Here is a 72,089-nt window from a genome sequence, read left to right as displayed (position 1 = left end):
GGCCAGAGTGATGTATCAATGCGTGACACCGCCACCTTCAGACGAGCAAGATAGCCGGTAACACTGGCAACACGAGATTCCAGTCAAAGCACATTCATGGCAGTCTCGTCGCCGACTGGAGAAAGGATAGGATCCAAGCCTATCTCGATCCGTCCAGTCTCCTCTTCAAAGTTTTGGCAGAATTCTACAGATTCAAGGAGTTAATGAGTCGACTGGTCGGGACTAACTTGCAAACAACAAAGCGGTCGGATAAAAAGGGGTACCTTCGAGCATAAGGAAGAGCTTCTTGGCGAGGGCTTTCAGATAAGCTTCCAAGTCGTTTCTCCTACGAGACGTGCTTTCCAGCTGCTCGTTCAGGGCCACCTTATCTTTTTTTAGACGAGTCGCCTCTCGGTTGGATTCAGTCAGATACGACTTCAGCTTGGTTATTTCCTCCTCTAGCGCTCCGACCGAAGCCAGCTTTTTGTCAGCACGAGCAGTCTTCTCCTGAGCCTCCTTTTGCGTAGCTGCAAGGTCCAAGTCCTTCTTCTCCAAAGCCAGCCTCATTTTCTCTACACAATACGCATTTAGATCAAACAAAAGAACGAAGGGATAACTTGAAGGATGGTCGAGATAAGCAGTCGACAGGCCGTTACCTTTCGTACCAGCAACTTCATCTTGAGCATTTTTTAAGTTTTGTTGGGCCAGCTCCAGGTCAAGGTTGAGTTGCCTCTGCTTTTCCTCAAATTCGGCGAATTTGGAGATGAGCGCACAAGATTTCTATAGTGAATAAAAGACATGTCAATCGACAAGATCAAAGATTATTTACTTCCGAGTGAATAAAACTTTAAGACTACTGCAGTATCAAACATTCTACAGTAGTCTCGGGGACTACACCCAGTGGGTGCACTTAGCGTGCCCCCACTGGTTCGGATTCCACTCGGCACGGTCCGCCCAGACCGAGTGGAAAAAAAGAGAGAGAAAGAAGTGCTCAGACCCCAACCGACTGCCAATAGTCGATTGCGGTCTCGGGGACTACACCTAGTGGGTGCACTTAGCGTGCCCCCACTGGTTCGGATCCCACTCGACATGGCCCGCCCAGGCCGAGTGGAAGAGTGAAAATGATAGAGACGACAAAACACCCAGTGGGTGTACAAACACGAAGTATAAGACAATAAGAGATTGCACGGAGGAAAGTATTCGGGTAGCATATCCTAATAGAAAAAGCTCAGTCGCAAACCAACTTACTTGGACATTGGCTCGAAGGGCCGCACTGGAGTCATAAGCAGCCTGACTGTTTTCGTGCACCACCTTCACCTGCTCCATCATTATGCCAGCCTGACGAATGGCTTCCGCAGCGGCGTCCGCCTGGCTTTCTGGAACGTGATGAGTGGTGAAGAATGGGACGGTCGGTCCAGACACAGCGGCTTGAAGCTCCGACGTATGAAGTTGGACGGTTGAAGCAAGCGCTAGTGCAGTCGACGATGTGGGGCGTACACTCGACACTGGGCTAGCAAAGGTTACAGAAGCCTTACTCGCATCTTCAAGCTATTGAATTACTGGCTCTCCCGTCGGTTCTGACTGGGATGTCATGCCAGCTGTTGCCTTCTTGTTCCTCCTGGGCCTCGGTGGCACATCCTCGTCATCATCTGGAAGTTCAATGACATTGGGAGGGGTTTCAAAGAAATCAGTCGACCCTAGATGAGTCGTCAGAATTTAATCGACCAAGTAGCCAAGGACAACATCACGAGAGTTCTACCTGGGTGGGAGGTGACTGCATATTCCATCTCCTCGTCTTCGTACTTGTGGGTGGAAGTCCCAGAGGTAGCTGTCATGGTTCTAAGTCTGACAGTAGAATGGGGGGGTAGGAATATAGAGGCAAGATCCTTGCTATAGAGGAGTTGTACACGCGAGTTTTATGAGTCCAGGCCCTTCTCGGAGGAAGTAACCGCCCTACGTCTCGGAGCCCAGAGGCGGTCAACTGGATTATATGTGTGTGAGTTACAGGGGGTGCGAACCCTTGTGCCCGTGGAGGGGGGTGGCTTATATAGAGTGCGCCAGGACCCCAGCCAACCCACGTCACAGATGGTTTAAGGTTCATTGAAGAGAGATCGTTACTGATAACGCCCACACTAAAGTGCTATAAATGACAATTAAGCCTATAAGTAAATGCCCGACCATTGTTCATGCAGAGTGGCTTTAGCTCTTCTGTCTGTCGAGTGACTTCTGCGACGGTCGAGTGACATTGATTCTTCCGATGGAACGTCTTTGGTCGAGTGGATGATGGTACCCTTTGAATGATCCTGGCTTTAGGGTGATGTCCTAGGGGAGGATGTCTAGGTCAGGTCTATGACCCTACCCTAGGTACATAGCTTCATCATTAGCCCCCGAATAGTTCAGGGTTCGAGTGGAGAAGGAGTTGATAATCTCTCCGATTCAGCTTTTGTGCTTTGAGAATGTCTCGCCCAGAGGTCGAATAGACATTCATGATGGCTTCAACTGCTTGTTCAGTCGCCCTGATCCATTCTTGGTTTTGTCGAGTGAACTTTCGTTGTTAAGTTTCGAGTGTTGATATGGAAAAAACTCTTCCGTCTGACGGGTTGTTCTGCCGTCTGCGGATTTCACGGGATTCGAATTTTCGGAAGCGCGCCGGGCAGGGGAAGCCACAGTAATCGGTACGGATTAGGAAGGCCGCCTCGATCTCCGCGCCACCTTTTTTTGCCACGTATCGCGTGCACGACTGTTGTGGGATTTGATAAGATCGTCCGGGCCTACAAGTCAGTCACTCGGAAGTGACCTTATATAAGGCGCTGGACCAGGGCTTTTGAACAGTGCGCCTCCATTCTTCTTCCTCCTCCTCAGATTCCTCCGCTGCGCCTGCTTCTGCTCTCGGCGTTGTCGCCCTGCTCGAACTCGATTCGCTGCCATGGGGAAGGAGAAGACAGTGGCGTTGGAGCGTGCGAAGAAGGCGACGACAAAGGCAAAAGGGAAGAAGACCAGCCGGGGTGGATCTTCGTCGAGGTCCGGCCTGCCGCCTGGCTGGATCCAGGGCGACTGGATCCGCTCGACAATCAGTCAAGATGACATCGACGACCTGGTTGAGGGGGGACTGATCCCCCACGAATCGGCGCGACTCCCCGGGAACGAGACTGAGCCGCAGCCGTAGGAGGGTGAGTGCGTTCTCCTTGCCACCCATGTCGACCGCGGGTTTTCTTTGCCTCCCCACCCTTTCTTTCGCGGTTTCTTGAACTTCTTTGGGGCTCAACTCCACCACTTTTCTCCAAACACCATCGTGTACCTTGCCGCTTTCGTGTCCATGTGCGAGAACTTCTTGGGTTGTCGACCACACTGGGGTCTCTTCAAGCACATATTCACATGTCGCTCTCAGACGGTCAAGAAGGCCAACCCGAGTGACGAGAGGACGCACGTGATACAGATGTGCGGGGGTCTTGGAATTCAAATGAGGAACAAAAGCACTTTCCCAACTATGATCCTTCCCGACTCGGTCCGAGGTTGGCAGTCGACCTGGTTCTACTGCAAGGACCAACCGGCTCCAGGTCAGTCAACTGGACTTCCCCCCTTTTCCATGGCTCAAGTGGAGAATCCCTCCACCTTGAGAGTGATCCCGGAGGAGAAGGCGCAGGTGAAGGTGTTGGTCGAGCGGGTTGTCCAACTTGTCCGTGACGGAGTGACCAGTATGGACCTGTTGGAGGTCTTCCTCAGTCGACGCATCCAACCACTCCAAGCTCGTGACCATCCGATGTGGATGTACTCGGGACTCGAGGATTCCACTCGGATCCACCCGGAGGATGTTAGCGAGGACACGGTGGAGCAATGGCTGAGGGGTATTACCGGCAACAAGGATAATCCCCGAGGGTCCAGGAGGGTGGTTCCATTCGACCATTCACGCCAGCCGAAACATGTACGATTCTGCATTGTCGAGTGTCTTCTTGTTTTACTGTGTAGCATCTTGTTGACGGTCGACTGTCTTTCTTTTATTCCTTGTCTTTCAGGCTCTTGTTGATATGTACTCAATGCCCAATGGAGTGCAGGAGCAAAATGTCAAGGGAGAGGCGAGCGGGGCCGAGAGTGGCGAGTGGCACTCGGATGCAGAGGAGGACGTGGAGAGCGACGACCCGAGTGACGAAGAAGAGGTCGACTCGCCTCCTTGCAGAGAAAGGAGGTCTAAGCACGCTCACGACCCGACAAGCATCCATGACCAAGTGGCCGCACCAACTGGGCAGTCTTCAAAGCACCCTCGGACGTCTTCTCCGGTGCCGACTGAGAAAGTATCGAAACAGCTCAAGACCGCGCCGCCTCCAGCGCCGAAACCATTGAAGGTCGCATCCTCCAAACCGCCGAAGGCTTTGCCCAGAATCAAAGTGACCATTCCCACCATCTCTGGGTAACCATCCGACCTGATCCTTTGGTCGACTCGAGTAACATAACATAATCGACTGAATGCTGACATTTGCAGTGCTGCTACCTTTGGAACTTCCTCCCGCCAATACCGAGACAAGGAAATGGAAGACACGGTTACCTCCAACCCAGGTACAATTCTTGTGATCTTGTTCTTGATTATTTGGTCAATTAAATTCTGGCGATTCTCTTGGGGTCGACTGATTTATTTGCAACCCCACCCAATGTTATCGAGCTTCCGGATGATGATGAAGATGTGGCCCCGAGGCCCAGAAAGAACAAAAAAGTAGCGGTTGGCAAGACATCCCAGCCAGGACTGACGACAGAACCAACTGTCCAAAACCTGAAGATGCAGGTGGGGCCTCTGTAACTTTTGTTGTCCCATTGTCGAGTGAGCGCCCCGCACCGTCGATTGTACCAGTGTTTCCTTCAGCCATCCAACCTCATGCCTCGGAGCTCCAAGCTGCCGCATCTGGGCCGTCTGCTCCTTTCTTCACCAACTATCATGTTCCGGAAAGCCAGTCGGACGCCGCTGTGGAGGCCATCTGTCAGGCTAGCATGATGATGGAGCAGATGAAGACGGTGCACGACAACAGCCAGGCTACTTACGATGCCAGCGCGGCTCTTCAGGCCAATGTCCAGGTAAGTTGGCTTTTGAATGACCTTGTTCTATTAGGATATGCTACCTGAAATATTTTCCTTCATACAATCTCTTATTGTTTGCGTCGAGTCTGTACACCCACTGAGTGTTTTGTTGTCTTTAGTATTTGCACTCTTCCACTCGGCCTAGTCGAGTGGGATCTGAACTGGTGGGGGATGCTAAGTGCACCCACTGGGTGTAGCCCCCGAGACCGCAGTCGACTGCAGGCAGTCGGCTAGGGTCTGAGTACTTCTATTCACTTTCCTTTCTTCCACTCAACTCGGGCAGACCGGTCGAGTGGGTCTGAACCAGTGGGGGCACGTCAAGTGCACTCACTGGGTGTAGTCCCCGAGACCGCGGTCGACTGCTGGCAGTCGGCCGGGGTCTAAATAGTTCTTCTCTCTTTCTTCTTTTTTTACTCGACCTGGGCGGACCGGTCGAGTGGGTTCTGAATCAGTGGGGGCACGCCAAGTGCACCCGCTGGGTGTAGTCCCCGAGACCGCGGTCGACTGCGGGCAGTCGGCTGCGGTCTGAGTAAACTTTTAAGTTTTATTCACTCGGAAGTAAATAATCTTTAATCCTATCGATTGATATGTCTTTTACCCTCTGCAAAAATCTTGTACTCTCATTTCCAAGTTCGCTGAATTTGAGGAGAAGCAGAGGCAACTGAACCTTGACGTGGAGCTGGCCCAACAAAAATTAAAGAAAGCTCAAGATGAAGTTGCTGATATGGAAGGTAACTGCCTGTCGACTGCTCACGTCGATCGCCCTTTAAAATATTTCTTCGATCTCTTGTTTGATCCAATTGCTTATTTTGCAGAGAAAATGAGGTTGGCTCTGGAGAAGAAGGACTTGGACCTTGTAGCTGCGCAGAAGGAGGCTCAAGACAAGACTTCCCTTGCTGGCCAGAAGCTGGCTTCGGTCAGAGCGCTGGAAGAAGAAGTAAGCAAGCTGAAGTCCTCTCTCACTGAATCCAACCGAGAGGTAACTCGTTTGAAGAAGGATAAGATGGCTCTGAATGAGAAGCCGGAATCCACGGCTTGTAAGAGATATGACATGGAAGCTTATCTGAGAACTCTCGCCAAGAAGCTCTTTCTTATGCTGGAAGGTACTCCTTTTAATCCGACTGCTTTACTGCTTGCGAGTTAGTCCAGTACAGTCGACTCACTAACTCCTTGACTGCAGAATTCTGCCAAAACTTTGATGAGGAGACTGGACAGATCGAGACGGGTTTGGACCCTATTGTTTCTCCAGTCGGCGACGAGGCTGCCATGAATGTGCTTCGACTGGAATCCCGTGTCGCTAGTGTTATAAGCTACCTCGCTCGTCTGAAGGTGGTAGTTTCACGGATCGACTCATCACTCTGGCCAAGGGCGACGCTTCAAAATGACCTCGAGTCTCTGATGGCTCACCTCAACAAGGTCCCTGGTCGAGTGCAAGAATGGAAGAAGTCCTTTTACCCGGTGTGGTGCTAACATGGCGTTGTCCTTGGCAAGAGTCCACTGCAAGGAAGTCCGTGAAGATAAGCTGGCGGCGATCTAGGTTGCCAACACCAAAGACATGATTTCCAATCCTTTATGGAGACTTTCATCGCTGCTGCCACTCGGATTGCAGATGGAATTGACTTGGACGAATTCGTCGAACCTGCCAGCCCTCCTCCTGCCGAATGAACAAGCTTTGAGATTTAAACCTGCCTTAAATTTGCCTCGAAATGCCGAGTGATTGTTGTAACCGTCAAACTCCTTCGGTCTCGATGCTCGAATACTTTTGATCCGTCGTCTGGAATTTTTAGGATCTGTCTGAACTTGGTTTATTTCTGAATAGGCTTGTATTTGCCTTCGAGTGGGATTTGTTCTTCACTCTGAATAATCTTTCGACCTACATCTCGTTGTCCTTGTAGACAGGGGTGGAGCGCACGTTGTATTTGTGGCGCAGCTCTGAAGGAGAAGGTTACAGTCGACCTGCACCTCGTCGTCCTTGCGGATGGGGATGAAGTGCACATTGTACTTGTGGCACAGCTCCTAAGGAGAAGGTTGTAGTCGACCTGCACCTCGTCGTCCTTGCGGATGGTGATGGAGTGTACGTTGTATTTGTGGCGCAGCTCAAAAGGAGAAGGTTGAAGTCAACCTGCACCTCGTCGTCCTTGCGGATAAGGACGTACTTTAAACCTTAGGTGAGTACTGGACTGCAGCTAAGCCCCCGATTGAGAGGGTTGCCCATCACTTGGTAGGATTTTTTAAACTTAGTCTAGTACTAGACTATAGCTAAGCCCTCGAGTGGGAGGGTTGCTCACCGCTCGGTAGGATTTTACAAACTTAGGCGAGTACTAGACTGCAGCTAAGCCCCAGAGTGGGAGGGTTGCTCACCACCCGGTAGGATTTTTTAAACTTAGGCGAGTACTAGACTGCAGCTAAGCCTCCGAGTGGGAGGGTTGCTCATTGCTCAGTAGTATTTTACAAACATAGGCGAGTACTGGACTGCAGCTAAGCCCCCGAGTGGGAGGGTTGCTCACCACTCGGTAGGATTTTACAAACTTAGGCGAGTACTGGACTGCAGCTAAGCCCCCAAGTGGGAGGCTTGCTCACCACTCGGTAGGATTTTTTAAACTTAGGCGAGTACTGGACTGTAGCTAAGCCTCTGAGTGGGAGGGTTGCTCACCGCTCGGTAGGATTTTACAGACTTAGGCGAGTACTGGACTGCAGCTAAGCCTCCGAGTGGGAGGCTTGCTCACCACTCGGTAGGATTTTTTAAACTTAGGCGAGTACTGGACTGCAGCTAAGCCCCCGAGTGGGAGGCTTGCTCACCACTCGGTAGGATTTTTTAAACTTAGGCGAGTACTGGATTGCAGCTAAGCCTCCGAATGGGAGGGTTGCTCACCGCTCAAGGATTTTACAAACTTAGGCGAGTACTGGACTGCAGCTAAGCCCCCGAGTGGGAGGCTTGCTCACCACTCGGTAGGAATTTTTAAACTTAGGCGAGTACTGGACTGCAGCTAAGCCTCCGAGTGGGAGGCTTGCTCACCACTCGGCAGGATTTTTTAAACTTAGGCGAGTACTGGACTGCAGCTAAGCCTCCGAGTGGGAGGGTTGCTCACCGCTCGGTAGGATTTTACAAACTTAGGCGAGTACTAGACTGCAGCTAAGCCCCTGAGTGAGAGGCTTGCTCACTAGTCGGTAGGATTTTTTTAAACTTAGGAGAAACGGATTCGCAGCTAAGCCACCCACTGGGGGATTTCAGACACAAATAAAAGCAACAACAATCATCTAAGAGGACTGTAAAGCTCTTGTCTTTCATAAGCAAATTACAAAGATACTTCTTATTACATTTTATTCGAATGGGTACTTAAGTGTAAAAGGGGCAGAGCAACTCCGCATTCCAAGCCCGTGGCTCGTCCTTCTTATGCTCGACATTGTAAAGGTGGTATGCTCCGTTGTCGAGCACTCTGGTGACAATGAAGGGGCCTTCCCAAGCAGGAGCGAGCTTGTGTGGTTTCTGCTGATCCACTCGAAGAACCAAGTCTCCCTCTTGAAAGGCTCGACCTTTCACATTTCTGGCGTGGAATCGATGCAAGTCTTGCTGATAAATGGTTGACCGGATCAAGGCCATCTCTCTTTCCTCCTCTAGGAGATCGACTGCGTTCTGCCGAGCTTGCTCTGCTTCATCTTTAGAGAAGAGCTTGACTCGTGGTGCATTATGAAGCAAGTCACTCGATAGAACAGCTTCAGCTCCATAGACCAAGAAGAATGGAGTTCGACCAGTCGACCGATTGGGAGTTGTCCTCAATCCCCAGAGAACTGATGGAAGTTCATCAACCCAGGCACCTGCAGCATGCTTGAGGTCTCGTATCAGTCGGGGTTTCAATCCTTTGAGAATCAGGCCATTTGCTCTCTCTGCTTGTCCATTCGACTGGGGATGGGCGACTGAAGCATAGTCGACTCGCGTGCCTTGGGAGGCGCAGAAGGCTCTGAACTCATCTGAATCAAAGTTCGATCCATTGTCAGTGATGATGCTGTGTGGAACTCCGTATCTGAACATCAATTCTCTGATGAAGCTAATGGCAGTACTAGCTTCCAGATTCTTGATAGGTTTGGCTTCAATCCACTTGGTAAACTTGTCGACTGCTACAAGCACGTGAGTGAAGCCGCTCCTACCAGTCCTCAGCGGCCCAACCATATCTAATCCCAAAACAGCAAAGGGCCAGACGAGTGGAATGGTCTTCAGGGCTGACGCAGGTTTGTGGGACATATTATGTAAAACTGACAGCCTTCACATCTGTCGACTATATCTTTCGCCATTTCATTTGCTCGTGGCCAATAAAATCCAGCTCGGTATGCTTTAGCCACGATGGCTAGACCTTCTTCCAGGGTTATGCATTTTTGGCTGACTCCGGTTACACTTTCCCTGAACAGCTGTCCTCTTATCACAGTAAAGGCTTTGGATCGACGGACGATCTGTCGAGCCTCTTCTTCATCCTCTGGTAGTTCCTTCCTAAGGATATACGCGATGTACGGCACTGTCTAGTCGGGAGTAATAACCAAAATATCCATGATTAGGTCGACTACGGCTGGAATCTCGACTTCAGTCGGATCAGTGGCACTCTTTGGCTGTGGCGGCTCTTCAGTGAAGGGATCTTCTTGAACTGAAGGTGCATGAATATGCTCCAGGAACACATTAATTGGAATGGCTTCTCTCTTGGAGCCTATCTTTGCTAAATCATCGGCTGGTTGATTTTTCAGTCGGGGTATATGATCGAGCTCTAACCCCTCAAACTTCTTTTCCAACTTCCTCACCGCGTTATAGTAGCCAGTCATGGCTGGGCTTCTAACGTCCCACTCCTTCATCACTTGATTGACTACCAAATCTGAGTCGCCATAGACCATGAGGCGACGGACGCCGAGTGAGATGGCCATATGTAACCCATACAAGAGTGCTTCATAGTCTGCTTCGTTATTGGAGGAATCAAAGTGAATCTGGAGGACATATCTGAGCTTGTCTCCTCGGGGGGATACCAGTACCACCCCAGCACTAGAACCACTCAGCATCTTGGAACCATCAAAGAACATGGTCCAGTGCTGCGAGTGAACTTGAGTCGGCAGTTGTTGTTCGATCCACTCGGCAAGGAAATCCGCTATTGCTTGGGACTTGATAGCTTTCTTTGCTTCGAATTTGATATCTAAGGGAAGGAGTTCAATCGCCCACTTTCCACTCGACCAGTTGCATCTTCGTTGTTCAGAATCTCTTATAATGGAGCGTCGCTGACGACTGTAATGGAGTGGTCAGAGAAGTAATGTGCAACCTTCTTCGCGGTCATATAAATCCCATAAACAAGCTTCTGATAATGTGGATATCTTTGCTTTGATGGAGTCAAAACTTCAGAAACATAGTATACTGGGCGCTGAACTTGGTAAGCTTTTCCTTCTTCTTCCCGCTCGACCGTAAGTACTATATTGATGACTTGTCCAGTGGCTGCAATGTAAAGCAGTAAAGGCTCTTTGCTGATTGGAGCAGCAAGCACGGGCCGGGTGGAAAGCAGGGCTTTAAGCTCTGCAAATGCTGCATCAGCTTCAGGAGTCCACTCGAACTTATCTGACTTCTTCATCAGTCGGTAAAGAGGCAATGGCTTTTCACTGAGGCGAGAAATGAATCGACTTAGGGCGGCCAAACAACCAGTAAGCTTCTGGACATCATGCACACGCACAGGGCGTTTCATCCGGAGTATGGCACCCACTTTCTCTGGGTTAGCGTCCATCCCTCGTTCGGAAACGAGAAAACCGAGTAATTTTCTGCCTGGAACTCCAAACGTGCACTTTGATGGATTGAGCTTAATATCATACCTTCTGAGGTTGGCAAAGGTTTCAGCAAGGTCAGCCTGTAGGTCGGAACCTTTACGTGACTTGACCACAATGTCATCCATGTATGCTTCTACATTCCGGCTGATCTGAGTGAGTAAACACTTCTGAATCATCCGCATGAATGTGGCTCCAGCGTTCTTCAAGTCGAATGGCATAGTGACATAACAGAAGCACCCAAACGGGGTGATGAAAGCTGTTTTTATCTCATCGGGTCCATACAGACGGATCTGATGATACCCGGAATAAGCATCCAAAAATGACAAACGCTCACACCCCGCAGTCGAGTCGACTATTTGGTCGATGCGAGGGAGAGGAAAGTGATCTTTCGGGCAGGACCGATTGATATGTTTGAAGTCAATGCACATGCGAAGTGAATCGTCCTTCTTTGGGACCATGACAACATTAGCTAACCACTCGGAGCGATAAATCTCTCGGATAAACTCAGCTGCTAGGAGCCGAGCCACTTCTTCACCGATTGCCTTTCTCTTCTTTACGGCGGACCGTCGAAGATTTTCTCTTACTGGTTTCACTTTTGGGTCGACTCGCAAACGATGCTCAGCCAGTCCCCTGGGAACACCTGGCATGTCAGAAGGTTTCCATGCAAAGATGTCCCAGTTCTCACGGAGGAATTGGATGAGCGCTTCTTCCTATTTGGAGTCGAGTGTTGCTGAAATGTGAGTCGGAGCGGCATTGGGATCCATGGGGTGAATATGAATCAGCTTCGTTTCGCCAGATGACTGGAATGCTGAATCTGTGGCAGGCTTCTTAGCTCGCAACAAATCACTCGGATCTGCATTTTTTTGATACTCATGTAATTCCACTACTGCCATTTGTGCATCGGCGATCTTTGAGCCCTTCTGGAAGCACTCTTCTACCTTCTTTCGATTGCCAGTGATAGTGATCACCCCTTTAGGACCAGGCATCTTCAATTTGAGGTACACGTAACATGGTCGAGCCATAAAACGTGCATAAGCTGGCCTGCCCAGAGTAGCATGATAAGCACTCTGGAAATCCACGACTTCAAATGTCAACTTTTCTTTGCGGTAATTCTTGGAATCACCGAAAACTACATCAAGGGCGATCTGGCCGGGTGATGCAGCCTTCTTGCCAGGAATAACTCCATGGAAACTCATATTGCTTTCACTGAGTCTGGACATCGGAATGCCCATTCCTTTCAATGTCTCTACATACAGTATATTCAGACCACTGCCACCATCCATCAGAACCTTAGTCAATCGAATGCCTTCGACTACTGGGTCGACCACCAGTGCTTGCCTCCCAGGGGTGGCTATGTGAGCTGGGTGATCAGACTGGTCGAATGTATTGGCAGTCTGAGACCATTTCAAATAACTGGGCGTCACCGGAGCGACCATATTCACTTCTCTGTTGATGACTTTCAGTCGACTCTTACTCTCAACATCAGCGAAAATCATCAGAGTGGAATTGACGTGGGGGTAACCATCATCGTCCTCTTCCTCATCCTCAACTTTGTCCGTTTCCTTCTCCTTTTCCTTGGGCTGTTTCTCTCGGAATTGCTGGTATGCTTCGGGTAAATGAAATTACCCTCTTCATCTTTCTTAGTGTGAATGTGGCATGGTAAATCTATTACATCATTTCCATCTTGATCTTTTACTTTCTTGGGGTTACACGGTCCTTTGGGTTTCCCTTTGAACTTTCCTTGAGTCATGGCTAAGGCTTCTCCAGGAGCAGCTGGCTCGGCTTTGCGCTTCTGCTTCCGACTAGAGTTCCCTCCTTCGGTTTCGTGGGCGACTATTTTGTGCTTGCCACTTGGGAGTCGGTCTCCCTCTTCACCATTGGCGTATTTGGTGGCAATATCCATCATCCGAGTCAGAGTCATATCTCCTGTCCGACCGAATTTCAGATTCAATTCCCGATACTTAACGCCTTCTTTGAAGGCACAAATTGCTTGGTGATCTGACACATTCTCCATTGTATGGTGTAATGTGATCCACCTCTCGATATAATCTCTCAGAGTTTCATTCGGTTTCTGAATGCAACACGGTAATTCTGTCAGCCCTGCTGGCCGTTTGCAAGTACCTTCAAATGTTCTGACAAATACCCGGGCAAGATCTTCCCAAGTATAAATACTACCAGGCGCTAACTAATTCAGCCACGCTCTGGCCGAGCCCTCTAACATCAAAGGGAGATGCTTCATGGAAATTCATCATTGCCACCACCAATCTATACAGCCACTCGGTAATCCTCAAGCCAAGTATCAGGCTTGGACTCACCAGTGAACTTACTGACTCCAGTCGCCAGCCTGAAGTTTGGAGGAATCATCGTAGCCCTAATGGCTCTGCTGAAGCACTCTGGACCTGAGACATGCACTCTGCTGTTGGTTGGAGAATCTCTGTCATGGCCTTCTCTGTAAGCTCTATTTCTGTCGACCCAACCCTGAACAAGAATAGATCTCGCATCAAAGCCCGGTTCTCTGGGGTCGACTGGAATTCTTTGCCCACCACTATGAGGACGTCTGTCATCATGCTGTCGAGGCACGTATCACCCACTCCTTGGGGGAGGCATGGGCACTCGATGACGATCATCGTGATCGGGTCGGTGATCATACTGCTCATGGTTTCTGTACTGATCTCGTCGGTCCCCACGTCCCTCACGCCTCGGGGGCGATCTCGGGCTGTGAGCCAACTAGACTATGTCTGCAACCACGGATCTGCTATGGATCCTATTCCGCGACTGAGATACTGCTGTATTCTGCTCTCTCGCTACTCGGAGCAGAGCCTGGATCTGCACCAAACCTCGACCAGCTTCTGACTGGGAAGGCTGAATTGACTCCGCTATTCAGGCCGCAGTTGCGAGATTTTGGATTGGAGTTCGGTATACCTAAGTCGGAGGCGGAAAAAGTTGACGTCGACTGGACTCGGGGATACGCTGCCGAGCACGCTCGTCGAGTGCGCGCTGGAGGTTCTCCAGTCGAGTGCGCTCAGCCAAGTTGGCCATGCGCATTTCCTCCAAGGCCTGGGCCTCAGGGGTTTCTCCAACGATGGGAGTGTGAAGCGCATCCATGTTCCAGCGGCGAAGTTCTTCCCTCCGCTGCGAAGAGAGGGGTTTGGGGCGGTACTCTTCGTGAACACGCAATGGATCGCCGCCCTCATCGCCTCCGTCTTCATGGGTGAAGCCAGGAGGACTGCATGGTCCATTGACCGTCAAAACTTCCGCCGTGGGGTCGCTGCTGTTGCACTCGGACGCAGTCTCTACGGAGCTAGTCGATAGCTCGAACATGCCGTAGAGAGTTTCGTCGGGCTCGATCGCCGCGGCATGGGGGTGGCCGACTGGCGAGCCACCGTATGCCTCACCCACCGCTGAAGCCTTGATCGACCGGAATGTTTGCTCCAGTGGGATGCAGGGAGGGTGGTCAGCACAGGAGCCGACCGACACTGAGTCGACGGCTGTCGTAGGAGGACGCCACAGACACACGTGCGAAAGTGCGTTTCCCCGCGGACGGGGAGCGCCTCGACGTCGAGTGGCGCTTCTTGGAGCCAAGCGGAGTCGTCAGCGATGAATACGAGCGCGCCGAGACGGATCTCGCGGCCCTCGGCCAAACCTTCGCCTGAAACCATGTTGATGGGGATTGGAAAAATCACAACTTCTCCAACAAGTCGCTAAGACACCTGCCCCACGGTGGGCGCCAACTGTCGTGGTTCTAAGTCTGATAGTAGAATGGGGGTAGGAATATAGAGGCAAGATCCTAGCTATGGAGGTGTTGTACACGCGAGTTTTATGAGTCCAGGCCCTTCTCGGAGGAAGTAACAGCCCTACCTCTCGGAGCCCGGAGGCAGTCGACTGGATTATATGCGTGTGAGTTACAGGGGGTGCGAACCCTTGTGCCTATGGAGGGGGGTGGCTTATATAGAGTGTGCCAGGACCCCAGCGAACCCACGTCACACAGGGTTTAAGGTACATTGAAGAGAGAACGTTACTGGTAACGCCCACACTAAAGTGCTATAAATGACAATTAAGCCTATAAGTAAATGCCTGACCGTTGTTCATGCAGAGTAGCTTTAGCTCTTCTGTCTGTCGAGTGACTTCTGCGACGGTCGAGTGACATTGATTCTTCCGAGCGGAACGTCTTTGGTCGAGTGGATGATGGTACCCTTTGAATGATCCTGGCTTTAGGGTGATGTCCTAGGGGAGGATGTCTAGGTTAGGTCTATGACCCTACCCTAGGTACATAGCTTCATCAGTAGCAGCTCTGCAAATTTCAATATTCGGTCGGTCACGTTTGTTACAACGAGTCAACCAACGAATCGGGTCTGATTATTACCCAGAGATAGTAGGAATGACCACTTTGATCTTGGGCAAAGCCTTCGGCGGTTTGGATGACGCAGCCTTCGGTGGTTTTGGCACTGGAGACGATGCAGCTTTAGGTTGCTTTGGTGTCCTCTCAGTCGGCACTGGAGAAGACGTCCGGGGGCGCTTCGACAACTGCCCAGTTGGTGCGGCCGCTGTGTCTTGGATGCTTGTGAGGTCGTGATCGTGCTTGGATCTTTTTTCTCTACGAGGAGGCGAGTCTACCTCTTCTTCATCACTTGGGTCGCCACTCTCCTCACCCTCCTCCTCGTCAGAGTGCCACTCGCCGCTCTCGCCTCCGCTCGCCTCTCCCTCCGTATCCTGCTCCTGCTCTCCATTGGGCATCGAGTACATCTCAGTAAGAGCCTGAAAGATAACAAGAAAAAATCAGTCGGTTGTCAATAGGTGGTTAGATGATAAATCAAGAAAACACTCGGCAATCCAGAGTCGAACCTGGTCTGGCTGGCGCGAATTGTCAAATGGAGCGACTCTCCTGGACCCCTTGGGGTTATCCTTGTTTCCAGTGATGCCTCTCAGCTATTTCTCCACCGTGTCTCGTCGACCTCCTCCGGGTGGATCCGAGTGGAATCCTCAATACCCGAGTATATCCACATCGGATGGTCACGGGCTTGGAGCGGCTGGATGCGTTGTTTAAGGAAGACCTCCAACAGATCCATCCCGGTCACACCGTCCCGGACAAGCTGGACCACCCGCTCGACCAACACCTTCACTTGCGCCCTCTCCTCTGGGATCACTTTCAAGGCGGAGGGCTTCTCGACCCGAGCCATGGAGAAAGCAGGAAGACCGGTCGACTGACCTGGAGTCGGCTGGTCTTTGCAATAAAACCAGGTCGACTGCCATCCTCGGACCGACTCAGGAAGGATCATGGCTGGGAAAGGGCTTTTACCTCTCATTTGAATCCCAAGACCCCCTGAGGGAGTCCTGGATTAGGGGGTCTCCGGACAGCCGGACTATATCCTTTGGCCGAACTGTTGGACTATGAAGACACAAGATTGAAGACTTCGTCCTGTGTCCGGATGGGACTCTACTTGGCGTGGAAGGCAAGCTAGGCAATACGGATATGTGTATCTCCTCCTTTGTAACCGACCTTGTGTTACCCTAGCCCCTCCGGTGTCTATATAAACCGGAGGGTTTTAGTCCGTAGGACAACAAACAATCATACCATAGGCTAGCTTTTAGGGTTTAGCCTCTCCGATCTCGTGGTAGATCAACTCTTGTACTACTCATATCACCAAGAATAAATCAAGCAGGACGTAGGGTTTTACCTCCATCAAGAGGGCCCGAACCTGGGTAAAACATCGTGTCCCCTGCCTCCTGTTACCATCCGCCTTAGACGCATAGTTCGGGACCCCCTACCCGAGATCCGCCGATTTTGACACCGACATTGGTGCTTTCATTGAGAGTTCCTCTGTGTCGTCGCCATTAGGCTTGATGGCTCCTTCAATCATCGATAGCAATGCAGTCCAGGGTGAGACTTTTCTCCCCGGATAGATCTTTGTATTCGGCGGCTTCGCACTGCAGGCCAACTCGCTTGGCCATCTGGAGCAGATCGAGAGTTACACCCCTGGTCATTAGATCAGGTTTGGAAGCTTAAACTACATGGCCGATATCCGCGGAGACTTGATCTTCGACGGATTCGAACCCCTGCCTTGTGCACCACACGGTCTCGATGAGCATGATTTAGCTCTACCATCGGACAGTGTTCAGGAGATCGCACCGGCGACTGGCCCGACCCTCAATTCGGAGCCAATCGCGCCATCCATGGACAGGTGGATAGACCCCGCCACGGAGGCCTATCCTCAGCGGCGTTCGAGCCGAACATCGACCTTACCCTTCACGAGAGCCGTGTTGCCAAACTGCCGGATCCTTCTCCGACCACGGACTCCGAACTGCCCACGCCCGTGCCTATCGAATCCGACTGGGCGCCGATCATGGAGTTTACCTCCGCGGATATCTTTCAGCACTCGCCCTTCAGCGACATACTGAACTCATTAAGGTCTCTCTCCTTGTCAGGAGAGTCCTGGCCGAACTATGCCCGGCGGGATTGGGATGCGGATGACGAAGAAATTCGCCTCCCACCCACCACCCATTTAGTAGCCACTGTCGATGACTTAACCGACATGCTCGACTTCGAATCCGAAGACATCGATAGTATGGACAACGATGCGGGAGGCGAAGAGGAGCCACTGCCCACAGGGCACTGGACAACCACCTCATCATATGATATATACATGGTGGACACACCCAAAGAAGGCAATGGCGACGAGACATCGGAGGATGACCCCTCCAAGAAGCAACCCAAGCGCCGACGTCAGCGGTGCCGCTCTAAGTCCCGCCAAGGCAAAAGCGGTGATACCAGCACCGGAGATAATAGCACTCCGGAAAGTGCCGAAGACAACAACAATCCCCTCCAGCAAGATTTAGAGTAGGAGGATGGAGAAGCCAGCCCTCCCGAGAGAGTGGTAGACGGAGAGGCGGAGGATGATAATTACATGCCTCCCTCCGAAGACGAGGCAAGCCTCGACAACGACGAATTCGTCGTACCTAAGGATCCCGTCGAACAAGAGCGCTTCAAGCGCTGGCTTATAGCCACGGCAAATAGCCTCAAGAAAAAGCAGCAGCAGCTTCAAGCTGATCAAGATTTGCTAGCTGACAGATGGACTGAAGTCCTTGCGGACGAGGAATATAAACTCAAACGCCCCTCCAAGAGTTACCCAAAGTACATGTTGCTACCCCGACTGGAGGCGGAAGCACCAAAACCTACATCTCCAGCGTATGACGCGGCTGATCGGCCACCTCGTGGCCGCGACAGAGAGGCATTCCAGCCAAAAGCTCAGCTCGCACCCCGACGCCATTCAAATAAAAAGGCATGGGGAAATACGCCAGACCTACGGGATGTATTGGAGGACAAAGAAAAACATGCAAGAGTGATCTACGGATCACGAGGGTGCGCCACTACGCGAGATGATAATCGTCACGCCGGATACAGTAAAAGTAAGTCCGACCGGGCCGATCACAGCGGGCAAGACTCTCTTGAGCTGCGTCGCGCTATAGCCCAGTACAGAGGCGCCGCACACCCCCTATGCTTCATAGGCGAAGTAATGGATCATCAAATCCCAGAGGGTTTCAAACCCGTAAATATAGAATCATACGACGGCACAACAGATCCCGCGGTATGGATTGAGGATTTCCTCCTGCACATCCACATGGCCCGCGGTGATGACCTACACGCCATCAAATACCTCCCACTCAAACTCAAGGGACCAGCTCGGCATTGGCTCAACAGCTTGCCAGCAGAGTCCATTGGCTGTTGGGAAGATCTGGAAGCCGAATCGTCGACAAATTTCAGGGCACTTATGTGCGACCACCAGATGCCGATGACTTGAGCCACATAATTCAGCAGCCAGAGGAATCGGCCAGGCAATTCTAGACACGGTTACTAACAAAGAAAAATCAAATCGTCGACTGTCCGGATGCATAGGCCCTAGCAGCTTTTAAGCACAACATCCACGACGAGTGGCTTGCCCAGCACCTTGGCCAGGAAAAGCCGAAATCTATGGCAGCCCTCACGACACTCATGACCCGCTTTTGCGCGGGAGAGGAAAGCTGGCTGGCTCGCAGCAATAACATACCAAAGAACCATGGTACTTCGGATACTAAGGACAGCAATAGCAAGTCACGTCGCAACAAACATAAGCGTCGCATCAACAAGGACAATACTGAGGATACGACAGTCAATGCCGGATTCAAAGGCTCTAAACCCGGTCAACGGAAAAAGCCATTCAAAAGAAGCACTCCGGGCCCGTCCAGTTTGGACCGCATACTCGATCACTCGTGTCAAATACATGGCACCCCCGACAAGCCAGCCAACCACACCAACAGGGATTGTTGGGTGTTCAAGCAGGCCGGCAAGTTAAATGCCGAAAACAAAGATAAGGGGTCACATAGCGATGACAAGGAGGATCCTCGACAGCCGAACACCGGAGGACAGAAGAGGTTCCCCCCGCAAGTGCGGACGGTGAACATGATATACACAACCCACATCCCCAAGAGGGAGCGGAAGCGTGCGCTCAGGGACATATATGCGTTGGATCCAGTCGCCCCAAAGTTCAACCCATGGTCCTCCTATCCGATCGCCTTCGATCGCAGGGACCACCCCACTAGTATCCGTCATGGCAGATTCGCCGCACTGGTCTTAGACCCAATCATTGACGAATTTCACCTCACTCGAGTCCTTATGGATGGTGGCAGCAGCCTGAACCTGCTTTACCAGGACACAGTGCGCAAAATGGGCATAGCCCCTTTGTTGGGGATATTACTACTGGGCGTAAACCGGCCAGGAGTAGCCGGATTAGCTTCATGAAGATTAGAAGCCCATGAAGATGTGAAGATGATGGCGCTTTACGAAGGCCCAAGGCCCAGAAGTGAGTTAAGGCCTGTAGATGTAAACTGACTTGATCATGTAACTTGCTTTGTAAGATAGGAAGAGTGGAGACCGAACCGGGCACGTTTATGATCCGGCTTCGGGACTCTGTAAACCGGCGGGCGTCAACCTATGTATATAAAGGGACGACCCAACAGCAGTTGAGGGAGGGACAACAACTCGAGAGCCAGACAAAGCGGATTCGCTCCCTGGCCTTCGAAACCCTAGCAATACCAATCACAACTAGACGTAGGCTTTTACCTTCCTCGAAGGGGCCGAACTAGTATAAAAATCTCCGTGTCCCCTTGTCCGGTTTAACCCCTTTAAGCTAACCCGTTGTGATGGCTCCACGACTAAGTCCTTTCACAAGGACATCTGCCGTGACAAACCCATGATAGTTGGCGCCCACCGTGGGGCCATCGCACGATGGTTTCGAGTTCTTGAAGGGAAGCTTTGATGGACTCAAGGGATACGCCATGGGCCGGATAACGAAGAGTCATCGTGGCAAGCTCTACATCGACAACGCAGGATGGGATCCCGAGGCCGATTCAATTGAATATGGGTACCGGGTCCCCTTTGGTGGGATTCACGTCTTCATCGACAAGATTGGCGAACCGGCCCCTGAGCCGGACACCTGCACCGACATCATCAAGACGGCTCAGTGTGCAAGTTCTTCGCCGGTTCAGCCCGTGACGAAGCATGTTTTCGTATGTGTCATCCATGGAGCAGAATACGTGGACGGGCCGGCGTCCGAAGGAGAAACCGTCGTCTGCTCCGATGACGAGTCTTCTGGAGAGACCGAATCGCTCTATGAGTTGCAGGATGGCCGGATTGGTGGAGGATCCGAGGGCAACAGTATTCCGGACTCCCCTCATCTGCCGAACCGGGCCGCTATCTTCATGGCCGGTACACAGTCGGCGCCTCACTCATCAACTGCTGCAGTAATACTCTCCGGTTCAACAACGGCCACACCGGCGGGGGCAGGAAGCTCTGCACCGTCTCCGGCTCAAGTCCTGTCTGATTTGTTCGACGCTTTGGCAACATTGATGGCCGTAGAGGTGGATGCAGCAGCCAGGGATCAGCACAACACGGAGATTGCAAAGGTAAAGGATCAGATAGCCCAGGCTAAAGCGGACCTGGCAGCGGAGAACGCTAGGATGGCTACAGAACGGGCTGAGTTGGAAGCACAGGCCTACCGGATTAGGCTGGATCAGAACGCTTCCGAAGAAGTCATGAGAAGAAGGTACCGATCGCATCTCCCATTGGGTTATGAGCCAGAAATCTCTTCAACACACCAGGAGCAGGAGCTAGTAACCAACCGATACTGAACCGGGCAGAGGCACCGGGAACAGGAGCGCCGGTTCAACCGCGCACGATGGACCCGCCTCGTTAGAACAACATTGTGCCGCAGTATGTGCCAACACCTCCCGGGCATTATTCCAACCCGTTGGACAATATCGTGGCCGTCGCTTCACGCCTGGCAGCCCTCCCAACCGACGGCGAATCACCAGTTGCGATTGAGGCACATCGGGCTAGAGATCTCCTTCAAATGGTGCTAAACCAGCAGCAGGCATACTCACACAGTCGTGAGAGGATTCATTCCACTCCCCGTCCGAGCCGGAGCTATAGCAGACATGTTGAGGATGAACCGGCTGTGTGAAGCAGCGCATGTCGCCATAATTCGCCGCGAGGACACAACCCGGCAGGGGGGGTGCTAATGCACAAGATGTTGTGGATCATGGCCGCGCGCGTTGGGAGGCCGAGTTAGCAGCTCGACACGGAGCGTGTCAACATACTCCGGTTCACCCTACCGCTTCAGTAGAACTAGGGGTGGTATTCAGTTCCTTAGGTGTGCCGTGTCTCACCCCCGCTTTGCATAATGTGAGACTGCCCAAGGATTTCAAAGGACCTCGTAAGGTGCCCAATTACACTGCCGATTTGCAACCAGAGGCGTGGGTTCAAAGTTACGAGATGGCAATGGAGATGCTGGAAGTGGACGAAGCAGTATGTGCTAAATACTTCACCATGATGTTGGAGGGAACAACTCGTACTTGGTTAAAGAGCTTACCAACTAACTCTGTTGGATCATGGGCCGAATTGAAGCACCGGTTTATCCAGAACTTCAAAGATACTTGTAAGCAGCCCATGTCGATTGTAGATCTGGCCGCTTGTGTCCAAGAGGAGGGGGAATCCACGACCCATTGGGTAAAGCGGGTCTCAGCAATTTTGCATTCATCGGATCGTATCAATGCAGATACCGCAGTGCTAACATTGGAGAGCAATTGCCGTTTTTGCCTCTTAAACAAAAGTTGGGAAGGCTTAAACATCACTGCAATGATATGTCAACGCTTATGGCCGCTTTGGTTAAATACGCCGATTCAGATACTACCAAGGACCCCGACTCAAAGGAGGACAAGTCGGGGAAAGGGAAGAAGAGCGACAACGCCAAGGGGCAGCAGCATAATCCGGCAGGCCATGGCAACAATGGTAAGCGCAAGGCTGACAACAATTTGGACTTTGTGGCTAACACCAACGCTCAGGAGAATGGTCAGCGACGTAAGGGTAAGCAGCCCCAAAGAGGCGGCGGTTCAGGCCTAATTTGGAGCGCCTGTTAAATCAACCCTGTCCGAAGCATGGGTCCAAAGAAAAGCCAACATCACATCTTTGGAAGGACTGTTATATCATGCGAGATTTCAAGAACTCCAATATGTTTTAGTATGATAATGGCCCACCCGGTGGTTCAGGAGGTGGTTTCCATGGGCCGGGTTACGGCGGTGGCAGTTCCGGTTCAGGATTTCAGGGTAATCAAACCGGATACAACAATCAAGGGAATCAGGGCAATCAGGGAGGTTACAACCATCAGGGGAACCAGCAGCAGCACCACCAGTCGGGTTATCAGAGCAATCCTAAGCAGTTAGATAGTGGGCAGTACCATGTCTTCACCACTAGTTTGTGCAAACGTGATCAGAAGCTTCACAAGAGGGCAGTAAACTCTGTTGAACCGGCAGTGCCTCAGTATTTGCGCTGGTCTTAGCAGCCCATTTTATGGAGTAGAGAGGATCACCCTCCCGGTTGACAATCTGGGTCATCTGCTTTAGTGGTGGCCCCTCAAGTTGGGGGATACAAGTTCACTAAGGTACTCATGGACGGGGGAAGCAGTATCAACATCCTATATTATGACACCTTCCGCCGCATGGGGTTGACAGATAAGAATCTCAAACTGTCAAACACCGTTTTTCACAGTGTGGTGCCTGGTAAGTCTGCATATCCAGTGGGCAAGATAGCCTTGGAGGTGGCTTTTGGAGATGATCATGATTCAAGATTAGAAACATTGACCTTTGAGGTGGTGAAAATCAAAAGTCCATATCACGCGTTATTTGGGTGGCCGGCTTACGCTAAGTTCATGGCAAGGCCGTGTTACATTTATTTGCATCTTAAAATGCTAGGTTATAAGGGGACCATCACAGTACATGGGAGCAGAAAGGTTGCTTTGGAATGTGAGGAAGGAGATGCGGCTTATGCTGAGTCGGTCTGTGCTGCGGAGGAGCTGAAGCTTTATAAAGACCAAGTTGATCCGGCAGACATGGCTTCTTTGAAAAAGCCAACTACGGAACACGATCCGGCGTTAAAGTTTAAATCGGCCACAGATACTAAGATGGTTGACTTTGTTCCTGGCGATTCATCCAAATAGTTCAACATCAGCGCTAACCTGGATCCTAGGAAAGCGCGCTCATCGAGTTCATCCGTGAGAACCAGGACATCTTTGCACGGAAACCTTCTGACATGCCGGGTGTACCGAGGGAACTCGCTGAGCACACACTCAACATTGATCCTAAGTTTAAACCGGTCCGGCAGTTTCTTCGCCGCTTCAATGAAGAAAGGCGTAAGGCTATCGGTGAAGAGATAGCTCGGTTGTTGGCCGCAGGGTTTATTGTGGAGGTCTTTCATCCAGAATGGTTGGCTAATCCGGTGCTGGTTCTTAAGAAAAACGGCACTTGGCGGATGTGTGTGGATTACACAGATTTGAACAAAGCTTGCCCTGTAGACCCCTTTGCCCTCCCTCATATTGATCAGATCATTGATGCTATGGCGGGTTGTGACCGTTTGTGTTTTCTGGATGCTTACTCTGGTTATCATCAGATCAAAATGGCAGTTAAGGACCAGGAGAAGACAGCCTTCATCACTCCTTTTGGAGCCTTCTATTATGTCTCCATGCCTTTTGGGCTTAAGAGTGCCGAGGCAACTTATCAACATTGTGTCCAGAATTGTCTTCATAAGCAAATTGGGTGTAATGTTCATGCATATGTGGATGATATTGTGATAAAATCCAGAAAGGAGGAAACATTGATAGATGACTTGAGAGAGACCTTCGACAACCTCCGGGTTTACAAGATGATGCTTAATCCGGAAAAGTGTGTCTTTGGTGTCCCGGCAGGCAAACTCTTGGGGTTTCTGGTATCAAGAAGAGGTATTGAGGCTAATCCGGAGAAGATCTCAGCAATCACATCTTTGGCTAAACCAACGTGTATCAATGACGTTCAACGTTTGGCAGGCCGGATTACGGCTTTGAGCCGGTTTATCAGTCGTCTTGGGGAGAAGGTCATTCCTTTATATCATATGCTGAAGAAAACAGATGATTTTGTATGGAGCGAGGCGGCTGATAAAGCATTTGAGGATCTGAAAAGGCAGCTTGTTGAACCGCGTGTACTTGCAGCCCCGATTAACAAGGAGTCGTTGTTGCTATATGTGGCTGCTCATGCCCGAGTTGTTAGCGTGGCTATTGTGGTGGAGCGCAAGGAAGTTGGAAAGGAGTATCCGGTTTAACGTCCAGTTTATTATATCAGTGAGGTGCTCATTGAATCAAAGCAGAGGTATCCACATTGGCAGAAGCTGGTGTATGGAGTGTTTATGGCAAGCCAGAAGCTTAAACATTATTTCCAGGGCCATCCTATCACAATGGTCAGTTCAGCCCCTCTGGGAGACATCATTCAAAACAGAGAAGCAACCGGCCGAATTGCCAAGTGGGCTATTGAGCTTGGACCTGATGGGCTCAAATATATACCTCGCACAGTGATCAAATCCCAAGCACTCGTGGACTTTATCAATGATTGGACGGAGTTGTAGGCACCAGAAGAAAAGCCAGATAATACGTATTGGACTATTCACTTTGATGGGTCCAGGCAATTGGAGGGCTCGGGGGCTGGAGTCATACTGTAACGCTCCGGACACACCCGCCGGTGGTCGTTACTCCTGGTGGGATCTAGACTATCCCCAGGCTATTGAGCTTGGACCTGATGGGCTCAAATATATACCTCGCACAGCGATCAAATCCCAAGCACTCGTGGACTTTATCAATGATTGGACGGAGTTGTAGGCACCAGAAGAAAAGCCAGATAATACGTACTGGACTATTCACTTTGATGGGTCCAGGCAATTGGAGGGCTCGGGGGCTGGAGTCATACTGTAACGCTCCGGACACACCCGCCGGTGGTCGTTACTCCTGGTGGGATCTAGACTGTCCCCAGGCTATTGAGCTTGGACCTGATGGGCTCAAATATATACCTCGCACAGCGATCAAATCCCAAGCACTCGTGGACTTTATCAATGATTGGACGGAGTTGTAGGCACCAGAAGAAAAGCCAGATAATACGTACTGGACTATTCACTTTGATGGGTCCAGGTAATTGGAGGGCTCGGGGGCTGGAGTCATACTGTAACGCTCCGGACACACCCGCCGGTGGTCGTTACTCCTGGTGGGATCTAGACTGTCCCCACAGATCAATACAAGTCTTTTATGTGCACTTTGTCCTCACTCATGCGCACCCGGGAGCAACTTCCCGGTTGGTCACCCATCCTGACACTACTCCAAGCTGAGCACGCTTAACTTTGGAGTTCTGTCCGAATGGGCTACCGAAAAAGAAGGAATTCCTTATTGATATGAGTAGTCTATCATCCCTAATAAGCCAGGCCATCACACATACTAACTTCCCCAAGAGGTGACAAGTTTTGTTATGTCCTCTGTTTAATGTTTCCTTGTACCAACAATGCAGCTGAGTATGAGGCCTTGCTCCATGGTCTTCGGATGGCTAAGGAGATGAACTTAAGCCGGATTAAGTGCTTCGGGGATTCAGATCTGGTGGCTCAACAAGTGTCTGGCACTTGGGATTCAAAAGACCCACTCATGGCTGCCTATCGGCAAGAGGTGGACACAGTGGCTGGTCACTTCAAGGGTTATCAGGTGGACCATATAGACCGGCGCAAGAATGAAGCGGCAGATTCTTTAAGTCGCCTTGGTTCTCAGTGTAAACCGGTTCCACCAAATGTCGTTCTTGACATTCTACATAATCCGTCAGTCAAGGTTCCAACAGAGGAAGAGTTGGCTATTCCTGATCCGGAGGCTCAATTGGTGGCGGCTTTGCATGTAATACCGAATTGGACAATCCCATATCTGGCTTATATGAACCCGGGCGAGTTACCAGAGGATGAAACTTTGGCCCGTCAGATAATCCGGCATTCCAAGTCCATGACCATAATCAACGGGGAGTTACATCGTTGCAGCGTCTTAGGAGTAATTCAACGTTGTGTTTCTCCTCAAGAGGGTTGTGAGATTTTGCGCGAAATACATGAAGGGGATTGTGGTACCATGCCGGTTCAAAGTCTTTGGTTGCTAAAGCTTTTCGCCATGGTTTTTATTAGTTGACAGCACATGCTGATGCGGAGGATTTAGTCAAGAGATGTGATGGTTGTCAGAAATTTGCACGCCGAGCTCACATTCCGGCTCAGGAGTTGAGGATGATTCCAATAACTTGGCCATTTTCGACTTGGGGGCTTGATATGGTCAGACCCTTCAAGCGGTCCAAGGAAAAAAATACCCACTTGTTAGTGGCAGTTGATAAATTCACCAAATGGGTGGAGGCGGAGCCAGTCAGTAAGTGTGATGCGGCCACGGCGGTTCAATTCATCAAAAAGGTGATATTCTGGTTTGGCTTTCCACACAGTATTATAACTGATAATGATACTAATCTGTCCAAGCGAGAGATGGAGGAATTTTGCCAACGTGAGCACATCCGGCTTGATATAGCATCAGTGGCTCACCCCCAGTCTAATGGTCAAGCGGAGAGGGCAAATCAAGAAATTTTACGAGGTATCAAGCCCAGGCTTATGGTTCCTTTGAAGCGTACACCGGGTTGTTGGGTTGAGGAGTTACCTTCTGTATTATGGAGCATCAACACCACACCCAATAGGTCTACGGGTTACACGCCTTTCTTCATGGTTTATGGAGCGGAGGCAGTTCTTCCTAGTGACATCCGTCATGACTCACCCCGTGTGACAGCTTATGTTGAAGCTGATAATGAGAAGGCACGTCAGGATTCCTTGGACCCGTTGGATGAAGAGCGTGATCTTGCAGCAGCACGTTCGGCGATTTATCAACAAGATCTCCGACGTTATCACAGCCACCAGGTTAAGACCAGAACCTTTCAAGAAGGCGATTTGGTGCTCCGGCTCATCCAGGATCAGACTGATATGCACAAGTTATCCCCACCTTGTGAGGGACCCTTTGTGGTCAGCAAGAATCTACACAACGGGTCATTCTACCTCATTGATGTTTGAGAGCACAAAGACTCACGTAAATCGGAGGAGGAGACCAAGCGGCCGGGGAATATAGCTCTTCTTCGGCCTTAATTTACTGAGAACTGCTAGACGGAGCGAGAGATGGGGCCGAGCAGTTCACTCGTCCGTGCCCTAACTTGGCGACGGAGGAGACCTATGACGATGGCGGAGAGGAAGATGTCCGCGGTCGGCATGAAGACAGCGTCGAAGAGGTTGCGGCAGCGAAGCGCTTCATCGCCGGCGTCGTCGAGAGCTAGTGGTGGCGCTAGGGTTCATGCGAGGGTGGAAGAAGAGATAGTTACCGCTGTGAGTGTGTATTTATAGGCACAAGGGCGGCACTGTGCTATTACACAGGTGCCCCTGGCGATTCGCATCTGAGGAACGCATGGCTAGTTTGCGGAAGTTTGGGGTTTGTTCCACGTCCCACGCACGCCTGGATTGTCGGGTGGTCGTTCCTGCTTCTCCGGATTTTATGTGGAGGAATGAGCATTGAAAACGGACTTTATGGTTGTCTCTATATCTTCTGCTGTCAAGGACGCAGTGAAGACATTCGACAGTTTCAATAGAATGCATATGACTTGGAGAGATAGAGTTTGAGATAGAAAGCATAGAGAAGTTTGGGGTCCGATCACATTCACTTAGTTCAAAAGATTCAACACGAAGATATAGCTATAAGTGAATGCTGTAGAGGACAGAACACTAGCATATATATATCAACATAGTGAAGATAATCATGAAAATATGTTGAGTTCGAAGCCAAACCAAATGTGAAGACATTGCAAGATAACGCCATGAGTGAAACACTTCAAAATAGAACGTTTGGTGGTGGCGTTACCCACCGTATAGGAAGTATTAGACCCAGACACGGCGCACAATTATCGTGGCGCTCCGAAGTCAAATTCCACATTAATGTATTCACACTTAGAATGTATGTCTTCATTGATTGAAGAGATACTTCACTTCGTGTGTTGCACATCTAAGTCATCAATATGCATAAGGGTTAGGATGTGTGCCTGATCACAGGACATTTGAGGATTCCAGGATATTTACCTCACACCATAACTTGCAAAACCTCTTCTCATCCAAGGGCTTGGTGAAGATATCTGCCAATTGCTCTTCAGTGTTGACATGTATAATATCAATGTCTTCCTTCACAACATGATCTCTGAGAAAGTGATGACGAATTTCAATGTGCTTTGTCTTCGAGTGCTGAACTGGGTTGTTGGCAATCTTGATGGCGCTTTCGTTGTCGCAGTAAAGCGGCACTTGCTTCAGATGAATGCCATAGTCCTTGAGTGTTTGCTTCATCCATAGAAGCTGAGCGCAGCAAGATCCATCAGCAATGTATACAGATTCAGCAGTGGAGAGAGATACACGGTTCTGCTTCTTTGAAGACCAACATACAAGTGATCGTCCCAGAAAGTGACATGTGCCTGATGTAGACTTGCGATCAACTTTATCACCAGCATAATCAGCATCCGAGAATCCAACCAAATCAAACTCTGAGCCCTTTGGATACCATAATCCTAGAGTTGGGGTGTGAACCAAATATCACAGAATTCGCTTCACAGCTAAGTGATGCGACTCCTTTGGTGCCACTTGAAATCGAACACACATGCAAACACTAAGCATAATATCTGGCCTAGATGCACATAAATAAAGTAAAGAACCAATCATGGAGCGGTATACGTTTTGATCGAACTCTTTACCATTGTCGTCAGGACCCAGATGATGTTTGGCTGGCATTGGTGTTGTGAAGCCTTTGCAGTCTTGCATACCAAACTTCTTCAGGCAATCTTTGAGATACTTCTCTTGAGATATGAGGATGCCATTGCATTGTTGTCGTATTTGAAGACCAAGGAAGAACTTTAGCTCCCCCATCATGGACATCTGATATTGCTCTTGCATCATATATCCAAACTCTTCACTGTACTTCTGATTTGTGCAGCCGAAGATAATGTCATCCACATATATTTGGCACACAAACAGTTCACCATCATATGTCTTCGTGAAAAGAGTGGGATCTAGGGAACCAGGTATGAAGCCTTTGCTCTCCAGGAAGTATTTGAGTGTGTCATACCAGGCCCTAGGGGCTTGTTTGAGGCCATACTGCGCCTTGTTGAGCTTGTATACCATGTCAGGATGTTTTGGATTTTCAAAGCCAGGCGGTTGTGCAACATACACTTCTTCTTCAATCTTGCCATTGAGAAAGGCACTCTTCACATCCATTTGATATAGAAGAATGTTATGATGATTTGCATAGGCCAGCAGTATGCGTATGGCTTCAAGCCTAGCCACAGGAGCAAATGTTTCATCGAAGTCAATGCCTTCCACTTGAGTATATCCTTGAGCAACGAGACGAGCTTTGTTTCTGACAACTTGACCATGCTCATCTTGCTTGTTGCCGTATATCCATTTGGTGCCTATTATATTGTGCTTCCGTGGATCAGGACGCTTAACCAGTTCCCATACATTATTCAGCTCAAACTGTTGAAGCTCTTCTTGCATAGCTTGAATCCATTCAGGTTCCATGAAGGCTTCTTCAACTTTCTTGGGTTCTGATATTGAGATGAATGTGAAGTGCCCACAGAAATTTGGTAGCTGAGTTGCCCTTGAACGAGTGAGTGGACCAGGTGCATTGATGCTGTCAATTATTCTATCAATCTGCACTTCATTGGCAACGCGAGGATGTACAGGGCGAAGACTTTGCTCTTGCTGTTCACTGTCATTGTTGGAAGGAATGTCTTCAGGCTGAGCCATGTCTTCGTGTTGATCAGGTGCTGAGATGATAAGTTCTTCTTCAGGGTGAGCTTTAGAAGGTATAATCTCTCCAGTTCCCATTAGCTTGATTGATTCACTAGCTGGAATTTCATCTAGCACATTTGGCAGTTGCTCTCTTTGTGAACCATTTGTCTCATCGAACCGCACATCCACTGTTTCAACCACTTTGTAATGAAAGAGATTGAAGACTCTGTAGGAGTGCGAATCCTTTCCATATCCAAGCATAAAACCCTCATGTGCTTTTGGTGCAAACTTTGAGGTGTGGTGTGGGTCCTTGATCCAGCATCTTGCGCCAAATACTTTGAAGTAACTGACATTTGGCTTCTTGCCAGTTAGGAGTTCATAAGATGTCTTGTTCAGAAGCTTGTGAAGATAAACACGATCGATTGTATGGCATGCAGTGTCAATGGCTTCAGTCCAGAATTTTCTTGGAGTCTTGTATTCATCTAGCATCGTTCTGGCCATCTCAATGAGTGTTCTGTTCTTGCGTTCGACGATGCCATTCTGCTGTGGCGTGTACGGAGCCGAGAATTCATGTGTGATGCCCAAGGTATCAAGATATGTATCAAGGCCAGTGTTCTTAAATTCAGTGTCATTGTCACTTCTGATGTGCTTTATCTTGGCGCCGTAATTGTTCATGGCTCGATTGGCGAAGCGTCTGAAGACATCCTGCACTTCAGTCTTGTAAAGGATTATGTGCACCCAAGTATATCTAGAGTAATCATCAACAATGACAAAGCCATAGAGGCAAGCAGTAGTAGTAAAAGTTGAGTAGTGAGTGGGACCAAAAAGATCCATGTGAAGCAGTTCGAAGGGTCGAGTAGTGGTCATGATTGTCTTCGAGGGATGTTTTGCCCTCGTCATCTTCCCCGCTTCACAGGCACCGCATAAGTGATCTTTCTTGAACTTGACGCCCTCGATGCCTATGACATGTTTCTTCTTCGCAAGGGTGTGGAGGTTCCTCATGCCAGCATGCCCAAGCCTCCGATGCCAAAGCCAGTATTCTAAAGCTTTTGCAAGAAGACATACTGCAAGTTGTGGCCCTGCTGAGAAATCTACCACATACAAATCATCTTTCCGATACCCTTCAAACACTAGAGACTTGTCAGATTCCATTAGTACCAGGCAACGATATTTTCCAAATATTACGACCATGTTCAAGTCGCAAAGCATTGAGACAGACATTAAGTTGAAACCAAGGGATTCAACAAGCATGACTTTATCCATGTTGTTGATCCTTTGAGATTGCAACTCTACCTAGACCCAATACCTTACTTTTACCAGTGTCAGCAAATGTGATGTGGCTCTTGTCGGATGGACGTAAGGTTGAGTCCATAAGAAGGCTTCTTTTGCCAGTCATGTGATTTGTACATCCACTGTCAATAATCCATTCTGAAGACTTTGAAGACGCTGGTGTCGTACCCTACAGTGCAGTTAGGGGGATAGGCTTCACGAAGAGAATTCTGAAGCAAAAACATTTGACGAACCAGTGGGTTATGAAAACTTAGATCCAGATTAGGACTAATAGGGAGAGTAGCATGCGATTCAGGAACGAAGTACATAATGATGCCATTCGGGCATTTTATCTTGCGCCCTACAAGATTTTTAAGGTCCCCAGCAATAGCGTCAGAAGATTTTGTTTTTCTGCTGGAGACCTTTCCCTGCAAAAGAGAGTTAAGCTTTCTTAACCACCCACATCTTCAAGGGTGGCTTAGAAGCAATAAGTCTAAGTGCATCATCGAGAATTTTGGCTTTGAAGCCTTAGCAAACAGTCTTGCAGGTGGACAATAGTACTCATAAGAATAAGCAGAATAATTTTTGGTCATATGAACATGACGGTTTGATGAACCGCTCTCATATTCATATGTCTAAGTATGGTTTCCCTGCAAAACATTTGCATTAGTGTGACTCAGATGAGTCCTCTGTTTGTATGAAGCCTTTGGACCGTATGAAGCCTTTGGTCTGAGGTTTGTCTTCTTCAAATGAGGTGTCATGAAGACATTCACAGGAAGATTTTCCAGACACTTTTTCGGAACCCAGATCTTCTTCATAGGCGGTCCATTCCTGCAGTTAGTACCAATGTACCTGGCAAACACTTCACCATTCTGATTCTTAAACAGTATATAGTTTGCATCAAAGGATTCATCAATGATAATGGGGTTAGCACAAGTGAAGCCAGATAAATTGGATGGATCTGCTGAAGGTTCCTTTGCAGCAACCCACTTGGTTTTGGGGTACTGCTCAGGTTTCCAGTAAGAGCCATCTGCATTTATTTTCCTTACGAACCCAACACCCTCTTTCCTGGGGTTTTGGTTCAGAATCTGCTTCTTGAGGACATCACATAATGTCTGATGTCCTTTAAGACTTTTGTACATCCCTGTTTCAAGCAATGTCTTCAACCTAGCATTCTCATCAGCAATAGCAGTGGTATCCTCAGCAGAGCGGTTAGTTACCACATCAACAGTTGAAGATATTGCAACAGAAGTAGCAGTGGAACGTTCAGCAACAGAAGTAGCATTATCACGCTCAATGCATTTAAGACATGGTGGTTCAAATCCTTCCTGAGCGGAACTGATCTGTTCGGCACGAAGTGACTCGTTTTCCTTTTGAAGATCTTCATGAGCCGCTCTCAATTTCTCAAGTTCTTGCTTCCTTTGAAGATAATCATAGGAAAGCTTTTCATGAGTTGTTGAGAGAGTATCATGACGATCTTCAAGTTCCTGATACTTAACGTGAAGATTTTTTATGTCTTCAATTAAGGATTCAGATCGAGTCATTTCAGCACCCAACAGATCATCACTTCTGTCTAACAGTTTTTGAACATGCTCCATGGCTTTCTGTTGTTCAGTTGCAATTTTAGCAAGTGTTTTGTAACTGGGTTTTGAATCACAATCAGAGCCATCGTCACTAGATGTTTGATAGTGAGTAGTGCGTTTGTTTACCTTGGCACCGCGTGCCATGAAGCAGTAGGTAGGAGTGGAGTAGTCCTTGTCATTTGCATCAGTGTCGGTGATGAAATCATTGTCTTCAGTGTTGAAGATGGACTTGGCGACGTATGCTGTAGCCAGACTTGCAATGCCAGAATCAGACTCCTCCTCAGACTCCACTCTGCCTCCTCAGAAGCGGACTCCTCCTCTGAATCCATTTCCTTGCCAACAAACGCACGTGCCTTGACAGATGAGCTCTTCTTGTGTGATGAAGACTTTGAGGAAGACTTGGAAGAAGACTTTGTGTATTTCTTCTTCTTCTTGTCGTCAGAGTCATATTCCTTGCTCTTCTTCTTCTTTCTGTTCTCATTGTCCCACTATGGACACTCAGAGATGAAGTGTCCAGTTTTCTTGCACTTGTGGCATGTTTTCTTCTTGTAGTCATGAGCAGAAGCTTCATCATTCCTTGAGCTTGATCGTGAAGACTTTCTGAAGCCTTTCTTCTTGGTGAATTTTTGGAACTTCTTCACTAGCATTGCAAGTTCCCTTCCAATGTCTTCAGGATCATCAGAACTGCTGTCAGATTCTTCTTCAGATGAGGAAACAGCTTTTGCCTTCAAGGCACGAGTTCGCCCATAGTTTGGACCGTAGATATCTCTTTTCTCAGAAAGCTGAAACTCATGTGTGTTGAGCCTCTCAAGTATGTCAGATGGATCGAGTGTCTTGAAATCAGGACGTTCTTGAATCATCAGGGCTAGGATGTCAAACGAACTATCAAGTGATCTCAGCAGCGTCTTGACGACTTCATGTTTGGTGATCTCAGTAGCGCCGAGGGCTTGAAGCTCATTTGTGATGTCAGTGAGTCTGTCAAATGTGTGCTGGACATTCTCATTGTCATTTCGCTTGAAGCGGTTGAAGAGATTACGAAGGACACTGATTCTTTGATCTCTCTGGGTTGAGATGCCTTCATTGACCTTGGAGAGCCAGTCCCAGACCAGCTTGGATGTCTTCAAAGCACTCACACGGCCATACTGTCCTTTGGTCAGATGACCACAGATGATGTTCTTGGCAGTAGAGTCCAGTTGAACGAATTTCTTGACATCAGCAGCAGTGACACCTTCTCCAGCCTTGGGAACACCGTTCTCGACGACATACCATAGGTCGACGTCAATGGCTTCAAGATGCATACGCATCTTATTCTTCCAGTAGGGATATTCAGTTCCATCGAAGATGGGGCACGCAGCGGAGACTTTAATTATCCCTGCAGTCGACATAGCTAAAACTCCAGGTGGTTAAACCGAATCACACAGAACAAGGGAGCACCTTGCTCTGATACCAATTGAAAGTGTGTTATATCGACTAGAGGGGGGGTGAATAAGCGATTTTTATGAAAGTCTTCAAAACGTGGAAGTTATGAAGACAAACAGTAGAGATATGCCTATTACTATGCAGCGGAAGTTAGACTACACTAGGTAAGCCATGGTCAAGTATCAACAGAGTGAAAGCACAGTGACAAATAGCTGTAGTGTAATTAGGATCAGGTAGGAAGATACTATGAAGCCAAACAGATCATACACTCGCGTTGTGAAGACAAAAGATAGAACAGACACGCAATGACTTCACAATGAGTGATCAGTAAGTAAAAGGAAGTGAAGATGAAACCAGTGACTCGTTGAAGACAATGATGTGTTGGACCAGTTCCAGTTGTTGTGACAACTGTACGTCTGGTTGGAGCGGCTAGGTATTTAAACCTTAGGACACACAGTCCCGGACACCCAGTCCTGAACACGCAGCTCAGGACACCAAGTCCTCACCGTATTCTCCTTGAGCTAAGGTCACATAGTCCTCGCCCAATCATTCTGGTAAGTCTTCAAGGTAGACTCCCAAACCTTCACAGACTTCGTTCACTGGCAATCCACAATGTCTCTTGGATGCTCTGAACGCGACGCCTAACCTTCTGGGGATGCACAGTCCTCAAGTGTAATAAGTCTTCAGATCACACAGACAAGAAGACTTAAGTGATGCCCAATGTACTCTGGCTCTAGGTGGTTAGGGCTTTATCCTCGCAAGGAATTCTTTCTCTCAAAGGCTTCGAGGTGGGTTGCTCTCAAACGACAAAAGCCGTGCACTGAAATCTGAGCAGCCAACCGTTTATGGTTGTAGGGGGTGGGCTATTTATAGCCACTTGGCAACCCGACCTGATTTGTCCGAAATGACCCTGGGTCACTAAGGAACTGACACGTGTCTCAACGGTCAGATTTCAAACTCTCATGGCAACTTTACTTGGGCTACAAGCAAAGCTGACTTGTCCGGCTCTGGACAAGATTCGCTCTCATTGTCTTCACTCGAAGACATAGGTTTTTTGGTTTAGGCATCACTTCAGTCATTCTAACTGGTTCTCCTGGACCCCACTTAACAGTACGGTGGTTCCTATGACTCAACACAAAAGAAAAAGAACTACGAAAGATCTAAGTCTTCGAGCTCCATAGGCTTCATAACGTGTCTTCTTTTGTCATAGTCTTCAATTTGAATATCTTCATATACCACCTTTGACTTCAATGTCTTCATACATTTTTTGGGGTCATCTCTAGTAGTAAAACCGAATCAATGAGGGACTTCTACCTGTGTTATCCTGCAATTCTCACAAACACATTAGTCCCTCAACTAGGATTGTCGTCAATACTCCAAAACCAACTAGGGGTGGCACTAGATGCACTTACAATCTCCCCCTTTTTGGTGATTGATGACAAACTAGTTGAAGTTTTCAATGGGGAATATAGTCTGGGAAATTGTAAAGGATAAGGAATTGTCTTCATAAGTTGCAAGGGCTCCCCCTGAAGATGTGCATACAAGTTAATTTGCTTTTGGAATGCAAATGCACATGGCATGTTGTACTTGTGGAGATCCACTTCAGCTTAGGATGACAATCCACTATGCATGTGAAGATATATGAAGATAATGACATGCATAATGGAAAATGGACGTCTGCTGAATGAGATAAGTGCGGAATTTATCGTCGCACATGCGGAATTTATCTTCGCAAAACAGGATGGCAAACAAGTAGCAGACGACCATCTGGTTTAAGTGTTACAACTCATAAGAACCAAATGTAGCAAAAAAATGAGAGTTGTAAGCACGAAGCAAAATATAAGGCACCCGCCCATATGAACCCGCTTGAAGACTATCAATCTCATATGCTTCTCCCCCTTTTGTCAGTAATGACCAAAAAGGTTTGAAGACATAGAGCCTCTACTCGTTCCCATGAGGAGTAGATGAAGTAGCAGGGTTGTTGGTGTTGTTTGGCGGTGCAGAAGAGCTTGGAGGTGCTGAAGCAGGTGGCGGTGAGGTAGCATCGTCTTCTTCCTCAATGATTCTAGCAGTGACTGTGGCAGTAGAGGAAGAAAACTCAGAGTCTTCAAGAGATGGAGTCCCCAGCAGCACAGCTCTTTGAGGAGGTGTGGAGTCAAACTTGAATCTCTCAGTGAAGCCATCCTCTTGAAGATCAGCTTCAGAAAGCATCATCGTTAGCCCTTTCCATGTGCGGCGACATGTTTCATGGGCAACGAAAGCGTTCTTGGTGGCAAGATTTCGGATGCGATTTACATCCACCAAGAGGCTCTTCATCTGTCTCTTCAACCATTCATGATGCCTATCCTGCTTTTGATGAAGGGCCACAAGAAGCTCTCGGTCGTTGAAAACACGAGTGCGCTTCTTGGGTCTTGAAGCAGTGGCACTGTCAGTGGCTTTAGTTGAAGCATGGTGTGGTGCACGTGTAGTGCCAGCCAAAGGATACACCCTGGAGATGGCTTCAACACCTTCAACGTTCTGAGTGAAGCTCTGGTGTTCTGCATTCTGAAGACTCAAAGGTTGCTTGGCAGGCTCAGGATATATAGCTTCAGCAGAGGTATCCACATCTGGCAAGAAGATCCGATGGTTGCGGGCTGAGGGCTGATATGAGATCGCAGAGTGAAGCTTGATCAGTCTCATTGCCCAAGGAGCATAGAACTTCAAACCAAGTAAATCTGAGCCTGATGCAGCAAGTTGGCGTATGAAGAAGTCCTGTGCGTTGAAGCATTTGCCATGAAGTATACAAAATATCAGAGTCTTCATTGCACCCTCGATCTTGGCATTTGGAGAGTGCCCTTTGATAGGCCAGAGAGTCCGCCGTATAATGTGATAGATGGTTCTGGGCAGGTACTCAAAGTCTTCAACAAAGAACTCTGTTGGATAAGGAGCATCGTGGGGCAATGGCTTCATCATGGAGAGCATCTGACTCATATTTGGTTCAGGCCTCTGGAATATGCTCTCAAGAGCTTCAGTGTGTAGTGGACAGTCTTCCTCGAAGATTTTGCCAGGAGTGGGCAGGCCGGTGAGCTCAATGATATCAAATGCATTGGCTTCGTTATGGACATTGCCGGTCATCCACTCCAGGGCCCAAGTCTTCGGATCTCTGTTGTATCCTTTGATGTGGAGGGTGGCATAGAATTGCAGCAGAAGCTCTTCATTCCAGTGCTCTTCATCAGTTACAAACTGCAGCAGACCCACTTGCTTGAAGCAATCCAACGCTTCCTCTAAACAGGGCAGACCAGCAATGGCTTCAACATCAAGGCGCTTGTGCGGGAAGATGCGACCTTGGTTGTATAGGATGCATGAATAGTAGCTGCGCTGAGGATAGCTCCAGAACCTATCTGATGAAATCCTTTCCCTTGAATAGGGGTTCTTGGAGCTGTTGAAGAACGTATTATCTGCCTTGAAGCTATTGATGTTAAAGGAGCCAGGTGCTGATGCAGGACCTGGGAACCTTGGCATCCTTGGGACTGGCTTCTGGACATGAGGCCTGTGCTCAACATGGTAATCAAATTGAGGACCTGCAGCAGACTCAGGAACAGAAGTGTCTGGATCAGTAGCTTCGCTGTCTTCTGAAGCTTTTGGTGGGGAGGGCTCCACATTGGCTTCAGTGTTGGTTGTGGCAGCCTCAATATTTTCAGCCTCCGCTTGACTAGCTGGAGGGTCGGTCACAAGCACGTTCTCCTGGAGAACTGCTTCTTGGTGGAGCATAGGAGTGGGCTCTTGTGGTGCTTCTTCTGCGGCTGATGCAGCCGAAATGTCTTCAGCATAGACTTGAGGCCTTGGACCTTTGCCAAGCCTGCGGAATGCAGACGACGCCTATGGGGTTGGAGTGGGCTGGGCCTCATTGTCTTCTTCCTCTTGAGGGCGATCCACCCATGAAGCATCCTGTGCAATTGGCGTCAGTGGACGACCAATGTTGATGAGTTCGCTGTGTTCTAATTGAGGAAGGGCTGCATCATCTTCTACATTGTCATGATGACCAATGTCTTCAGCAGCGATGGGATCAGCTGCTGGAATGTCTTCAGGAACAGGAGCCTCTGTGGAAGCAGGCTCATGCACCGTCAGTTGACGTTCTGCGTCAGGGTGAACCATAGAAATAGGTTCAACTATCAAGGGCTCTGTGGGAGCAGCCCGAGATTTCTTGGTCTTTCTCTTTTTCTTGCTGGGGGCAGTAGGAGAGGCTTCAGAGCTTTTCCTCTTCCTGGCTTCAGCCTCAGCAGTTCTTGTCTTCTTGAGCTCTGAAGCTGTTGACCGGCTCTTTGGCTTCGAGCCAGTCGTTGCAGTTGGGAAGACAAGCGGAACTGCTTCCTGCCTTGGTGCCTCTTGTTCAGCTGGAACAGTCTTCTTCTTTTTCTTTGAGGCCATCTTGGGGTCGATGCCAAGACGCCCAAGTGCCTTGCGCTTCTCAGCCTCATTGTAGGCCTGCACACATCTGTCTGCCAGAGTCTTCATTCGCTCCCGCGAACCTTGAGCTTCTGCATGCTTCTTCAGAAAGTTTTCCTTTAGTTCGTGCAACATGATCTTGAAGCTCTTCACTTCTTGCACGCTGAGCTTGGCCATATGCTTCTTGAACTGAGCCTTTTCATGATGAATTTTCTGTTTCAGTTCAACAATGCGCTGGGAAATTGCAAGTTCTGAAGCAATAGCGCCTTGGAAGGCGACGCTGAGGCCAACGGGCAGCTGCAGATCTTCGAAGCTGATGTTTGGTGTGGCAAACCATTCGTCGATGAAGTTGTGGATGATGGCGACATCAAAGAGAGGCAAATTGTTGAAGATTTCAGCTTCTTCTTTGTCCTTGATGAGCTGCTCGAGAGCGTCATCTCCAAGATCTTCATCACTTGACAGATCAATGGCTTCGCTGCGCAGAATGGCAGCAGCTGTGAGCTCTTTGCCGGTGTGTGGCTGAGGCATCTTGGCCTTCTGGGGCTTGGAGACGCGGGATACGTCTTCAAACTGCACACTGTCTTCAGGAGGTGCAGTTGCCAATGGCTTCGCCCTTGAGATTTTTGGTGAAGGGGCCGGCTTTAAAGCTTTTGGCTTCTTCAACTGCTTTGGCTTCGGTACAGCAGGAGCTTCGTCAGACTCAAAGTCAGCTGGAGGTTCATTCACGGCAGTCCCTTGGACTAAGATGCGGGTGATGAGGCCCTCAAGGTTGGCATACGGACCGATGATATTGGGTTCTGCGTCGCGTGTGCCATCTGCCCTTGGTGCGGAGGGACCAGGGTTGAAGTCTAACCCCAACTTCTTCTTGTTCTGCTTCGCTGAGTTCTGGGCAAACTGGAAGTTGCGCTTGAACAGATTATCGTCACGACACCAGAGTAGTGACGACGGATGTGCTTCAACAGGCTGTGGTCCTCGGACCATGCATGGGTAGAAGCCTTGAGCAATGGCTTCATCTCTGGTCCTGGGTATGAGGTTCTTGTATAAGATGTCTCCCCACGGTCTTTTGATGGCACTTTTCTTAGCATACTCTTGGGTTGTGAAGCGGTATTTGAACCACTGTTCTGCCCAATAGCGTCGAATCCATTGGATTCGGGTCTTGCGCTGCCCATAATTCTCTTCAGGATCTGTTTTATACATTTCTGCAAGTTCATAAGGCAGATCTTTGGATGTTCCTTCACGTCGCTGTCTGCCCCCCTTCCTTGCTGCTGTTTCTGAAGCCATAAATCTTAACTTGGAAGGCTTCAAGACGTTCAAAGGCTTTCTTTTGCTGGACCAACAGGAACTGGCTTCAGGAGAATTTATGTGATGCTGTAGGAATTCTGCAAATGAATGCAGACTATGAGAACCAAAGGATTCTCCCACGGACATGTACCTGTGACAGCATTAAGGTGCGAGGGAAGGGGAAGAGGTCATATGCATTCTCAGAAGATTTTGAAGATAAATCAGTTTAGAAGACATTGACCTCATCGTGCGAAGACATTCACTCATAGATAAGAAGTTGGTTCCAGATTTGTACGAATCCACAGATCAGTACAAGTGAGGAATCTAACTACTTTTTGAAGCACAAGAGAATATTCTAGGCATGTTATGAGATGCAGTTTGAGAGAGATCTAGTTTGTGTGAGCAGAAACTGCTTGTGGTAGAAAGTGAAAGATCAATAGGATCAACGGTGCTGTAAAAAGGCAGTTTTATTTACCACACTGAGAACTGCTAGACGGAGCGAGAGATGAGGCCAAGCAGTTCACTCGTCCGTGCCCTAACTTGGAGACGGAGGAGACCTATGACGACGGCGGAGAGGACGATGTCCGCGGTCGGCGTGAAGACGGCGTCGAAGAGGTTGCGGCAGCGAAGCACTTCATCGCCGGCGTCGTCGAGAGCTAGCGGTGGCGCTAGGGTTCGTGCGAGGGTGGAAGAAGAGATAGTTACCGCTGTGAGTGTGTATTTATAGGCACAAGGGCGGCACTGTGCTATTACACAGGTGCCCCTGGCGATTCGCATCTGAGGAACGCATGGCCAGTTTGCGGAAGTTTGGGGTTTGTTCCACGTCCCACGCACGCCTGGATTGTCGGGTGGTCGTTCCTGCTTCTCCGGATTTTATGTGGAGGAATGAGCATTGAAAACGGACTTTATGGTTGTCTCTATATCTTCTGCTGACAAGGACGCAGTGAAGACATTCGACAGTTTCAATAGAATGCATATGACTTGGAGAGATAGAGTTTGAGATAGAAAGCATAGAGAAGTTTGGGGTCCGATCACATTCACTTAGTTCAAAAGATTCAACACGAAGATATAGCTATAAGTGAATGCTGTAGAAGACAGAACACTAGCATATATATATCAACATAGTGAAGATAATCATGAAAATATGTTGAGTTCGAAGCCAAACCAAATGTGAAGACATTGCAAGATAACGCCATGAGTGAAACACTTCAAAATAGAACGTTTGGTGTTGGCGTTACCCACCGTATAGGAAGTATTAGACCCAGACACGGCGCACAATTATCGTGGTGCTCCGAAGTCAAATTCCACATTAATGTATTCACACTTAGAATGTATGTCTTCATTGATTGAAGATATACTTCACTTCGTGTGTTGCACATCTAAGTCATCAATATGCATAAGGGTTAGGATGTGTGCCTGATCACAGGACATTTGAGGATTCCAGGATATTTAGCTCACACCGTAACTTGCAAAACCTCTTCTCATCCAAGGGCTTGGTGAAGATATTTGCCAATTGCTCTTCAGTGTTGACGTGTATAATATCAATGTCTTCCTTCACAACATGATCTCTGAGAAAGTGATGACGAATTTCAATGTGCTTTGTCTTCGAGTGCTGAACTGGGTTGTTGGCAATCTTGATGGTGCTTTCGTTGTCGCAGTAAAGCGGCACTTGCTTCAGATGAATGCCATAGTCCTTGAGTGTTTGCTTCATCCACAGAAGCTGAGCGCAGCAAGATCCAGCAGCAATGTATACAGATTCAGAAGTGGAGAGAGATACACAGTTCTGCTTCTTTGAAGACCAACATACAAGTGATCGTCCCAGAAAGTGACATGTGCCTGATGTAGACTTGCGATCAACTTTGTCACCAGCATAATCAGCATCCGAGAATCCAACCAAATCAAACTCTGAGCCCTTTGGATACCATAATCCTAGAGTTGGGGTGTGAGCCAAATATCAAAGAATTCGCTTCACAGCTAAGTGATGCGACTCCTTTGGTGCCGCTTGAAATCGAACACACATGCAAACACTAAGCATAATATCTGGCCTAGATGCACATAAATAAAGTAAAGAACCAATCATGGAGCGGTATACCTTTTGATCGAACTCTTTACCATTGTCGTCAGGACCCAGATGATGTTTGGCTGGCATTGGTGTTGTGAAGCCTTTGCAGTCTTGCATACCAAACTTCTGCAGGCAATCTTTGAGATACTTCTCTTGAGATATGAAGATGCCATTGCATTGTTGTCGTATTTGAAGACCAAGGAAGAACTTCAGCTCCCCCATCATGGACATCTGATATTGCTCTTGCATCATATATCCAAACTCTTCACTGTACTTCTGATTTGTGCAGCCGAAGATAATGTCATCCACATATATTTGGCACACAAACAGTTCACCATCATTTGTCTTCGTGAAAAGAGTGGGATCTAGGGAACCAGGTATGAAGCCTTTGCTCTCCAGGAAGTATTTGAGTGTGTCATACCAGGCCCTAGGGGCTTGTTTGAGGCCATACTGCGCCTTGTTGAGCTTGTATACCATGTCAGGATGTTTTGGATTTTCAAAGCCAGGCGGTTGTGCAACATACACTTCTTCTTCAATCTTGCCATTGAGAAAGGCACTCTTCACATCCATTTGATATAGAAGAATGTTATGATGATTTGCATAGGCCAGCAGTATGCGTATGGCTTCAAGCCTAGCCACAGGAGCAAATGTTTCATCGAAGTCAATGCCTTCCACTTGAGTATATCCTTGAGCAACGAGACGAGCTTTGTTTCTGACAACTTGACCATGCTCATCTTGCTTGTTGCGGTATATCCATTTGGTGCCTATTATATTGTGCTTTCGTGGATCAGGATGCTTAACCAGTTCCCATACATTATTCAGCTCAAACTGTTGAAGCTCTTCTTGCATAGCTTGAATCCATTCAGGTTCCATGAAGGCTTCTTCAACTTTCTTGGGTTCTGATATTGAGACGAATGCGAAGTGCCCACAGAAATTTGCTAGATGAGTTGCCCTTGAACGAGTGAGTGGACCAGGTGCATTGATGCTGTCAATTATTCTGTCAATCTGCACTTCATTGGCAACGCGAGGATGTACAGGGCAAAGACTTTGCTCTTGCTGTTCACTGTCGTTGTTGGAAGGAATGTCTTCAGGCTGTGCAATGTCTTCATGTTGATCAGGTGCTGAGATGATAAGTTCTTCTTCAGGATGAGCTTCAGAAGGTATAATCTCTCCAGTTCCCATTAGCTTGATTGATTCACTAGCTGGAATTTCATCTAGCACATTTGGCAGTTGCTCTCTTTGTGAACCATTTGTCTCATCGAACCGCACATCCACTGTTTCAACCACTTTGTAATGAAAGAGATTGAAGACTCTGTAGGAGTGTGAATCCTTTCCATATCCAAGCATAAAACCCTCATGTGCTTTTGGTGCAAACTTTGAGGTGTGGTGTGGGTCCTTGATCCAGCACCTTGCGCCAAATACTTTGAAGTAACTGACATTTGGCTTCTTGCCAGTTAGGAGTTCATAAGATGTCTTGTTCAGAAGCTTGTGAAGATAAACACGATTGATTGTATGGCATGCAGTGTCAATGGCTTCAGTCCAGAATTTTCTTGGAGTCTTGTATTCATCTAGCATCGTTCTGGCCATCTCAATGAGTGTTCTGTTCTTGCGTTCGACGATGCCATTCTGCTGTGGCGTGTACGGAGCCGAGAATTCATGTGTGATGCCCAAGGTATCAAGATATGTATCAAGGCCAGTGTTCTTGAATTCAGTGCCATTGTCACTTCTGATGTGCTTTATCTTGGCGCCGTAATTGTTCATGGCTCGATTGGCGAAGCGTCTGAAGACATCCTGCACTTCAGTCTTGTAAAGGATTATGTGCACCCAAGTATATCTAGAGTAATCATCAACAATGACAAAGCCATAGAGGCAAGCAGTAGTAGTAAAAGTTGAGTAGTGAGTGGGACCAAAAAGATCCATGTGAAGCAGTTCGAAGGGTCGAGTAGTGGTCATGATTGTCTTCGAGGGATGTTTTGCCCTCGTCATCTTCCCTCCTTCACAGGCACCGCATAAGTGACCTTTCTTGAACTTGACGCCCTCGATGCATATGACATGTTTCTTCTTCGCAAGGGTGTGGAGGTTCCTCATGCCAGCATGCCCAAGCCTCCGATGCCAAAGCCAGTATTCTGAAGCTTTTGCAAGAAGACATACTGCAAGTTGTGGCCCTGCTGAGAAATCTACCACATACAAATCATCTTTCCGATACCCTTCAAACACTAGAGACTTGTCAGATTCCATTAGTACCAGGCAACGATATTTTCCAAATATTACGACCATGTTCAAGTCGCAAAGCATTGAGACAGACATTAAGTTGAAACCAAGGGATTCAACAAGCATGACTTTATCCATGTGTTGATCCTTTGAGATTGCAACTCTACCTAGACCCAATACCTTACTTTTACCAGTGTCAGCAAATGTGATGTGGCTCTTGTCGGATGGACGTAAGGTTGAGTCCATAAGAAGGCTTCTTTTGCCAGTCATGTGATTTGTACATCCACTGTCAATAATCCATTCTGAAGACTTTGAAGACGCTGGTGTCGTACCCTACAGTGCAGTTAGGGGGATAGGCTTCACGAAGAGAATTGTGAAGCAAAAACATTTGACGAACCAGTGGGTTATGAAAACTTAGATCCAGATTAGGACTAATAGGGAGAGTAGCATGCGATTCAGGAACGAAGTACATAATGATGCCATTCGGGCATTTTATCTTGCGCCCTACAAGATTTTTAAGGTCCCCAGCAATAGCGTCAGAAGATTTTGTTTTTCTGCTGGAGACCTTTCCCTGCAAAAGAGAGTTAAGCTTTCTTAACCACCCACATCTTCAAGGGTGGCTTAGAAGCAATAATTCTAAGTGCAGCATCTGAGAATTTTGGCTTTGGATCCTTAACAAACAGTCTTGCAGGTGGACAATAGTACTCATAAGAATAAGCAGAATAATTTTTGGTCATATGAACATGACGGTTTGATGAACCGCTCTCATATTCATATGCCTGAGTATGGTTTCCCTGCAAAACATTTGCGTTAGTGTGACTCAGATGAGTCCTCTATTTGTATGAAGCCTTTGGACCGTATGAAGCCTTTGGTCTGAGGTTTGTCTTCTTCAAATGAGGTGTCATGAAGACATTCACAGGAAGATTTTCCAGACACTTTTTCGGAACCCAGATCTTCTTCATAGGCGGTCCATTCCTGCAGTTAGTACCAATGTACCTGGCAAACACTTCACCATTCTGATTCTTAAACAGTATATAGTTTGCATCAAAGGATTCATCAACGATAATGGGGTTAGCACAAGTGAAGCCAGATAAATTGGATGGATCTGCTGAAGGTTCCTTTGCAGCAACCCACTTGGTTTTGGGGTACTGCTCAGGTTTCCAGTAAGAGCCATCTGCATTTATTTTCCTTACGAACCCAACACCCTCTTTCCTGGGGTTTTGGTTCAGAATCTGCTTCTTGAGGACATCACATAATGTCTGATGTCCTTTAAGACTTTTGTACATCCCTGTTTCAAGCAATGTCTTCAACCTAGCATTCTCATCAGCAATAGCAGTGGTATCCTCAGCAGAGCGGTTAGTTACCACATCAACAGTTGAAGATATTGCAACAGAAGTAGCAGTGGAACATTCAGCAACAGAAGTAGCATTATCACGCTCAATGCATTTAAGACATGGTGGTTCAAATCCTTCCTGAGCGGAACTGATCTGTTCGGCGCGAAGTGACTCGTTTTCCTTTTGAAGATCTTCATGAGCCGCTCTCAATTTCTCAAGTTCTTGCTTCCTTTGAAGATAATCATAGGAAAGCTTTTCATGAGTTGTTGAGAGAGTATCATGACGATCTTCAAGTTCCTGATACTTAACGTGAAGATTTTTTATGTCTTCAATTAAGGATTCAGATCGAGTCATTTCAGCACCCAACAGATCATCGCTTCTGTCTAACAGTTTTTGAATATGCTCCATGGCTTTCTGTTGTTCAGTTGCAATTTTAGCAAGTGTTTTGTAACTGGGTTTTGAATCACAATCAGAGCCATCGTCACTAGATGTTTGTTAGTGAGTAGTGCGTTTGTTTACCTTGGCACCGCGTGCCATGAAGCAGTAGGTAGGAGTGGAGTAGTCCTTGTCATTTGCATCGGTGTCGGTGATGAAATCATTGTCTTCAGTGTTGAAGATGGACTTGGCGACGTATGCTGTAGCCAGACTTGCAATGCCAGAATCAGACTCCTCCTCAGACTCCACCTCTGCCTCCTCAGAAGCGGACTCCTCCTCTGAATCCATTTCCTTGCCAACAAACGCACGTGCCTTGACAGATGAGCTCTTCTTGTGTGATGAAGACTTTGAGGAAGACTTGGAAGAAGACTTTGTGTATTTCTTCTTCTTCTTGTCGTTAGAGTCATATTCCTTGCTCTTCTTCTTCTTTCTGTTCTCATTGTCCCACTGTGGACACTCAGAGATGAAGTGTCCAGTTTTCTTGCACTTGTGGCATGTTTTCTTCTTGTAGTCATGAGCAGAAGCTTCATCATTCCTTGAGCTTGATCGTGAAGACTTTCTGAAGCCTTTCTTCTTGGTGAATTTTTGGAACTTCTTCACTAGCATTGCAAGTTCCCTTCCAATGTCTTCAGGATCATCAGAACTGCTGTCAGATTCTTCTTCAGATGAGGAAACAGCTTTTGCCTTCAAGGCACGAGTTCGCCCATAGTTTGGACCGTAGATATCTCTTTTCTCAGAAAGCTAAAACTCATGTGTGTTGAGCCTCTCAAGTATGTCAGATGGATCGAGTGTCTTGAAATCAGGACGTTCTTGAATCATCAGGGCTAGGATGTCAAACGAACTATCAAGTGATCTCAGCAGCGTCTTGATGACTTCATGTTTGGTGATCTCAGTAGCGCCGAGGTCTTGAAGCTCATTTGTGATGTCAGTGAGTCTGTCAAATGTGTGCTGGACATTCTCATTGTCATTTCGCTTGAAGCGGTTGAAGAGATTATGAAGGACACTGATTCTTTGATCTCTCTGGGTTGAGATGCCTTCATTGACCTTGGAGAGCCAGTCCCAGACCAGCTTGGATGTCTTCAAAGCACTCACACGGCCATACTGTCCTTTGGTCAGATGACCACAGATGATGTTCTTGGCAGTAGAGTCCAGTTGAACGAATTTCTTGACATCAGCAGCAGTGACACCTTCTCCAGCCTTGGGAACGCCGTTCTCGACGACATACCATAGGTCGACGTCAATGGCTTCAAGATGCATACGCATCTTATTCTTCCAGTAGGGATATTCAGTTCCATCGAAGACGGGGCACGCAGCGGAGACTTTAATTATCCCTGCAGTCGACATAGCTAAAACTCCAGGTGGTTAAACCGAATCACACAGAACAAGGGAGCACCTTGCTCTGATACCAATTGAAAGTGTGTTATATCAACTAGAGGGGGGGTGAATAAGCGATTTTTATGAAAGTCTTCAAAACGTGGAAGTTATGAAGACAAACAGTAGAGATATGCCTATTACTATGCAGCGGAAGTTAGACTACACTAGGTAAGCCATGGTCAAGTATCAACAGAGTGAAAGCACAGTGACAAATAGCTGTAGTGTAATTAGGATCAGGTAGGAAGATACTATGAAGCCAAACAGATCATACACTCGCGTTGTGAAGACAAAAGATAGAACAGACACGCAATGACTTCACAATGAGTGATCAGTAAGTAAAAGGAAGTGAAGATGAAACCAGTGACTCGTTGAAGACAATGATGTGTTGGACTAGTTCCAGTTGCTGTGACAACTGTACGTCTGGTTGGAGCGTCTAGGTATTTAAACCTTAGGACACACAGTTCCGGACACCCAGTCCTGAACACGCAGCTCAGTACACCAAGTCCTCACCGTATTCTCCTTGAGCTAAGGTCACATAGTCCTCGCCCAATCATTCTGGTAAGTCTTCAAGGTAGACTCCCAAACCTTCACAGACTTCGTTCACTGGCAATCCACAATGTCTCTTGGATGCTCTGAACGCGACGCCTAACCTTCTGGGGATGCACAGTCCTCAAGTGTAATAAGTCTTCAGATCACACAGACAAGAAGACTTAAGTGATGCCCAATGTACTCTGGCTCTGGGTGGTTAGGGCTTTATCCTCGCAAGGAATTCTTTCTCTCAAAGGCTTCGAGGTGGGTTGCTCTCAAACGACAAAAGCCGTGCACTGAAATCTGAGCAGCCAACCGTTTATGGTTGTAGGGGGTGGGCTATTTATAGCCACTTGGCAACCCGACCTGATTTGTCCGAAATGACCCTGGGTCACTAAGGAACTGACACGTGTCTCAACGGTCAGATTTCAAACTCTCATGGCAACTTTACTTGGGCTACAAGCAAAGCTGACTTGTCCGGCTCTGGACAAGATTCGCTCTCATTGTCTTCACTCGAAGACATAGGTTTTTTGGTTTAGGCATCACTTCAGTCATTCTAACTGGTTCTCCTGGACCCCACTTAACAGTACGGTGGTTCCTATGACTCAACACAAAGGAAAAAGAACTACGAAAGATCTAAGTCTTCGAGCTCCATAGGCTTCATAACGTGTCTTCTTTTGTCATAGTCTTCAATGTGAATATCTTCATATACCACCTTTGACTTCAATGTCTTCATTCATTTTTAGGGGTCATCTCTAGTAGTAAAACCGAATCAATGAGGCACTTCTACCTGTGTTATCCTGCAATTCTCACAAACACATTAGTCCCTCAACTAGGTTTGTCGTAAATACTCCAAAACCAACTAGGGGTGGCACTGGATGCACTTACAATCTCCCCCTTTTTGGTGATTGATGACAAACTAGTTGAAGTTTTCAACGGGGAATATAGTCTGTGAAATTGTAAAGGATAAGGAATTGTCTTCATAAGTTGCAAGGGCTCCCCCTGAAGATGTGCATACAAGTTAATTTGCTTTTGGAATGCAAATGCACATGGCAGGTTGTACTTGTGGAGATCCACTTCAGCTTATGATGACAATCCACTATGCATGTGAAGATATATGAAGATAATGACATGCATAATGGAAAATGGACGTCTGCTGAATGAGATAAGTGCGGAATTTATCGTCGCACATGCGGAATTTATCTTCGCAAAACAGGATGGCAAACAAGTAGCAGACGACTATCTGGTTTAAGTGTTACAACTCATAAGAACAAAATGTAGCAAAAAAACGAGAGTTGTAAGCACGAAGCAAAATATAAGGCACCCGCCCATATGAACCCGCTTGAGGACTATCAATCTCATATGCTTCTCCCCCTTTTGTCAGTAATGACCAAAAAGGTTTGAAGACATAGAGCCTCTACTCGTTCCCATGAGGAGTAGATGAAGTAGCAGGGTTGTTGGTGTTGTTTGGCGGTGCAGAAGAGCTTGGAGGTGCTGAAGCAAGTGGCGGTGAGGTAGCATCGTCTTCTTCCTCAATGATTCTGGCAGTGACTGTGGCAGCAGAGGAAGAAAACTCGGAGTCTTCAAGAGATGGAGTCCCCAGCAGCACAGCTCTTCGAGGAGGTGTGGAGTCAAACTTGAATCTCTCAGTGAAGCCATCCTCTTGAAGATCAGCTTCAGAAAGCATCATCGTTAGCCCTTTCCATGTGCGGCGATAGGTTTCATGGGCAACGAAAGCGTTCTTGGTGGCAAGATTTCGGATGCGATTTACATCCACCAAGAGGCTCTTCATCTGTCTCTTCAACCAGTCATGATGCCTATCCTGCTTTTGATGAAGGGCCACAAGAAGCTCTCGGTCGTTGAGAACACGAGTGCGCTTCTTGGGTCTTGAAGCAGTGGCACTGTCAGTGGCTTTAGTTGAAGCATGGTGTGGTGCACGTGTAGTGCCAGCCAAAGGATACACCCTGGAGATGGCTTCAACACCTTCAACGTTCTGAGTGAAGCTCTGGTGTTCTGCATTCTGAAGACTCAAAGGTTGCTTGGCAGGCTCAGGATATATAGCTTCAGCAGAGGTATCCACATCTGGCAAGAAGATCCGATGGTTGCGGGCTGAGGGCTGATATGAGATCGCAAAGTGAAGCTTGATCAGTCTCATTGCCCAAGGAGCATAGAACTTCAAACCAAGTAAATCTGAGCCTGATGCAGCAAGTTGGCGTATGAAGAAGTCCTGTGCGTTGAAGCATTTGCCATGAAGTATATAAAATATCAGAGTCTTCATTGCACCCTCGATCTTGGCATTTGGAGAGTGCCCTTTGATAGGCCAGAGAGTCCGCCGGATAATGTGATAGATGGTTCTGGGCAGGTACTCAAAGTCTTCAACAAAGAACTCTGTTGGATAAGGAGCATCGTGGGGCAATGGCTTCATCATGGAGAGCATCTGACTCATATTTGGTTCAGGCCTCTGGAATATGCTCTCAAGAGCTTCAGTGTGTAGTGGACAGTCTTCCTCGAAGATTTTGCCAGGAGTGGGCAGGCCGGTGAGCTCAATGATATCAAATGCATTGGCTTCGTTATGGACATTGCCGGTCATCCACTCCAGGGCCCAAGTCTTCGGATCTCTGTTGTATCCTTTGATGTGGAGGGTGGCATAGAATTGCAGCAGAAGCTCTTCATTCCAGTGCTCTTCATCAGTTACAAACTGCAGCAGACCCACTTGCTTGAAGCAATCCAACGCTTCCTCTAAACAGGGCAGACCAGCAATGGCTTCAACATCAAGGCGCTTGTGCGGGAAGATGCGACCTTGGTTGTATAGGATGCATGAATAGTAGCTGCGCTGAGGATAGCTCCAGAACCTATCTGATGAAATCCTTTCCCTTGAATAGGGGTTCTTGGAGCTGTTGAAGAACGTATTATCTGCCTTGAAGCTATTGATGTTAAAGGAGCCAGGTGCTGATGCAGGACCTGGGAACCTTGGCATCCTTGGGACTGGCTTCTGGACATGAGGCCTGTGCTCAACATGGTAATCAAATTGAGGACCTGCAGCAGACTCAGGAACAGAAGTGTCTGGATCAGTAGCTTCGCTGTCTTCTGAAGCTTTTGGTGGGGAGGGCTCCACATTGGCTTCAGTGTTGGTTGTGGCAGCCTCAATATTTTCAGCCTCCGCTTGACTAGCTGGAGGGTCGGTCACAAGCACGTTCTCCTGGAGAACTGCTTCTTGGTGGAGCATAGGAGTGGGCTCTTGTGGTGCTTCTTCTGCGGCTGATGCAGCCGAAATGTCTTCAGCATAGACTTGAGGCCTTGGACCTTTGCCAAGCCTGCGGAATGCAGACGACGCCTATGGGGTTGGAGTGGGCTGGGCCTCATTGTCTTCTTCCTCTTGAGGGCGATCCACCCATGAAGCATCCTGTGCAATTGGCGTCAGTGGACGACCAATGTTGATGAGTTCGCTGTGTTCTAATTGAGGAAGGGCTGCATCATCTTCTACATTGTCATGATGACCAATGTCTTCAGCAGCGATGGGATCAGCTGCTGGAATGTCTTCAGGAACAGGAGCCTCTGTGGAAGCAGGCTCATGCACCGTCAGTTGACGTTCTGCGTCAGGGTGAACCATAGAAATAGGTTCAACTATCAAGGGCTCTGTGGGAGCAGCCCGAGATTTCTTGGTCTTTCTCTTTTTCTTGCTGGGGGCAGTAGGAGAGGCTTCAGAGCTTTTCCTCTTCCTGGCTTCAGCCTCAGCAGTTCTTGTCTTCTTGAGCTCTGAAGCTGTTGACCGGCTCTTTGGCTTCGAGCCAGTCGTTGCAGTTGGGAAGACAAGCGGAACTGCTTCCTGCCTTGGTGCCTCTTGTTCAGCTGGAACAGTCTTCTTCATTTTCTTTGCGGCCATCTTGGGGTCGATGCCAGGACGCCCAAGTGCCTTGCGCTTCTCAGCCTCATTGTAGGCCTGCACACATCTATCTGCCAGAGTCTTCATTCTCTCCCGTGAACCTTGAGCTTCTGCATGCTTCTTCAGAAAGTTTTCCTTTAGTTCGTGCAACATGATCTTGAAGCTCTTCACTTCTTGCACGCTGAGCTTGGCCATATGCTTCTTGAACTGAGCCTTTTCATGATGAATTTTCTGCTTCAGTTCAACAATGCGCTGGGCAATTGCAAGTTCTGAAGCAATAGCGCCTTGGAAGGCGACGCTGAGGCCAACGGGCAGCTGCAGATCTTCGAAGCTGATGTTTGGTGTGGCAAACCATTCGTCGATGAAGTTGTGGATGATGGCGACATCAAAGAGAGGCAAATTGTTGAAGATTTCAGCTTCTTCTTTGTCCTTGATGAGCTGCTCGAGAGCGTCATCTCCAAGATCTTCATCACTTGACAGATCAATGGCTTCGCTACGCAGAGTGGCAGCAGCTGTGAGCTCTTTGCCGGTGTGTGGCTGAGGCATCTTGGCCTTCTGGGGCTTGGAGACGCGGGATACGTCTTCAAACTGCACACTGTCTTCAGGAGGTGCAGTTGCCAATGGCTTCGCCCTTGAGATTTTTGGTGAAGGGGCCGGCTTTAAAGCTTTTGGCTTCTTCGACTGCTTTGGCTTCGGTACAGCAGGAGCTTCATCAGACTCAGAGTCAGCTGGAGGTTCATTCACGGCAGTCCCTTGGACTAAGATGCGGGTGATGAGGCCCTCAAGGTTGGCATACGGACCGCTGATACTGGGTTCTGCGTCGCGTGTGCCATCTGCCCTTGGTGCGGAGGGACCAGGGTTGAAGTCTAACCCCAACTTCTTCTTGTTCTGCTTCGCTGAGTTCTGGGCAAACTGGAAGTTGCGCTTGAACAGATTATCGTCACGACACCAGAGTAGTGACAACGGATGTGCTTCAGCAGGCTGTGGTCCTCGGACCATGCATGGGTAGAAGCCTTGAGCAATGGCTTCATCTCTGGTCCTGGGTATGAGGTTCTTGTATAAGATGTCTCCCCACGGTCTTTTGATGGCACTTTTCTCAGCATACTCTTGGGTTGTGAAGCGGTATTTGAACCACTGTTCTGCCCAATAGCGTCGAATCCATTGGATTCGGGTCTTGCGCTGCCCATAATTCTCTTCAGGATCTGTTTTATACATTTCTGCCAGTTCATCAGGCAGATCTTTGGATGTTCCTTCACGTCGCTGTCTGCCCCCCTTCCTTGCTGCTGTATCTGAAGCCATAAATCTTAACTTGGAAGGCTTCAAGACGTTCAAAGGCTTTCTTTTGCTGGACCAACAGGAACTGGCTTCAGGAGAATTTATGTGATGCTGTAGGAATTCTGCAAATGAATGCAGACTATGAGAACCAAAGGATTCTCCCACGGACATGTACCTGTGACAGCATTAAGGTGCGAGGGAAGGGGAAGAGGTCATATGCATTCTCAGAAGATTTTGAAGATAGATCAGTTTAGAAGACATTGACCTCATCGTGCGAAGACATTCACTCATAGATAAGAAGTTGGTTCCAGATTTGTACGAATCCACAGATCAGTACAAGTGAGGAATCTAACTACTTTTTGAAGCACAAGTGAATATTCTAGGCATGTTATGAGATGTAGTTTGAGAGAGATCTAGTTTGTGTGAGCAGAAACTGCTTGTGGTAGAAAGTGACAGATCAATAGGATCAACGGTGCTGTAAAAAGGCATTTTTATTTACCACACTGAGAACTGCTAGACGGAGCGAGAGATGAGGCCGAGCAGTTCACTCGTCCGTGCCCTAACTTGGCGACGGAGGAGACCTACGACGACGGCGGAGAGGATGATGTCCGCGGTCGGCGTGAAGACGGCGTCGAAGAGGTTGTGGCAGCGAAGCGCTTCATCGCCGGCGTCGTCGAGAGCTAGCGGTGGCGCTAGGGTTCGTGCGAGGGTGGAAGAAGAGATAGTTACCGCTGTGAGTGTGTATTTATAGGCACAAGGGCGGCACTGTGCTATTACACAGGTGCCCCTGGCAATTCGCATCTGAGGAACGCATGGCCAGTTTGCGGAAGTTTGGGGTTTGTTCCACATCCCACGCACGCCTGGATTGTCGGGTGGTCGTTCCTGCTTCTCTGGATTTTATGTGGAGGAATGAGCATTGAAAACGGATTTTATGGTTGTCTCTATATCTTCTGCTGACAAGGACGCAGTGAAGACATTCGACAGTTTCAATAGAATGCATATGACTTGGAGAGATAGAGTTTGAGATAGAAAGCATAGAGAAGTTTGGGGTCCGATCACATTCACTTAGTTCAAAAGATTCAACACGAAGATATAGCTATAAGTTAATGCTGTAGAGGACAGAACACTAGCATATATATATATATATCAACATAGTGAAGATAATCATGAAAATATGTTGAGTTCGAAGCCAAACCAAATGTGAAGACATTGCAAGATAACGCCATGAGTGAAACACTTCAAAATAGAACATTTGGTGTTGGCGTTACCCACCGTATAGGAAGTATTAGACCCAGACACGGCGCACAATTATCGTGGTGCTCCGAAGTCAAATTCCACATTAATGTATTCCCACTTAGAATGTATGTCTTCATTGATTGAAGATATACTTCACTTCGTGTGTTGCACATCTAAGTCATCAATATGCATAAGGGTTAGGATGTGTGCCTGATCACAGGACATTTGAGGATTCCAGGATATTTAGCTCACACCGTAACTTGCAAAACCTCTTCTCATCCAAGGGCTTGGTGAAGATATCTGCCAATTGGTCTTCAGTGTTGACGTGTATAATATCGATGTCTTCCTTCACAACATGATCTCTGAGAAAGTGATGACGAATTTCAATGTGCTTTGTCTTCGAGTGCTGAACTGGGTTGTTGGCAATCTTGATGGCGCTTTCGTTGTCGCAGTAAAGCGGCACTTGCTTCAGATGAATGCCATAGTCCTTGAGTGTTTGCTTCATCCACAGAAGCTGAGCGCAGCAAGATCCGGCAGCAATGTATTCAGATTCAGCAGTGGAGAGAGATACACAGTTCTGCTTCTTTGAAGACCAACATACAAGTGATCGTCCCAGAAAGTGACATGTGCCTGATGTAGACTTGCGATCAACTTTGTCACCAGCATAATCAGCATCCGAGAATCCAACCAAATCAAACTCTGAGCCCTTTGGATACCATAATCCTAGAGTTGGGGTGTGAGCCAAATATCGAAGAATTCGCTTCACAGCTAAGTGATGCGACTCCTTTGGTGCCGCTTGAAATCGAACACACATGCAAACACTAAGCATAATATCTGGCCTAGATGCACATAAATAAAGTAAAGAACCAATCATGGAGCGGTATACCTTTTGATCGAACTCTTTACCATTGTCGTCAGGACCCAGATGATGTTTGGCTGGCATTGGTGTTGTGAAGCCTTTGCAGTCTTGCATACCAAACTTCTGCAGGCAATCTTTGAGATACTTCTCTTGAGATATGAAGATGCCATTGCATTGTTGTCGTATTTGAAGACCAAGGAAGAACTTCAGCTCCCCCATCATGGACATCTGATATTGCTCTTGCATCATATATCCAAACTCTTCACTGTACTTCTGATTTGTGCAGCCGAAGATAATGTCATCCACATATATTTGGCACACAAACAGTTCACCATCATATGTCTTCGTGAAAAGAGTGGGATCTAGGGAACCATGTATGAAGCCTTTGCTCTCCAGGAAGTATTTAAGTGTGTCATACCAGGCCCTAGGGGCTTGTTTGGGGCCATACTGCGCCTTGTTGAGCTTGTATACCATGTCAGGATGTTTTGGATTTTCAAAGCCAGGCGGTTGTGCAACATACACTTCTTCTTCAATCTTGCCATTGAGAAAGGCACTCTTCACATCCATTTGATATAGAAGAATGTTATGATGATTTGCATAGGCCAGCAGTATGCGTATGGCTTCAAGCCTAGCCACAGGAGCAAATGTTTCATCGAAGTCAATGCCTTCCACTTGAGTATATCCTTGAGCAACGAGACGAGCTTTGTTTCTGACAACTTGACCATGCTCATCTTGCTTGTTGCGGTATATCCATTTCGTGCCTATTATATTGTGCTTCCGTGGATCAGGACGCTTAACCAGTTCCCATACATTATTCAGCTCAAACTGTTGAAGCTCTTCTTGCATAGCTTGAATCCATTCAGGTTCCATGAAGGCTTCTTCAACTTTCTTGGGTTCTGATATTGAGACGAATGCGAAGTGCCCACAGAAATTTGCTAGCTGAGTTGCCCTTGAACGAGTGAGTGGACCAGGTGCATTGATGCTGTCAATTATTCTATCAATCTGCACTTCATTGGCAACGCGAGGATGTACAGGGCGAAGACTTTGCTCTTGCTGTTCACTGTCGTTGTTGGAAGGAATGTCTTCAGGCTGAGCAATGTCTTCGTGTTGATCAGGTGCTGAGATGATAAGTTCTTCTTCAGGATGAGCTTCAGAAGGTATAATCTCTCCAGTTCCCATTAGCTTGATTGATTCACTAGCTGGAATTTCATCTAGCACATTTGGCAGTTGCTCTCTTTATGAACCATTTGTCTCATCGAACCGCACATCCACTGTTTCAACCACTTTGCAATGAAAGAGATTGAAGACTCTGTAGGAGTGCGAATCCTTTCCATATCCAAGCATAAAACCCTCATGTGCTTTTGGTGCAAACTTTGAGGTGTGGTGTGGGTCCTTGATCCAGCACCTTGCGCCAAATACTTTGAAGTAACTGACATTTGGTTTCTTGCCAGTTAGGAGTTCATAAGATGTCTTGTTCAGAAGCTTGTGAAGATAAACACGATTGATTGTATGGCATGCAGTGTCAATGGCTTCAGTCCAGAATTTTCTTGGAGTCTTGTATTCATCTAGCATCGTTCTGGCCATCTCAATGAGTGTTCTGTTCTTGCGTTCGACGATGCCATTCTGCTGTGGCGTGTACGGAGCCGAGAATTCATGTGTGATGCCCAAGGTATCAAGATATGTATCAAGGCCAGTGTTCTTGAATTCAGTGCCATTGTCACTTCTGATGTGCTTTATCTTGGCGCCGTAATTGTTCATGGCTCGATTGGCGAAGCGTCTGAAGACATCCTGCACTTCAGTCTTGTAAAGGATTATGTGCACCCAAGTATATCTAGAGTAATCATCAACAATGACAAAGCCATAGAGGCAAGCAGTAGTAGTAAAAGTTGAGTAGTGAGTGGGACCAAAAAGATCCATGTGAAGCAGTTCGAAGGGTCGAGTAGTGGTCATGATTGTCTTCGAGGGATGTTTTGCCCTCGTCATCTTCCCTGCTTCACAGGCACCGCATAAGTGACCTTTCTTGAACTTGACGCCCTCGATGCATATGACATGTTTCTTCTTCGCAAGGGTGTGGAGGTTCCTCATGCTAGCATGCCCAAGCCTCCGATGCCAAAGCCAGTATTCTGAAGCTTTTGCACGAAGACATACTGCAAGTTGTGGCCCTGCTGAGAAATCTGCCACATACAAATCATCTTTCCGATACCCTTCAAACACTAGAGACTTGTCAGATTCCATTAGTACCAGGCAACGATATTTTCCAAATATTACGACCATGTTCAAGTCGCAAAGCATTGAGACAGACATTAAGTTGAAACCAAGGGATTCAACAAGCATGACTTTATCCATGTGTTGATCCTTTGAGATTGCAACTCTACCTAGACCCAATACCTTACTTTTACCAGTGTCAGCAAATGTGATGTGGCTCTTGTCGGATGGACGTAAGGTTGAGTCCATAAGAAGGCTTCTTTTGCCAGTCATGTGATTTGTACATCCACTGTCAATAATCCATTCTGAAGACTTTGAAGACGCTGGTGTCGTACCCTACAGTGCAGTTAGGGGGATAGGCTTCACGAAGAGAATTGTGAAGCAAAAACATTTGACGAACCAGTGGGTTATGAAAACTTAGATCCAGATTAGGACTAATAGGGAGAGTAGCATGCGATTCAGGAACGAAGTACATAATGATGCCATTCGGGCATTTTATCTTGCGCCCTACAAGATTTTTAAGGTCCCCAGCAATAGCGTCAGAAGATTTTGTTTTTCTGCTGGAGACCTTTCCCTGCAAAAGAGAGTTAAGCTTTCTTAACCACCCACATCTTCAAGGGTGGCTTAGAAGCAATAATTCTAAGTGCAGCATCTGAGAATTTTGGCTTTGGATCCTTAACAAACAGTCTTGCAGGTGGACAATAGTACTCATAAGAATAAGCAGAATAATTTTTGGTCATATGAACATGACGGTTTGATGAACCGCTCTCATATTCATATGCCTGAGTATGGTTTCCCTGCAAAACATTTGCGTTAGTGTGACTCAGATGAGTCCTCTATTTGTATGAAGCCTTTGGACCGTATGAAGCCTTTGGTCTGAGGTTTGTCTTCTTCAAATGAGGTGTCATGAAGACATTCACAGGAAGATTTTCCAGACACTTTTTCGGAACCCAGATCTTCTTCATAGGCGGTCCATTCCTGCAGTTAGTACCAATGTACCTGGCAAACACTTCACCATTCTGATTCTTAAACAGTATATAGTTTGCATCAAAGGATTCATCAACGATAATGGGGTTAGCACAAGTGAAGCCAGATAAATTGGATGGATCTGCTGAAGGTTCCTTTGCAGCAACCCACTTGGTTTTGGGGTACTGCTCAGGTTTCCAGTAAGAGCCATCTGCATTTATTTTCCTTACGAACCCAACACCCTCTTTCCTGGGGTTTTGGTTCAGAATCTGCTTCTTGAGGACATCACATAATGTCTGATGTCCTTTAAGACTTTTGTACATCCCTGTTTCAAGCAATGTCTTCAACCTAGCATTCTCATCAGCAATAGCAGTGGTATCCTCAGCAGAGCGGTTAGTTACCACATCAACAGTTGAAGATATTGCAACAGAAGTAGCAGTGGAACATTCAGCAACAGAAGTAGCATTATCACGCTCAATGCATTTAAGACATGGTGGTTCAAATCCTTCCTGAGCGGAACTGATCTGTTCGGCGCGAAGTGACTCGTTTTCCTTTTGAAGATCTTCATGAGCCGCTCTCAATTTCTCAAGTTCTTGCTTCCTTTGAAGATAATCATAGGAAAGCTTTTCATGAGTTGTTGAGAGAGTATCATGACGATCTTCAAGTTCCTGATACTTAACGTGAAGATTTTTTATGTCTTCAATTAAGGATTCAGATCGAGTCATTTCAGCACCCAACAGATCATCGCTTCTGTCTAACAGTTTTTGAATATGCTCCATGGCTTTCTGTTGTTCAGTTGCAATTTTAGCAAGTGTTTTGTAACTGGGTTTTGAATCACAATCAGAGCCATCGTCACTAGATGTTTGTTAGTGAGTAGTGCGTTTGTTTACCTTGGCACCGCGTGCCATGAAGCAGTAGGTAGGAGTGGAGTAGTCCTTGTCATTTGCATCGGTGTCGGTGATGAAATCATTGTCTTCAGTGTTGAAGATGGACTTGGCGACGTATGCTGTAGCCAGACTTGCAATGCCAGAATCAGACTCCTCCTCAGACTCCACCTCTGCCTCCTCAGAAGCGGACTCCTCCTCTGAATCCATTTCCTTGCCAACAAACGCACGTGCCTTGACAGATGAGCTCTTCTTGTGTGATGAAGACTTTGAGGAAGACTTGGAAGAAGACTTTGTGTATTTCTTCTTCTTCTTGTCGTTAGAGTCATATTCCTTGCTCTTCTTCTTCTTTCTGTTCTCATTGTCCCACTCTGGACACTCAGAGATGAAGTGTCCAGTTTTCTTGCACTTGTGGCATGTTTTCTTCTTGTAGTCATGAGCAGAAGCTTCATCATTCCTTGAGCTTGATCGTGAAGACTTTCTGAAGCCTTTCTTCTTGGTGAATTTTTGGAACTTCTTCACTAGCATTGCAAGTTCCCTTCCAATGTCTTCAGGATCATCAGAACTGCTGTCAGATTCTTCTTCAGATGAGGAAACAGCTTTTGCCTTCAAGGCACGAGTTCGCCCATAGTTTGGACCGTAGATATCTCTTTTCTCAGAAAGCTAAAACTCATGTGTGTTGAGCCTCTCAAGTATGTCAGATGGATCGAGTGTCTTGAAATCAGGACGTTCTTGAATCATCAGGGCTAGGATGTCAAACGAACTATCAAGTGATCTCAGCAGCGTCTTGATGACTTCATGTTTGGTGATCTCAGTAGCGCCGAGGTCTTGAAGCTCATTTGTGATGTCAGTGAGTCTGTCAAATGTGTGCTGGACATTCTCATTGTCATTTCGCTTGAAGCGGTTGAAGAGATTATGAAGGACACTGATTCTTTGATCTCTCTGGGTTGAGATGCCTTCATTGACCTTGGAGAGCCAGTCCCAGACCAGCTTGGATGTCTTCAAAGCACTCACACGGCCATACTGTCCTTTGGTCAGATGACCACAGATGATGTTCTTGGCAGTAGAGTCCAGTTGAACGAATTTCTTGACATCAGCAGCAGTGACACCTTCTCCAGCCTTGGGAACGCCGTTCTCGACGACATACCATAGGTCGACGTCAATGGCTTCAAGATGCATACGCATCTTATTCTTCCAGTAGGGATATTCAGTTCCATCGAAGACGGGGCACGCAGCGGAGACTTTAATTATCCCTGCAGTCGACATAGCTAAAACTCCAGGTGGTTAAACCGAATCACACAGAACAAGGGAGCACCTTGCTCTGATACCAATTGAAAGTGTGTTATATCGACTAGAGGGGGGGTGAATAAGCGATTTTTATGAAAGTCTTCAAAACATGGAAGTTATGAAGACAAACAGTAGAGATATGCCTATTACTATGCAGCGGAAGTTAGACTACACTAGGTAAGCCATGGTCAAGTATCAACAGAGTGAAAGCACAGTGACAAATAGCTGTAGTGTAATTAGGATCAGGTAGGAAGATACTATGAAGCCAAACAGATCATACACTCGCGTTGTGAAGACAAAAGATAGAACAGACACGCAATGACTTCACAATGAGTGATCAGTAAGTAAAAGGAAGTGAAGATGAAACCAGTGACTCGTTGAAGACAATGATGTGTTGGACTAGTTCCAGTTGCTGTGACAACTGTACGTCTGGTTGGAGCGGCTAGGTATTTAAACCTTAGGACACACAGTTCCGGACACCCAGTCCTGAACACGCAGCTCAGTACACCAAGTCCTCACCGTATTCTCCTTGAGCTAAGGTCACATAGTCCTCGCCCAATCATTCTGGTAAGTCTTCAAGGTAGACTCCCAAACCTTCACAGACTTCGTTCACTGGCAATCCACAATGTCTCTTGGATGCTCTGAACGCGACGCCTAACCTTCTGGGGATGCACAGTCCTCAAGTGTAATAAGTCTTCAGATCACACAGACAAGAAGACTTAAGTGATGCCCAATGTACTCTGGCTCTGGGTGGTTAGGGCTTTATCCTCGCAAGGAATTCTTTCTCTCAAAGGCTTCGAGGTGGGTTGCTCTCAAACGACAAAAGCCGTGCACTGAAATCTGAGCAGCCAACCGTTTATGGTTGTAGGGGGTGGGCTATTTATAGCCACTTGGCAACCCGACCTGATTTGTCCGAAATGACCCTGGGTCACTAAGGAACTGACACGTGTCTCAACGGTCAGATTTCAAACTCTCATGGCAACTTTACTTGGGCTACAAGCAAAGCTGACTTGTCCGGCTCTGGACAAGATTCGCTCTCATTGTCTTCACTCGAAGACATAGGTTTTTTGGTTTAGGCATCACTTCAGTCATTCTAACTGGTTCTCCTGGACCCCACTTAACAGTACGGTGGTTCCTATGACTCAACACAAAAGAAAAAGAACTACGAAAGATCTAAGTCTTCGAGCTCCATAGGCTTCATAACGTGTCTTCTTTTGTCATAGTCTTCAATGTGAATATCTTCATATACCACCTTTGACTTCAATGTCTTCATACATTTTTAGGGGTCATCTCTAGTAGTAAAACCGAATCAATGAGGGACTTCTACCTGTGTTATCCTGCAATTCTCACAAACACATTAGTCCCTCAACTAGGTTTGTCGTAAATACTACAAAACCAACTAGGGGTGGCACTAGATGCACTTACAATCTCCCCCTTTTTGGTGATTGATGACAAACTAGTTGAAGTTTTCAACGGGGAATATAGTCTGTGAAATTGTAAAGGATAAGGAATTGTCTTCATAAGTTGCAAGGGCTCCCCCTGAAGATGTGCATACAAGTTAATTTGCTTTTGGAATGCAAATGCACATGGCAGGTTGTACTTGTGGAGATCCACTTCAGCTTATGATGACAATCCACTATGCATGTGAAGATATATGAAGATAATGACATGCATAATGGAAAATGGACGTCTGCTGAATGAGATAAGTGCGGAATTTATCGTCGCACATGCGGAATTTATCTTCGCAAAACAGGATGGCAAACAAGTAGCAGACGACCATCTGGTTTAAGTGTTACAACTCATAAGAACCAAATGTAGCAAAAAAACGAGAGTTGTAAGCACGAAGCAAAATATAAGGCACCCGCCCATATGAACCCGCTTGAGGACTATCAATCTCATATGCTTCTCCCCCTTTTGTCAGTAATGACCAAAAAGGTTTGAAGACATAGAGCCTCTACTCGTTCCCATGAGGAGTAGATGAAGTAGCAGGGTTGTTGGTGTTGTTTGGCGGTGCAGAAGAGCTTGGAGGTGCTGAAGCAAGTGGCGGTGAGGTAGCATCGTCTTCTTCCTCAATGATTCTGGCAGTGACTGTGGCAGCAGAGGAAGAAAAATCGGAGTCTTCAAGAGATGGAGTCCCCAGCAGCACAGCTCTTCGAGGAGGTGTGGAGTCAAACTTGAATCTCTCAGTGAAGCCATCCTCTTGAAGATCAGCTTCAGAAAGCATCATCGTTAGCCCTTTCCATGTGCGGCGATAGGTTTCATGGGCAACGAAAGCGTTCTTGGTGGCAAGATTTCGGATGCGATTTACATCCACCAAGAGGCTCTTCATCTGTCTCTTCAACCAGTCATGATGCCTATCCTGCTTTTGATGAAGGGCCACAAGAAGCTCTCGGTCGTTGAGAACACGAGTGCGCTTCTTGGGTCTTGAAGCAGTGGCACTGTCAGTGGCTTTAGTTGAAGCATGGTGTGGTGCACGTGTAGTGCCAGCCAAAGGATACACCCTGGAGATGGCTTCAACACCTTCAACGTTCTGAGTGAAGCTCTGGTGTTCTGCATTCTGAAGACTCAAAGGTTGCTTGGCAGGCTCAGGATATATAGCTTCAGCAGAGGTATCCACATCTGGCAAGAAGATCCGATGGTTGCGGGCTGAGGGCTGATATGAGATCGCAGAGTGAAGCTTGATCAGTCTCATTGCCCAAGGAGCATAGAACTTCAAACCAAGTAAATCTGAGCCTGATGCAGCAAGTTGGCGTATGAAGAAGTCCTGTGCGTTGAAGCATTTGCCATGAAGTATACAAAATATCAGAGTCTTCATTGCACCCTCGATCTTGGCATTTGGAGAGTGCCCTTTGATAGGCCAGAGAGTCCGCCGGATAATGTGATAGATGGTTCTGGGCAGGTACTCAAAGTCTTCAACAAAGAACTCTGTTGGATAAGGAGCATCGTGGGGCAATGGCTTCATCATGGAGAGCATCTGACTCATATTTGGTTCAGGCCTCTGGAATATGCTCTCAAGAGCTTCAGTGTGTAGTGGACAGCCTTCCTCGAAGATTTCGCCAGGAGTGGGCAGGCCGGTGAGCTCAATGATATCAAATGCATTGGCTTCGTTATGGACATTGCCGGTCATCCACTCCAGGGCCCAAGTCTTCGGATCTCTGTTGTATCCTTTGATGTGGAGGGTGGCATAGAATTGCAGCAGAAGCTCTTCATTCCAGTGCTCTTCATCAGTTACAAACTGCAGCAGACCCACTTGCTTGAAGCAATCCAACGCTTCCTCTAAACAGGGCAGACCAGCAATGGCTTCAACATCAAGGCGCTTGTGCGGGAAGATGCGACCTTGGTTGTATAGGATGCATGAATAGTAGCTGCGCTGAGGATAGCTCCAGAACCTATCTGATGAAATCCTTTCCCTTGAATAGGGGTTCTTGGAGCTGTTGAAGAACGTATTATCTGCCTTGAAGCTATTGATGTTAAAGGAGCCAGGTGCTGATGCAGGACCTGGGAACCTTGGCAGCCTTGGGACTGGCTTCTGGACATGAGGCCTGTGCTCAACATGGTAATCAAATTGAGGACCTGCAGCAGACTCAGGAACAGAAGTGTCTGGATCAGTAGCTTCGCTGTCTTCTGAAGCTTTTGGTGGGGAGGGCTCCACATTGGCTTCAGTGTTGGTTGTGGCAGCCTCAATATTTTCAGCCTCCGCTTGACTAGCTGGAGGGTCGGTCACAAGCACGTTCTCCTGGAGAACTGCTTCTTGGTGGAGCATAGGAGTGGGCTCTTGTGGTGCTTCTTCTGCGGCTGATGCAGCCGAAATGTCTTCAGCATAGACTTGAGGCCTTGGACCTTTGCCAAGCCTGCGGAATGCAGACGACGCCTATGGGGTTGGAGTGGGCTGGGCCTCATTGTCTTCTTCCTCTTGAGGGCGATCCACCCATGAAGCATCCTGTGCAATTGGCGTCAGTGGACGACCAATGTTGATGAGTTCGCTGTGTTCTAATTGAGGAAGGGCTGCATCATCTTCTACATTGTCATGATGACCAATGTCTTCAGCAGCGATGGGATCAGCTGCTGGAATGTCTTCAGGAACAGGAGCCTCTGTGGAAGCAGGCTCATGCACCGTCAGTTGACGTTCTGCGTCAGGGTGAACCATAGAAATAGGTTCAACTATCAAGGGCTCTGTGGGAGCAGCCCGAGATTTCTTGGTCTTTCTCTTTTTCTTGCTGGGGGCAGTAGGAGAGGCTTCAGAGCTTTTCCTCTTCCTGGCTTCAGCCTCAGCAGTTCTTGTCTTCTTGAGCTCTGAAGCTGTTGACAGGCTCTTTGGCTTCGAGCCAGTCGTTGCAGTTGGGAAGACAAGCGGAACTGCTTCCTGCCTTGGTGCCTCTTGTTCAGCTGGAACAGTATTCTTCTTTTTCTTTGCGGCCATCTTGAGGTCGATGCCAAGACGCCCAAGTGCCTTGCGCTTCTCAGCCTCATTGTAGGCCTGCACACATCTATCTGCCAGAGTCTTCATTCTCTCCCGTGAACCTTGAGCTTCTGCATGCTTCTTCAGAAAGTTTTCCTTTAGTTCGTGCAACATGATCTTGAAGCTCTTCACTTCTTGCACGCTGAGCTTGGCCATATGCTTCTTGAACTGAGCCTTTTCATGATGAATTTTCTGCTTCAGTTCAACAATGCGCTGGGCAATTGCAAGTTCTGAAGCAATAGCGCCTTGCAAGGCGACGCTGAGGCCAACGGGCAGCTGCAGATCTTCGAAGCTGATGTTTGGTGTGGCAAACCATTCGTCGATGAAGTTGTGGATGATGGCGACATCAAAGAGAGGCAAATTGTTGAAGATTTCAGCTTCTTCTTTGTCCTTGATGAGCTGCTCGAGAGCGTCATCTCCAAGATCTTCATCACTTGACAGATCAATGGCTTCGCTGCGCAGAATGGCAGCAGCTGTGAGCTCTTTGCCGGTGTGTGGCTGAGGCATCTTGGCCTTCTGGGGCTTGGAGACGCGGGATACGTCTTCAAACTGCACACTGTCTTCAGGAGGTGCAGTTGCCAATGGCTTCGCCCTTGAGATTTTTGGTGAAGGGGCCGGCTTTAAAGCTTTTGGCTTCTTCGACTGCTTTGGCTTCGGTACAGCAGGAGCTTCATCAGACTCAGAGTCAGCTGGAGGTTCATTCACGGCAGTCCCTTGGACTAAGATGCGGGTGATGAGGCCCTCAAGGTTGGCATACGGACCGCTGATACTGGGTTCTGCGTCGCGTGTGCCATCTGCCCTTGGTGCGGAGGGACCAGGGTTGAAGTCTAACCCCAACTTCTTCTTGTTCTGCTTCGCTGAGTTCTGGGCAAACTGGAAGTTGCGCTTGAACAGATTATCGTCACGACACCAGAGTAGTGACAACGGATGTGCTTCAGCAGGCTGTGGTCCTCGGACCATGCATGGGTAGAAGCCTTGAGCAATGGCTTCATCTCTGGTCCTGGGTATGAGGTTCTTGTATAAGATGTCTCCCAACGGTCTTTTGATGGCACTTTTCTCAGCATACTCTTGGGTTGTGAAGCGGTATTTGAACCACTGTTCTGCCCAATAGCGTCGAATCCATTGGATTCGGGTCTTGCGCTGCCCATAATTCTCTTCAGGATCTGTTTTATACATTTCTGCCAGTTCATCAGGCAGATCTTTGGATGTTCCTTCACGTCGCTGTCTGCCCCCCTTCCTTGCTGCTGTATCTGAAGCCATAAATCTTAACTTGGAAGGCTTCAAGACGTTCAAAGGCTTTCTTTTGCTGGACCAACAGGAACTGGCTTCAGGAGAATTTATGTGATGCTGTAGGAATTCTGCAAATGAATGCAGACTATGAGAACCAAAGGATTCTCCCACGGACATGTACCTGTGACAGCATTAAGGTGCGAGGGAAGGGGAAGAGGTCATATGCATTCTCAGAAGATTTTGAAGATAAATCAGTTTAGAAGACATTGACCTCATCGTGCGAAGACATTCACTCATAGATAAGAAGTTGGTTCCAGATTTGTACGAATCCACAGATCAGTACAAGTGAGGAATCTAACTACTTTTTGAAGCACAAGTGAATATTCTAGGCATGTTATGAGATGTAGTTTGAGAGAGATCTAGTTTGTGTGAGCAGAAACTGCTTGTGGTAGAAAGTGACAGATCAATAGGATCAACGGTGCTGTAAAAAGGCATTTTTATTTACCACACTGAGAACTGCTAGACGGAGCGAGAGATGAGGCCGAGCAGTTCACTCGTCCGTGCCCTAACTTGGCGACGGAGGAGACCTACGACGACGGCGGAGAGGACGATGTCCGCGGTCGGCGTGAAGATGGCGTCGAAGAGGTTGCGGCAGCGAAGCGCTTCATCGCCGGCGTCGTCGAGAGCTAGCGGTGGCGCTAGGGTTCATGCGAGGGTGGAAGAAGAGATAGTTACCGCTATGAGTGTGTATTTATAGGCACAAGGGCGGCACTGTGCTATTACACAGGTGCCCCTGGCGATTCGCATCTGAGGAACGCATGGCCAGTTTGCGGAAGTTTGGGGTTTGTTCCACGTCCCACGCACGCCTGGATTGTCGGGTGGTCGTTCCTGCTTCTCTGGATTTTATGTGGAGGAATGAGCATTGAAAACGGATTTTATGGTTGTCTCTATATCTTCTGCTGACAAGGACGCAGTGAAGACATTCGACAGTTTCAATAGAATGCATATGACTTGGAGAGATAGAGTTTGAGATAGAAAGCATAGAGAAGTTTGGGGTCCGATCACATTCACTTAGTTCAAAAGATTCAACACGAAGATATAGCTATAAGTTAATGCTGTAGAGGACAGAACACTAGCATATATATATATCAACATAGTGAAGATAATCATGAAAATATGTTGAGTTCGAAGCCAAACCAAATGTGAAGACATTGCAAGATAACGCCATGAGTGAAACACTTCAAAATAGAACATTTGGTGTTGGCGTTACCCACCGTATAGGAAGTATTAGACCCAGACACGGCGCACAATTATCGTGGTGCTCCGAAGTCAAATTCCACATTAATGTATTCACACTTAGAATGTATGTCTTCATTGATTGAAGATATACTTCACTTCGTGTGTTGCACATCTAAGTCATCAATATGCATAAGGGTTAGGATGTGTGCCTGATCACAGGACATTTGAGGATTCCAGGATATTTAGCTCACACCGTAACTTGCAAAACCTCTTCTCATCCAAGGGCTTGGTGAAGATATCTGCCAATTGGTCTTCAGTGTTGACGTGTATAATATCGATGTCTTCCTTCACAACATGATCTCTGAGAAAGTGATGACGAATTTCAATGTGCTTTGTCTTCGAGTGCTGAACTGGGTTGTTGGCAATCTTGATGGCGCTTTCGTTGTCGCAGTAAAGCGGCACTTGCTTCAGATGAATGCCATAGTCCTTGAGTGTTTGCTTCATCCACAGAAGCTGAGCGCAGCAAGATCCGGCAGCAATGTATTCAGATTCAGCAGTGGAGAGAGATACACAGTTCTGCTTCTTTGAAGACCAACATACAAGTGATCGTCCCAGAAAGTGACATGTGCCTGATGTAGACTTGCGATCAACTTTGTCACCAGCATAATCAGCATCCGAGAATCCAACCAAATCAAACTCTGAGCCCTTTGGATACCATAATCCTAGAGTTGGGGTGTGAGCCAAATATCGAAGAATTCGCTTCACAGCTAAGTGATGCGACTCCTTTGGTGCCGCTTGAAATCGAACACACATGCAAACACTAAGCATAATATCTGGCCTAGATGCACATAAATAAAGTAAAGAACCTATCATGGAGCGGTATACCTTTTGATCGAACTCTTTACCATTGTCGTCAGGACCCAGATGATGTTTGGCTGGCATTGGTGTTGTGAAGCCTTTGCAGTCTTGCATACCAAACTTCTGCAGGCAATCTTTGAGATACTTCTCTTGAGATATGAAGATGCCATTGCATTGTTGTCGTATTTGAAGACCAAGGAAGAACTTCAGCTCCCCCATCATGGACATCTGATATTGCTCTTGCATCATATATCCAAACTCTTCACTGTACTTCTGATTTGTGCAGCCGAAGATAATGTCATCCACATATATTTGGCACACAAACAGTTCACCATCATATGTCTTCGTGAAAAGAGTGGGATCTAGGGAACCATGTATGAAGCCTTTGCTCTCCAGGAAGTATTTAAGTGTGTCATACCAGGCCCTAGGGGCTTGTTTGGGGCCATACTGCGCCTTGTTGAGCTTGTATACCATGTCAGGATGTTTTGGATTTTCAAAGCCAGGCGGTTGTGCAACATACACTTCTTCTTCAATCTTGCCATTGAGAAAGGCACTCTTCACATCCATTTGATATAGAAGAATGTTATGATGATTTGCATAGGCCAGCAGTATGCGTATGGCTTCAAGCCTAGCCACAGGAGCAAATGTTTCATCGAAGTCAATGCCTTCCACTTGAGTATATCCTTGAGCAACGAGACGAGCTTTGTTTCTGACAACTTGACCATGCTCATCTTGCTTGTTGCGGTATATCCATTTCGTGCCTATTATATTGTGCTTCCGTGGATCAGGACGCTTAACCAGTTCCCATACATTATTCAGCTCAAACTGTTGAAGCTCTTCTTGCATAGCTTGAATCCATTCAGGTTCCATGAAGGCTTCTTCAACTTTCTTGGGTTCTGATATTGAGACGAATGCGAAGTGCCCACAGAAATTTGCTAGCTGAGTTGCCATTGAACGAGTGAGTGGACCAGGTGCATTGATGCTGTCAATTATTCTATCAATCTGCACTTCATTGGCAACGCGAGGATGTACAGGGCGAAGACTTTGCTCTTGCTGTTCACTGTCGTTGTTGGAAGGAATGTCTTCAGGCTGAGCAATGTCTTCGTGTTGATCAGGTGCTGAGATGATAAGTTCTTCTTCAGGATGAGCTTCAGAAGGTATAATCTCTCCAGTTCCCATTAGCTTGATTGATTCACTAGCTGGAATTTCATCTAGCACATTTGGCAGTTGCTCTCTTTATGAACCATTTGTCTCATCGAACCGCACATCCACTGTTTCAACCACTTTGCAATGAAAGAGACTGAAGACTCTGTAGGAGTGCGAATCCTTTCCATATCCAAGCATAAAACCCTCATGTGCTTTTGGTGCAAACTTTGAGGTGTGGTGTGGGTCCTTGATCCAGCACCTTGCGCCAAATACTTTGAAGTAACTGACATTTGGTTTCTTGCCAGTTAGGAGTTCATAAGATGTCTTGTTCAGAAGCTTGTGAAGATAAACACGATTGATTGTATGGCATGCAGTGTCAATGGCTTCAGTCCAGAATTTTCTTGGAGTCTTGTATTCATCTAGCATCGTTCTGGCCATCTCAATGAGTGTTCTGTTCTTGCGTTCGACGATGCCATTCTGCTGTGGCGTGTACGGAGCCGAGAATTCATGTGTGATGCCCAAGGTATCAAGATATGTATCAAGGCCAGTGTTCTTGAATTCAGTGCCATTGTCACTTCTGATGTGCTTTATCTTGGCGCCGTAATTGTTCATGGCTCGATTGGCGAAGCGTCTGAAGACATCCTGCACTTCAGTCTTGTAAAGGATTATGTGCACCCAAGTATATCTAGAGTAATCATCAACAATGACAAAGCCATAGAGGCAAGCAGTAGTAGTAAAAGTTGAGTAGTGAGTGGGACCAAAAAGATCCATGTGAAGCAGTTCGAAGGGTCGAGTAGTGGTCATGATTGTCTTCGAGGGATGTTTTGCCCTCGTCATCTTCCCTGCTTCACAGGCACCGCATAAGTGACCTTTCTTGAACTTGACGCCCTCGATGCATATGACATGTTTCTTCTTCGCAAGGGTGTGGAGGTTCCTCATGCTAGCATGCCCAAGCCTCCGATGCCAAAGCCAGTATTCTGAAGCTTTTGCACGAAGACATACTGCAAGTTGTGGCCCTGCTGAGAAATCTGCCACATACAAATCATCTTTCCGATACCCTTCAAACACTAGAGACTTGTCAGATTCCATTAGTACCAGGCAACGATATTTTCCAAATATTACGACCATGTTCAAGTCGCAAAGCATTGAGACAGACATTAAGTTGAAACCAAGGGATTCAACAAGCATGACTTTATCCATGTGTTGATCCTTTGAGATTGCAACTCTACCTAGACCCAATACCTTACTTTTACCAGTGTCAGCAAATGTGATGTGGCTCTTGTCGGATGGACGTAAGGTTGAGTCCATAAGAAGGCTTCTTTTGCCAGTCATGTGATTTGTACATCCACTGTCAATAATCCATTCTGAAGACTTTGAAGACGCTGGTGTCGTACCCTACAGTGCAGTTAGGGGGATAGGCTTCACGAAGAGAATTGTGAAGCAAAAACATTTGACGAACCAGTGGGTTATGAAAACTTAGATCCAGATTAGGACTAATAGGGAGAGTAGCATGCGATTCAGGAACGAAGTACATAATGATGCCATTCGGGCATTTTATCTTGCGCCCTACAAGATTTTTAAGGTCCCCAGCAATAGCGTCAGAAGATTTTGTTTTTCTGCTGGAGACCTTTCCCTGCAAAAGAGAGTTAAGCTTTCTTAACCACCCACATCTTCAAGGGTGGCTTAGAAGCAATAATTCTAAGTGCAGCATCTGAGAATTTTGGCTTTGGATCCTTAACAAACAGTCTTGCAGGTGGACAATAGTACTCATAAGAATAAGCAGAATAATTTTTGGTCATATGAACATGACGGTTTGATGAACCGCTCTCATATTCATATGCCTGAGTATGGTTTCCCTGCAAAACATTTGCGTTAGTGTGACTCAGATGAGTCCTCTGTTTGTATGAAGCCTTTGGACCGTATGAAGCCTTTGGTCTGAGGTTTGTCTTCTTCAAATGAGGTGTCATGAAGACATTCACAGGAAGATTTTCTAGACACTTTTTCGGAACCCAGATCTTCTTCATAGGCGGTCCATTCCTGCAGTTAGTACCAATGTACCTGGCAAACACTTCACCATTCTGATTCTTAAACAGTATATAGTTTGCATCAAAGGATTCATCAATGATAATGGGGTTAGCACAAGTGAAGCCAGATAAATTGGATGGATCTGCTGAAGGTTCCTTTGCAACAACCCACTTGGTTTTGGGGTACTGCTCAGGTTTCCAGTAAGAGCCATCTGCATTTATTTTCCTTACGAACCCAACACCCTCTTTCCTGGGGTTTTGGTTCAGAATCTGCTTCTTGAGGACATCACATAATGTCTGATGTCCTTTAAGACTTTTGTACATCCCTGTTTCAAGCAATGTCTTCAACCTAGCATTCTCATCAGCAATAGCAGTGGTATCCTCAGCAGAGCGGTTAGTTACCACATCAACAGTTGAAGATATTGCAACAGAAGTAGCAGTGGAACATTCAGCAACAGAAGTAGCATTATCACGCTCAATGCATTTAAGACATGGTGGTTCAAATCCTTCCTGAGCGGAACTGATCTGTTCGGCACGAAGTGACTCGTTTTCCTTTTGAAGATCTTCATGAGCCGCTCTCAATTTCTCAAGTTCTTGCTTC

The sequence above is a fragment of the Triticum urartu genome, chromosome 3A (assembly GCF_056163025.1).
Source record: "Triticum urartu cultivar PI428250 chromosome 3A, HENAU_Tu73, whole genome shotgun sequence".
Classification (NCBI taxonomy): Eukaryota; Viridiplantae; Streptophyta; class Magnoliopsida; order Poales; family Poaceae; genus Triticum; species Triticum urartu.
This window is presented reverse-complemented; position numbering follows the sequence as displayed.